Source organism: Podarcis muralis, chromosome 7 (assembly GCF_964188315.1).
Source record: "Podarcis muralis chromosome 7, rPodMur119.hap1.1, whole genome shotgun sequence".
NCBI lineage: Eukaryota > Metazoa > Chordata > Lepidosauria > Squamata > Lacertidae > Podarcis > Podarcis muralis.
Genome location: NC_135661.1, coordinates 15,116,694 through 15,184,707, shown reverse-complemented (window position 1 = coordinate 15,184,707; position 68,014 = coordinate 15,116,694). Strand labels below are relative to the sequence as shown.

Genomic DNA, 68,014 nt, shown 5'->3' with positions numbered 1-68,014 from the left:
TGGAATTGGTGTGGTGGGGCTGGGGAGAAACTAGGAACTGTGGATTGCTTTTCACACCCCAAGAGAAGGAACTGCCGGGCACACGAAGGCACCCTTCAAACGGACAAACTCAGAAGAATACCAAGATGGAGATGTTCAAGAGAATCCAGAAAATGAAAAATACTTCATGGGAAAAGCCAATAGAAAAGGAAGATAAATGAAGGACTATGAAGGGGGAGCTCAAGTTTGATTTACCTTTCAAACTAGTCTTTGGATGAAAAGAAGGAGCACATGGATACGAGGTCTACTTCAAGCAGAGGGAAAATGAGCAGGGAAAATAGAAGGCATTTCTTTCACGAGGCAACTAGAGAAGTCATTTCCTGGCAAGAAAGTTGGGGTTTTTTGTTGCTGAAGCTAGAAATGTGCATGTGGAGAAAAAAGAAAGAAGACAGGGAGAGGACAAAACCACGCCTTCTAATTTCATGTTGGCTCAGGTTGCCTTGGACGGAGAGAGAGAAAGGTAAGTTGAAAACTTGCTGGAAAGGCAAAGAAAGCATTTTGAGGATGAAGCTGCTGATGGCGACTGGAGAGGGACTGCTCAGGGACACGGCAAGTCCAGGATCCTTTGGGAAAGTGCTTTCTCTGAGGGAAGTTGCTGAGAATGGCTAGAGGGGTGGATTAGGGCCTGGGAGACTAGAGTTCAAATCCTCCCTCTGCCATGAAGCAGCTCTCTATCTCTCAGCCTAACCTGCCTCACAGGGTTGCTGTGAGGATCAAATGAGGAAGCAGACTAGAAGATCAACTCCACTAAGCCTTTCCAGCAGAACCTGGAAGATTACGAGAAGAGATGGGAAAGGGAGCTCCAAAGGTAACTATGGAACAGGCCAGGCAAAATTACCCCTCATGCGTGACGTGGCTCTCTGGCAGTAATACCCAAGGTTTGGGGATTTGATCTTCTTTTTTTGCTACATAGTTCAGGCAACACAAAGCGTTGACTCTCTGCAAAAAACCCTGGATCCTCCAGCACTGAAGGTAATAGGTTTGAAATACCCATTTTAAAACCCGATCTAGCAGTCAGCTTCCTTTGCCAGTAACTTTGCAGCCGGAAATCAGCGTTGCAGTTGAAGGAAGGTAACTATTCAATACTTTTCAGAGGTGGCGACGGCTTGTGGCAAGCCCCTTTGCGCCCTGTTACCATAAACGATTCTTCTGTATATGCTCATCTTAAAATGGAGCCTTCAACTCTGGAAGATGTGTCTCCAATGCGTCCTGCAAGTGGAGGATTCCAGTGGAGGTAGAACGAATGCTAGGAGGTTAGTGCTGTATTGAAAGGCCTGGCCTTTCTTCCAGCAGCAATGACCAGATGACAGAATAAATGGGAAACGGACGTCAAAAGGTAACCATGCAACAGGGCAGGCCATCACCAATATGTGATGTGGCTGTGGGAGTCATCACTCTAAAATAGGGCCTAGGATTTCATTGACAAATGCATTAAGGGATGGATTCTGCTGCATCCCTCAGCGCTCCATGTGCATCCCTCCCCAAGCGGCGCGCTCGGTGGAAGAGTACAACCATCCCAGATCGAAGGAGGGTACCCTTCTTCGGTCAAGGGATGCGATAGTTGCGCTCCCCTGCTAGAACCTGCAAACCTTTGGCTAAGCATCTTCCAAGAACACCATTTGAGACATAGTGCGTCATTGCCTTACTTGGATGTGTCTGGAGTCTTGGAAGCTGGACTACCCTACGTTCTCCTACAAATGGACCTTCAGGGGTTTGCAGCTTCGAGCAGGGCAGCACAGCTCTCGTATACCCTTGACTGAAGAAGGGTACACTCCTTCGATCTGGGATGGTCGGCCTCTTCCACCGAGCGCGCAGCTTCGGGAGGGACCCACATGGTAACTAGAAAGTCCTCTTGAATTTGAAGAGGCGGTGACAGGCTCCGATACCTCCCAAGTCAAGCCAAAACGCTACATCCCAATGATAGCAGCGATATAGATGGAGACATTCTGCCTGAAGGACATCTAGGTGAGTATCCCTTGCTTGGTTGGTTAAGAAAATTTGTATTGTGTTCCTTCTGCAACTTTTTGTGCTAAGACTCTTTCAGGTGGCGGTGACCGAGTCGTCAGAAGAGGCCCTATTCGCTGTCACCACAATGAAGGTCACCTGCAGGTAGGAGAACACTTCTTCTTTTCTTCCAGCTTCTCTTTTCTTCCGGATTTGCATAGCTCACTGTATCTGAAGCAGATCTGTTCAGTTGACGAGAAAGAAGATGCAATGTGAGGAAGAGCTCTTGATACATCAAGAAAAACCCTGCAGTGAGACTCACCAGCATCAGGACAGTGCTGCTTGAGGTAAATTCACGTTCCACCACCCCGTTGGTTTCTTTTTATTCAGGCAATGTTTTTTTGGATTGGTCTCCCGTTTTTCCCATTTTCCTTTCTGGTTTTCTCTTCCCAGTTCTCTCCAGAGATCCTGCAACGCTCAAATGAAATGAACGCTCTTCCAAAAAACAAGACACTCTTTTCTGGAGGATTGGTGGAAGGCGGCTGGGGACAAGCTAGTGACTCTAGATTGCAACGCAACAGAAGGAGCTGCCAGCCACATGAAGTCACACAACACTCAGATGAAACCACCTCTTCCTGCAGAGTCACAGAAGCCACGGTGGACATCTTTTACAAACAAACAAGCAAACCAAGAATCAAAAAACTCTTTCCATGGAATTGGTGTGGTGGGGCTGGGGAGAAACTAGGAACTGTGGATTGCTTTTCACACCCCAAGAGAGGAACTGCCGGGCACACGAAGGCACCCTTCAAACGGACAAACTCAGAAGAATACCAAGATGGAGATGTTCAAGAGAATCCAGAAAACGAAAAATACTTCATGGGAAAAGCCAATAGAAAAGGAAGATAAATGAAGGAATGTGAAGGGGGAGCTCAAGTTTGATTTACCTTTCAAACTAGTCTTTGGATGAAAAGAAGGAGCACATGGATACGAGGTCTACTTCAAGCAGAGGGAAAATGAGCAGGGAAAATAGAAGGCATTTCTTTCACAAGGCAACTAGAGAAGTCATTTCCTGACAAGAAAGTTGGGGTTTTTTGTTGCTGAAGCTAGAAATGTGCATGTGGAGAAAAAAGAAAGAAGACAGGGAGAGGACAAAACCACACCTTCTAATTTCTTGTTGGCTCAGGTTGCCTTGGACGGAGAGAGAGAAAGGTAAGTTGAAAACTTGCTGGAAAGGCAAAGAAAGCATTTTGAGGATGAAGCTGCTGATGGCGACTGGAGAGGGACTGCTCAGGGACACGGCAAGTCCAGGATCCTTTGGGAAAGTGCTTTCTCTGAGGAAAGTTGCTGAGAGTGGCTAGAGGGGTGGATTAGGACCTGGGAGACTAGAGTTCAAATCCTCCCTCTGCCATGAAGCAGCTCTCTATCTCTCAGCCTAACCTACCTCACAGGGTTGTTGTGAGGATCAAATGAGGAAGCAGACTAGAAGATCAACTCCACTCAGCCTTTCCAGCAGAACCTGCAAGATTATGAGAAGAGATGGGAAAGGGAGCTCCAAAGGTCACTATGGAACAGGCCAGGCAAAATTACCCCTCATGCGTGACGTGGCTCTCTGGCGGTAATACCCAAGGTTTGGGGATTTGATCTTCTTTTTTTGCTACATTGTTCAGGCAACACAAAGCTGCAAAAAACCCTGGATCCTCCAGCACTGAAGGTAATAGGTGTGAAATACCCATTTTAAAACCCGATCTAGCAGTCAGCTTCCTTTGCCAGTAACTTTGCAGCCGGAAACTAGCGTTGCAGTTGAAGGAAGGTAACTATTCAATACTTTTCAGAGGTGGCGACGGCTTGTGGCAAGCCCCTTTGCGCCCTTTTACCGTAAAGCATTCTTCTGTATATGCTCATCTTAAAATGGAGCCTTCAACTCTGGAAGATGTGTCTCCAATGCGTCCTGCAAGTGGAGGATTCCAGTGGAGGTAGAACGAATGCTAGGAGGTTAGAGCTGTTCTGAAAGGCCTGGCCTTTCTTGCAGCAGCAATGACCAGATGACAGAATAAATGGGAAACGGACGTCAAAAGGTAACTATGCAACAGGGCAGGCCAAACTATCACCAATATGTGATGTGGCTGTGGGAGTAATCACTCTAAAATCAGGGCCTAGGATTTCATTGACAAATGCATTAAGGGGTGGATTCTGCTGCATCCCTCAGCGCTCCATGTGCGTCCCTCCCCAAGCGGCGCGCTCGGTGGAAGAGGACGACCATCCCAGATCGAAGGAGGGTACCCTTCTTCGGTCAAGGGTATGCGATAGTTGCGCTCCCCTGCTAGAACCTGCAAACCTTTGGCTAAGCATCTTCCAAGAACACCATTTGAGACATAGTGCATCACTGCCTTACTTGGATGTGTCTGGAGTCTTGGAAGCTGGACTACCCTACGTTCTCCTACAAATGGACCTTCAGGGGTTTGCAGCTTCGAGCAGGGTAGCACAGCTCTCCTATACCCTTGACTGAAGAAGGGTACACTCCTTCGATCTGGGATGGTCGTCCTCTTCCACCGAGCGCGCAGCTTCGGGAGGGACACACATGGTAACTAGAAAGTCCTCTTGAATTTGAAGAGGCGGTGACAGGCTCCGATACCTCCCAAGTCAACCCAAACGCTACATCCCAATGATAGCAGCGATATAGATGGAGACATTCTGCCTGAAGGACATCTAGGTGAGTATCCCTTGCTTGGTTGGGAAGAAAATTTGTATTGTGTTCCTTCTGCAACTTTTTGTGCTAAGACTCTTTCAGGTGGCGGTGACCGAGTCGTCAGAAGAGGCCCTATTCGGTGTCACCACAATGAAGCTCACCTGCAGGTAGGAGAACGCTTCTCCTTTTCTTCCAGTTTCTCTTTTCTTCTGGATTTGCAGAGCTCACTGTATCTGAAGCAGATCTGTTCAGTTGATGTGAAAGAAGATGCAATGTGAGGAAGAGCTCTTGATACATCAAGAAAAACCCTGCAGTGAGACTCACCAGCATCAGGACAGTGCTGCTTGAGGTAAATTGACGTTCCACCACCCCGTTGGTTTCTTTTTATTCAGGCAATGCTTTTTTGGATTGGTCTCCCATTTTCCTTTCTGGTTTTCTCTTCCCAGTTCTCTCCAAAGATCCTGCAACGCTCAAATGAAATGAACGCTCTTCCAAAAAACAAGACACTCTTTTCTGGAGGATTGGTGGAAGGCGGCTGGGGACAAGCTAGTGACTCTAGATCGCAACGCAACAGAAGGAGCTGCCAGACCCATGAAGTCACACAACACTCAGATGAAGCCACCTCTTCCTGCAGAGTCACAGAAGTCACGGTGGACGTCTTTTACAAACAAACAAGCAAACCAAGAATCAAAAAACTCTTTCCATGGAATTGGTGTGGTGGGGCTGGGGAGAAACTAGGAACTGTGGATTGCTTTTCACACCCCAAGAGAAGGAACTGCTGGGCACACGAAGGCACCCTTCAAACGGACAAACTCAGAAGAATACCAAGATGGAGATGTTCAAGAGAATCCAGAAAACGAAAAATACTTCATGGGAAAAGCCAATAGAAAAGGAAGATAAATGAAGGAATATGAAGGGGGAGCTCAAGTTTGATTTACCTTTCAAACTAGTCTTTGGATGAAGAGAAGGAGCACATGGATACGAGGTCTACTTCAAGCAGAGGGAAAATGAGCAGGGAAAATAGAAGGCATTTCTTTCACGAGGCAACTAGAGAAGTCATTTCCTGGCAAGAAAGTTGGGGTTTTTTGTTGCTGAAGCTAGAAATGTGCATGTGGAGAAAAAAGAAAGAAGACAGGGAGAGGACAAAACCACGCCTTCTATTTTCTTGTTGGCTCAGGTTGCCTTGGACGGAGAGAGAGAAAGGTAAGTTGAAAACTTGCTGGAAAGGGAAAGAAAGCATTTTGAGGATGAAGCTGCTGATGGCGACTGGAGAGGGACTGCTCAGGGACACGGCAAGTCCAGGATCCTGTGGGAAAGTGCTTTCTCTGAGGGAAGTTGCTGAGAGCGGCTAGAGGGGTGGATTAGGACCTGGGAGACTAGAGTTCAAATCCTCCCTCTGCCATGAAGCAGCTCTCTATCTCTCAGCCTAACGTACGTCACAGGGTTGTTGTGAGGATCAAATGAGGAAGCAGACTAGAAGATCAACTCCACTAACCCTTTCCAGCAGAACCTGCAAGATTATGAGAAGAGATGGGAAAGGGAGCTCCAAAGGTAACTATGGAACAGGCCAGGCAAAATTACCCCTCATGCGTGACGTGGCTCTCTGGCAGTAATACCCAAGGTTTGGGGATTTGATCTTCTTTTTTTGCTACATAGTTCAGGCAACACAAAGCGTTGACTCTGTGCAAAAAACCCTGGATCCTCCAGCACTGAAGGTAATAGGTTTGAAATACCCATTTTAAAACCCGATCTAGCAGTCAGCTTCCTTTGCCAGTAACTTTGCAGCCGGAAACTAGCGTTGCAGTTGAAGGAAGGTAACTATTTAATACTTTTCAGAGGTGGCGACGGCTTGTGGCAAGCCCCTTTGCGCCCTGTTACCATAAAGGATTCTTCTGTATATGCTCATCTTAAAATGGATCCTTCAACTCTGGAAGATGTGTCTCCAGTGCGTCCTGCAAGTGGAGGATTCCAGTGGAGGTAGAACGAATGCTAGGAGGTTAGAGCTGTACTGAAAGGCCTGGCCTTTCTTCCAGCAGCAATGACCAGATGACAGAATAAATGGGAAACGGACGTCAAAAGGTAACTATGCAACAGGGCAGGCCAAACGATCACCAATATGTGATGTGGCTGTGGGAGTCATCACTCTAAAATAGGGCCTAGGATTTCATTGACAAATGCATTAAGGGATGGATTCTGCTGCATCCCTCAGCGCTCCATGTGTGTCCCTCCCCAAGCGGCTGCTCGGTGGAAGAGGACGACCATCCCAGATCGAAGGAGGGTACCCTTCTTCGGTCAAGGGTATGCGAAAGTTGCGCTCCCCTGCTAGAACCTGCAAACCTTTGGCTAAGCATCTTCCAAGAACACCATTTGAGACATAGTGCATCATTGCCTTACTTGGATGTGTCTGGAGTCTTGGAAGCTGGACTACCCTACGTTCTCCTACAAATGGACCTTCAGGGGTTTGCAGCTTCGAGCAGGGCAGCACAGCTCTCCTATACCCTTGACTGAAGAAGGGTACACTCCTTCGATCTGGGATGGTCGTCCTCATCCACCGAGCGCGCAGCTTCGGGAGGGACACACATGGTAACTAGAAAGTCCTCTTGAATTTGAAGAGGCGGTGACAGGCTCTGATACCTCCCAAGTCAAGCCTAAACGCTACATCACAATGATAGCAGCGATATAGATGGAGACATTCTGCCTGAAGGACATCTAGGTGAGTATCCCTTGCTTGGTTGGGAAGAAAATTTGTATTGTGTTCCTTCTGCAACTTTTTGTGCTAAGACACTTTCAGGTGGCGGTGACCGAGTCGTCAGAAGAGGCCCTATTCGGTTTCACCACAATGAAGCTCACCTGCAGGTAGGAGAACACTTCTTTTCTTCCAGCTTCTCTTTTCTTCCGGATTCGCAGAGCTCACTGTATCTGAAGCAGATCTGTTCAGTTGACGAGAAAGAAGATGCAATGTGAGGAAGAGCTCTTGATACATCAAGAAAAACCCTGCAGTGAGACTCACCAGCATCAGGACAGTGCTGCTTGAGGTAAATTCACGTTCCACCACCCCGTTGGTTTCTTTTTATTCAGGCAATGTTTTTTTGGATTGGTCTCCCGTTTTTCCCATTTTCCTTTCTGGTTTTCTCTTCCCAGTTCTCTCCAGAGATCCTGCAACGCTCAAATGAAATGAACGCTCTTCCAAAAAACAAGACACTCTTTTCTGGAGGATTGGTGGAAGGCGGCTGGGGACAAGCTAGTGACTCTAGATTGCAACGCAACAGAAGGAGCTGCCAGCCACATGAAGTCACACAACACTCAGATGAAACCACCTCTTCCTGCAGAGTCACAGAAGCCACGGTGGACATCTTTTACAAACAAACAAGCAAACCAAGAATCAAAAAACTCTTTCCATGGAATTGGTGTGGTGGGGCTGGGGAGAAACTAGGAACTGTGGATTGCTTTTCACACCCCAAGAGAGGAACTGCCGGGCACATGAAGGCACCCTTCAAACGGACAAACTCAGAAGAATACCAAGATGGAGATGTTCAAGAGAATCCAGAAAACGAAAAATACTTCATGGGAAAAGCCAATAGAAAAGGAAGATAAATGAAGGAATGTGAAGGGGGAGCTCAAGTTTGATTTACCTTTCAAACTAGTCTTTGGATGAAAAGAAGGAGCACATGGATACGAGGTCTACTTCAAGCAGAGGGAAAATGAGCAGGGAAAATAGAAGGCATTTCTTTCACAAGGCAACTAGAGAAGTCATTTCCTGACAAGAAAGTTGGGGTTTTTTGTTGCTGAAGCTAGAAATGTGCATGTGGAGAAAAAAGAAAGAAGACAGGGAGAGGACAAAACCACACCTTCTAATTTCTTGTTGGCTCAGGTTGCCTTGGACGGAGAGAGAGAAAGGTAAGTTGAAAACTTGCTGGAAAGGCAAAGAAAGCATTTTGAGGATGAAGCTGCTGATGGCGACTGGAGAGGGACTGCTCAGGGACACGGCAAGTCCAGGATCCTTTGGGAAAGTGCTTTCTCTGAGGAAAGTTGCTGAGAGTGGCTAGAGGGGTGGATTAGGACCTGGGAGACTAGAGTTCAAATCCTCCCTCTGCCATGAAGCAGCTCTCTATCTCTCAGCCTAACCTACCTCACAGGGTTGTTGTGAGGATCAAATGAGGAAGCAGACTAGAAGATCAACTCCACTCAGCCTTTCCAGCAGAACCTGCAAGATTACGAGAAGAGATGGGAAAGGGAGCTCCAAAGGTAACTATGGAACAGGCCAGGCAAAATTACCCCTCATGCGTGACGTGGCTCTCTGGCAGTAATACCCAAGGTTTGGGGATTTGATCTTCTTTTTTTGCTACATAGTTCAGGCAACACAAAGCGTCGACTCTCTGCAAAAAACCCTGGATCCTCCAGCACTGAAGGTAATAGGTTTGAAATACCCAATTTAAAACCCGATCTAGCAGTCAGCTTCCCTTGCCAGTAACTTTGCAGCCGGAAACTAGCGTTGCAGTTGAAGGAAGGTAACTATTCAATACTTTTCAGAGGTGGCGACGGCTTGTGGCAAGCCCCTTTGCGCCCTGTTACCATAAAGGATTCTTCTATATATATGCTCATCTTAAAATGGAGCCTTCAACTCTGGAAGATGTGTCTCCAATGCGTCCTGCAAGTGGAGGATTCCAGTGGAGGTAGAACGAATGCTAGGAGGTTAGAGCTGTACTGAAAGGCCTGGCCTTTCTTCCAGCAGCAATGACCAGATGACAGAATAAATGGGAAACGGACGTCAAAAGGTAACTATGCAACAGGGCAGGCCAAACTATCACCAATATGTGATGTGGCTGTGGGAGTCATCACTCTAAAATAGGGCCTAGGATTTCATTGACAAATGCATTAAGGGATGGATTCTGCTGCATCCCTCAGCGCTCCATGCGCGTCCCTCCCCAAGCGGCTGCTCGGTGGAAGAGGACGACCATCCCAGATCGAAGGAGGGTACCCTTCTTCGGTCAATGGTATGCGATAGTTGCGCTCCCCTGCTAGAACCTGCAAACCTTTGGCTAAGCATCTTCCAAGAACACCATTTGAGACATAGTGCATCATTGCCTTACTTGGATGTGTCTGGAGTCTTGGAAGCTGGACTACCCTACATTCTCCTACATATGGACCTTCAGGGGTTTGCAGCTTCGAGCAGGGCAGCCCAGCTCTCGTATACCCTTGACTGAAGAAGGGTACACTCCTTCGATCTGGGATGGTCGTCCTCTTCCACCGAGCGCGCAGCTTCGGGAGGGACACACATGGTAACTAGAAAGTCCTCTTGAATTTGAAGAGGCGGTGACAGGCTCCGATACCTCCCAAGTCAAGCCAAAACGCTACATCCCAATGATAGCAGCGATATAGATGGAGACATTCTGCCTGAAGGACATCTAGGTGAGTATCCCTTGCTTGGTTGGGAAGAAAATTTGTATTGTGTTCCTTCTGCAACTTTTTGTGCTAAGTCTCTTTCAGCTGGCGGTGACCGAGTCGACAGAAGAGGCCCTATTCGGTGTCACCACAATGAAGCTCACCTGCAGGTAGGAGAACGCTTCTTCTTTTCTTCCAGTTTCTCTTTTCTTCCGGATTTGCAGAGCTCACTGTATGTGAAGCAGATCTGTTCAGTTGACGAGAAAGAAGATGCAATGTGAGGAAGAGCTCTTGATACATCAAGAAAAACCCTGCAGTGAGACTCACCAGCATCAGGACAGTGCTGCTTGAGGTAAATTCACGTTCCACCACCCCGTTGGTTTCTTTTTATTCAGGCAATGTTTTTTTGCATTGGTCTCCCGTTTTTCCCATTTTCCTTTCTGGTTTTCTCTTCCCAGTTTTCTCCAGAGATCCTGCAACGCTCAAATGAAATGAACGCTCTTCCAAAAAACAAGACACTCTTTTCTGGAGGATTGGTGGAAGGCGGCTGGGGACAAGCTAGTGACTCTAGATTGCAACGCAACAGAAGGAGCTGCCAGCCACATGAAGTCACACAACCCTCAGATGAAGCCACCTCTTCCTGCAGAGTCACAGAAGTCGCGGTGGACGTCTTTTACAAACAAACAAGCAAACCAAGAATCAAAAAACTCTTTCCATGGAATTGGTGTGGTGGGGCTGGGGAGAAACTAGGAACTGTGGATTGCTTTTCACACCCCAAGAGAAGGAACTGCCGGGCACACGAAGGCACCCTTCAAACGGACAAACTCAGAAGAATACCAAGATGGAGATGTTCAAGAGAATCCAGAAAACGAAAAATACTTAATGGGAAAAGCCAATAGAAAGGGAAGATAAATGAAGGAATATGAAGGGGGAGCTCAAGTTTGATTTACCTTTCAAACTAGTCTTTGGATGAAGAGAAGGAGCACATGGATACGAGGTCTACTTCAAGCAGAGGGAAAATGAGCAGGGAAAATAGAAGGCATTTCTTTCACGAGGCAACTAGAGAAGTCATTTCCTGGCAAGAAAGTTGGGGTTTTTTGTTGCTGAAGCTAGAAATGTGCATGTGGAGAAAAAAGAAAGAAGACAGGGAGAGGACAAAACCACGCCTTCTATTTTCTTGTTGGCTCAGGTTGCCTTGGACGGAGAGAGAGAAAGGTAAGTTGAAAACTTGCTGGAAAGGGAAAGAAAGCATTTTGAGGATGAAGCTGCTGATGGCGACTGGAGAGGGACTGCTCAGGGACACGGCAAGTCCAGGATCCTGTGGGAAAGTGCTTTCTCTGAGGGAAGTTGCTGAGAGCGGCTAGAGGGGTGGATTAGGACCTGGGAGACTAGAGTTCAAATCCTCCCTCTGCCATGAAGCAGCTCTCTATCTCTCAGCCTAACGTACGTCACAGGGTTGTTGTGAGGATCAAATGAGGAAGCAGACTAGAAGATCAACTCCACTAACCCTTTCCAGCAGAACCTGCAAGATTATGAGAAGAGATGGGAAAGGGAGCTCCAAAGGTAACTATGGAACAGGCCAGGCAAAATTACCCCTCATGCGTGACGTGGCTCTCTGGCAGTAATACCCAAGGTTTGGGGATTTGATCTTCTTTTTTTGCTACATAGTTCAGGCAACACAAAGCGTTGACTCTGTGCAAAAAACCCTGGATCCTCCAGCACTGAAGGTAATAGGTTTGAAATACCCATTTTAAAACCCGATCTAGCAGTCAGCTTCCTTTGCCAGTAACTTTGCAGCCGGAAACTAGCGTTGCAGTTGAAGGAAGGTAACTATTTAATACTTTTCAGAGGTGGCGACGGCTTGTGGCAAGCCCCTTTGTGCCCTGTTACCATAAAGGATTCTTCTGTATATGCTCATCTTAAAATGGATCCTTCAACTCTGGAAGATGTGTCTCCAGTGCGTCCTGCAAGTGGAGGATTCCAGTGGAGGTAGAACGAATGCTAGGAGGTTAGAGCTGTACTGAAAGGCCTGGCCTTTCTTCCAGCAGCAATGACCAGATGACAGAATAAATGGGAAACGGACGTCAAAAGGTAACTATGCAACAGGGCAGGCCAAACGATCACCAATATGTGATGTGGCTGTGGGAGTCATCACTCTAAAATAGGGCCTAGGATTTCATTGACAAATGCATTAAGGGATGGATTCTGCTGCATCCCTCAGCGCTCCATGTGTGTCCCTCCCCAAGCGGCTGCTCGGTGGAAGAGGACGACCATCCCAGATCGAAGGAGGGTACCCTTCTTCGGTCAAGGGTATGCGAAAGTTGCGCTCCCCTGCTAGAACCTGCAAACCTTTGGCTAAGCATCTTCCAAGAACACCATTTGAGACATAGTGCATCATTGCCTTACTTGGATGTGTCTGGAGTCTTGGAAGCTGGACTACCCTACGTTCTCCTACAAATGGACCTTCAGGGGTTTGCAGCTTCGAGCAGGGCAGCACAGCTCTCCTATACCCTTGACTGAAGAAGGGTACACTCCTTCGATCTGGGATGGTCGTCCTCATCCACCGAGCGCGCAGCTTCGGGAGGGACACACATGGTAACTAGAAAGTCCTCTTGAATTTGAAGAGGCGGTGACAGGCTCTGATACCTCCCAAGTCAAGCCTAAACGCTACATCACAATGATAGCAGCGATATAGATGGAGACATTCTGCCTGAAGGACATCTAGGTGAGTATCCCTTGCTTGGTTGGGAAGAAAATTTGTATTGTGTTCCTTCTGCAACTTTTTGTGCTAAGACACTTTCAGGTGGCGGTGACCGAGTCGTCAGAAGAGGCCCTATTCGGTGTCACCACAATGAAGCTCACCTGCAGGTAGGAGAACACTTCTTTTCTTCCAGCTTCTCTTTTCTTCCGGATTCGCAGAGCTCACTGTATCTGAAGCAGATCTGTTCAGTTGACGAGAAAGAAGATGCAATGTGAGGAAGAGCTCTTGATACATCAAGAAAAACCCTGCAGTGAGACTCACCAGCATCAGGACAGTGCTGCTTGAGGTAAATTCACGTTCCACCACCCCGTTGGTTTCTTTTTATTCAGGCAATGTTTTTTTGGATTGGTCTCCCGTTTTTCCCATTTTCCTTTCTGGTTTTCTCTTCCCAGTTCTCTCCAGAGATCCTGCAACGCTCAAATGAAATGAACGCTCTTCCAAAAAACAAGACACTCTTTTCTGGAGGATTGGTGGAAGGCGGCTGGGGACAAGCTAGTGACTCTAGATTGCAACGCAACAGAAGGAGCTGCCAGCCACATGAAGTCACACAACACTCAGATGAAACCACCTCTTCCTGCAGAGTCACAGAAGCCACGGTGGACATCTTTTACAAACAAACAAGCAAACCAAGAATCAAAAAACTCTTTCCATGGAATTGGTGTGGTGGGGCTGGGGAGAAACTAGGAACTGTGGATTGCTTTTCACACCCCAAGAGAGGAACTGCCGGGCACACGAAGGCACCCTTCAAACGGACAAACTCAGAAGAATACCAAGATGGAGATGTTCAAGAGAATCCAGAAAACGAAAAATACTTCATGGGAAAAGCCAATAGAAAAGGAAGATAAATGAAGGAATGTGAAGGGGGAGCTCAAGTTTGATTTACCTTTCAAACTAGTCTTTGGATGAAAAGAAGGAGCACATGGATACGAGGTCTACTTCAAGCAGAGGGAAAATGAGCAGGGAAAATAGAAGGCATTTCTTTCACAAGGCAACTAGAGAAGTCATTTCCTGACAAGAAAGTTGGGGTTTTTTGTTGCTGAAGCTAGAAATGTGCATGTGGAGAAAAAAGAAAGAAGACAGGGAGAGGACAAAACCACACCTTCTAATTTCTTGTTGGCTCAGGTTGCCTTGGACGGAGAGAGAGAAAGGTAAGTTGAAAACTTGCTGGAAAGGCAAAGAAAGCATTTTGAGGATGAAGCTGCTGATGGCGACTGGAGAGGGACTGCTCAGGGACACGGCAAGTCCAGGATCCTTTGGGAAAGTGCTTTCTCTGAGGAAAGTTGCTGAGAGTGGCTAGAGGGGTGGATTAGGACCTGGGAGACTAGAGTTCAAATCCTCCCTCTGCCATGAAGCAGCTCTCTATCTCTCAGCCTAACCTACCTCACAGGGTTGTTGTGAGGATCAAATGAGGAAGCAGACTAGAAGATCAACTCCACTCAGCCTTTCCAGCAGAACCTGCAAGATTACGAGAAGAGATGGGAAAGGGAGCTCCAAAGGTAACTATGGAACAGGCCAGGCAAAATTACCCCTCATGCGTGACGTGGCTCTCTGGCAGTAATACCCAAGGTTTGGGGATTTGATCTTCTTTTTTTGCTACATAGTTCAGGCAACACAAAGCGTCGACTCTCTGCAAAAAACCCTGGATCCTCCAGCACTGAAGGTAATAGGTTTGAAATACCCAATTTAAAACCCGATCTAGCAGTCAGCTTCCCTTGCCAGTAACTTTGCAGCCGGAAACTAGCGTTGCAGTTGAAGGAAGGTAACTATTCAATACTTTTCAGAGGTGGCGACGGCTTGTGGCAAGCCCCTTTGCGCCCTGTTACCATAAAGGATTCTTCTATATATATGCTCATCTTAAAATGGAGCCTTCAACTCTGGAAGATGTGTCTCCAATGCGTCCTGCAAGTGGAGGATTCCAGTGGAGGTAGAACGAATGCTAGGAGGTTAGAGCTGTACTGAAAGGCCTGGCCTTTCTTCCAGCAGCAATGACCAGATGACAGAATAAATGGGAAACGGACGTCAAAAGGTAACTATGCAACAGGGCAGGCCAAACTATCACCAATATGTGATGTGGCTGTGGGAGTCATCACTCTAAAATAGGGCCTAGGATTTCATTGACAAATGCATTAAGGGATGGATTCTGCTGCATCCCTCAGCGCTCCATGCGCGTCCCTCCCCAAGCGGCTGCTCGGTGGAAGAGGACGACCATCCCAGATCGAAGGAGGGTACCCTTCTTCGGTCAATGGTATGCGATAGTTGCGCTCCCCTGCTAGAACCTGCAAACCTTTGGCTAAGCATCTTCCAAGAACACCATTTGAGACATAGTGCATCATTGCCTTACTTGGATGTGTCTGGAGTCTTGGAAGCTGGACTACCCTACATTCTCCTACATATGGACCTTCAGGGGTTTGCAGCTTCGAGCAGGGCAGCCCAGCTCTCGTATACCCTTGACTGAAGAAGGGTACACTCCTTCGATCTGGGATGGTCGTCCTCTTCCACCGAGCGCGCAGCTTCGGGAGGGACACACATGGTAACTAGAAAGTCCTCTTGAATTTGAAGAGGCGGTGACAGGCTCCGATACCTCCCAAGTCAAGCCAAAACGCTACATCCCAATGATAGCAGCGATATAGATGGAGACATTCTGCCTGAAGGACATCTAGGTGAGTATCCCTTGCTTGGTTGGGAAGAAAATTTGTATTGTGTTCCTTCTGCAACTTTTTGTGCTAAGTCTCTTTCAGCTGGCGGTGACCGAGTCGACAGAAGAGGCCCTATTCGGTGTCACCACAATGAAGCTCACCTGCAGGTAGGAGAACGCTTCTTCTTTTCTTCCAGTTTCTCTTTTCTTCCGGATTTGCAGAGCTCACTGTATGTGAAGCAGATCTGTTCAGTTGACGAGAAAGAAGATGCAATGTGAGGAAGAGCTCTTGATACATCAAGAAAAACCCTGCAGTGAGACTCACCAGCATCAGGACAGTGCTGCTTGAGGTAAATTCACGTTCCACCACCCCGTTGGTTTCTTTTTATTCAGGCAATGTTTTTTTGCATTGGTCTCCCGTTTTTCCCATTTTCCTTTCTGGTTTTCTCTTCCCAGTTTTCTCCAGAGATCCTGCAACGCTCAAATGAAATGAACGCTCTTCCAAAAAACAAGACACTCTTTTCTGGAGGATTGGTGGAAGGCGGCTGGGGACAAGCTAGTGACTCTAGATTGCAACGCAACAGAAGGAGCTGCCAGCCACATGAAGTCACACAACCCTCAGATGAAGCCACCTCTTCCTGCAGAGTCACAGAAGTCGCGGTGGATGTCTTTTACAAACAAACAAGCAAACCAAGAATCAAAAAACTCTTTCCATGGAATTGGTGTGGTGGGGCTGGGGAGAAACTAGGAACTGTGGATTGCTTTTCACACCCCAAGAGAAGGAACTGCCGGGCACACGAAGGCACCCTTCAAACGGACAAACTCAGAAGAATACCAAGATGGAGATGTTCAAGAGAATCCAGAAAACGAAAAATACTTAATGGGAAAAGCCAATAGAAAGGGAAGATAAATGAAGGAATATGAAGGGGGAGCTCAAGTTTGATTTACCTTTCAAACTAGTCTTTGGATGAAAAGAAGGAGCACATGGATACGAGGTCTACTTCCAGCAGAGGGAAAATGAGCAGGGAAAATAGAAGGCATTTCTTTCACAAGGCAACTAGAGAAGTCATTTCCTGACAAGAAAGTTGGGGGTTTTTGTTGCTGAAGCTAGAAATGTGCATGTGGAGAAAAAAGAAAGAAGACATGAGAGGAAAAAACCACGCCTTCTAATTTCTTGTTGGCTCAGGTTGCCTTGGACGGAGAGAGAGAAAGGTAAGTTGAAAACTTGCTGGAAAGGCAAAGAACGCATTTTGAGGATGAAGCTGCTGATGGCGACTGGAGAGGGACTGCTCAGGGACACGGCAAGTCCAGGATCCTTTGGGAAAGTGCTTTCTCTGAGGAAAGTTGCTGAGAGTGGCTAGAGGGGTGGATTAGGACCTGGGAGACTAGAGTTCAAATCCTCCCTCTGCCATGAAGCAGCTCTCTATCTCTCAGCCTAACCTACCTCACAGGGGTGTTGTGAGGATCAAATGAGGAAGCAGACTAGAAGATCAACTCCACTACGCCTTTCCAGCAGAACCTGCAAGATTACGAGAAGAGATGGGAAAGGGAGCTCCAAAGGTAACTATGGAACAGGCCAGGCAAAATTACCCCTCATGCGTGACGTGGCTCTCTGGCAGTAATACCCAAGGTTTGGGGATTTGATCTTCTTTTTTTGCTAAATAGTTCAGGCAACACAAAGCGTTGACTCTCTGCAAAAAAACCCTGGATCCTCCAGCACTGAAGGTAATAGGTTTGAAATACCCATTTTAAAACCCGATCTAGCAGTCAGCTTCCTTTGCCAGTAACTTTGCAGCCGGAAACTAGCGTTGCAATTGAAGGAAGGTAACTATTCAATACTTTTCAGAGGTGGCGACGGCTTGTGGCAAGCCCCTTTGCGCCCTGTTACCATAAACGATTCTTCTGTATATGCTCATCTTAAAATGGAGCCTTCAACTCTGGAAGATGTGTCTCCAATGCGTCCTGCAAGTGGAGGATTCCAGTGGAGGTAGAACGAAAGCTAGGAGGTTAGAGCTGTACTGAAAGGCCTGGCCTTTCTTCCAGCAGCAATGACCAGATGACAGAATAAATGGCAAACGGACGTCAAAAGGTAACTATGCAACAGGGCAGGCCAAACTATCACCAATATGTGATGTGGCTGTGGGAGTAATCACTCTAAAATCAGGGCCTAGGATTTCATTGACAAATGCATTAAGGGGTGGATTCTGCTGCATCCCTCAGCACTCCATGTGCGTCCCTCCCCAAGTGGCGCGCTCGGTGGAAGAGGACGACCATCCCAGATCGAATGAGGGTACCCTTTTTCGGTCAAGGGTATGCGATAGTTGCGCTCCCCTGCTAGAACCTGCAAACCTTTGCTAAGCATCTTCCAAGAACACCATTTGAGACATCGTGTGTCATTGCCTTACTTGGATGTGTCTGGAGTCTTGGAAGCTGGACTACCCTACGTTCTCCTACAAATGGACCTTCAGGGGTTTGCAGCTTCGAGCAGGGCAGCCCAGCTCTCCTATACCCTTGACTGAAGAAGGGTACACTCCTTCGATCTGGGATGGTCGTCCTCTTCCACCGAGCGCGCAGCTTCGGGAGGGACACACATGGCAACTAGAAAGTCCTCTTGAATTTGAAGAGGCGGTGACAGGCTCTGATACCTCCCAAGTCAAGCCAAAACGCTACATCACAATGATAGCAGCGATATAGATGGAGACATTCTGCCTGAAGGACATCTAGGTGAGTATCCCTTGCTTGGTTGGGAAGAAAATTTGTATTGTGTTCCTTCTGCAACTTTTTGTGCTAAGCCTCTTTCAGGTGGCGGTGACCGAGTCGTCAGAAGAGGCCCTATTCGGTGTCACCACAATGAAGCTCACCTGCCGGTAGGAGAACGCTTCCTCTTTTATTCCAACTCTTTGCCGATTCTTGCCGAAAAGTCAAATAAAGCATTTTGAGGATGAAGCTGCTGATGGCGACAACTGGAGAGTGACTGCTGTCAGACACATGAAGTCACACCTCAAATGGACAAAGAAAATGGTGAGCATTGAGCAATCTTCCCTCTTTCCACATTAAGATTAATTGCAGAGATTGAACCTCATCTCTCTGTACTGCCTTGTAGATCATTGGCTTATCCAGCTTCAATCAAAAATCGCCGTCAAAATGGTATTCCATGGTTGAACAACATTTAGGTGAGTATCCCTTGCTTGGCTAGGGAGGTAATCTGTATGGTGTTCTGTATGCAACTGTTTGTGCTATCACTCTTTCATGTTGCAGTGAATCAGTCGAAACCTTTTGCAGCAGATTTCTTCATAACTCTTAAGGGTTGTTTTTTTCCATGAGACAACATTTGCAGAGTTTTCTCTCTCTTTTTGCCTTGTTGCATCACTCAAAAACCAGAGTTGGCACTCCTGGTTTCTAGGATGGGGGTAAAGTCCCTGCGGTGTCCTTGCTAACTTCCAAGGCAACTATCATGCCCCTCTATTTTCACCTATACTTCTCACTTCCCAAATTATTAGCATGGGAGGTTTTTTTGGGTAGTGATTTTAGTGAATAAGCTTGGTTCTGGAATCCACCATGGCATCTAAGGACCAATTCAAGCCATCTTTGCTCTGTGCCTGCTGCTCTACCATCCCAAGTAGGCAGGTATTTAATTTCTATACCGCTTTATATTTTTAAGAAATATCTCAACGCGGTTTACAGATTGGTCTTTTTTGGAATACTACCAGTCAGCTCCTGTTTTCAAATGGGTCAGTGGCTGCTAAAATGTTAAAGGAAAATACCAGTTTACCATCTTATATAGATCAGCCTTTTGCTCAGGGCCGTAGCTTGAGGGTGGGAAAGTGGGCCCCCGCCAGGGGAACAGGCAAGGAGGGGGCAAAATCAGCTTTAAAAATTGCTTCCTTTCCCGCCATCTGGCTTCCTGTCTCAAACCCACCGCAAGAGCAGCCTTCGTCAATTCCTCCATATTTTTAGGGCAGGCCCCCCTTGCAAGCTCGTCCTTAATTTCTGGATTAAGTCCATTTTTAAACAAAGCTTGTACAGGATCTGCCTCTAAATCCCAACCCAGTTTCTGCACGAGCATAGCAAATTCTGACCAGTAACTGCGTACCGTGGATTTGCCTTGTTTCAACGCCAAAAGCTCCTCCTGCGTCTTGTCAATTAAACTTTGATCTGCATAGATAAAGTCCATAGCTTGCCAAAACTTGGCCTCATTTCTGAGGGCTTCATTATTCAAGGCTATTAACGGCCGGATCCAACTTCTAGCCCCTCCCGTCAGGTGTCTAATTATGTGAGCAATTTTCTGGGCATCATTCTCAATCTTGGCTGATTCAAGCTCTGAAAAATATCGCATCTCGGTTTTGAAATCCAAGTAACTTTCCGGGTCGCCATGGAACTGTTCCACCCACACAGACTTGCATCCATCTGCCGATAGCCCACCTGTGGGTCCTTTCTGAGCAGCCCTGGCTTCTTCCAAACGGGCCTGCAAGTCGGACGATCTCTGTTCCAGAGCGACATTTCGCTTTCTCAGCTCCAAGACCTCCTTCTCCATTTTGAGGCTTATTCCTTATTCCACCAGCTTTCCAGCAGCAAATTAGAGACACGGCATGCTGTAAGAGGAGTGTGCTGCCAAGCCGGCATAGATAAAAACTCCGGGCTCACTGCCAGTTACAATCTCTTTGATTTATTTACAAAGTTCAAAGAACATCTCCAGTGCTTCAAATCATGTCCGACCCGGTCGGGAAAGATGCCGCGTCTGTTTTCTTTTTACTTTACTGTTTTCTTTTTTCTTTTTACTGTTTTCTTTTTACTTTTTTTTGCCCAACATGCAAGTTTGCGGAAACCACGCCTCCGATTTCCTCTGTTTACAGAATGACTAGTTCCGGGCTCATCCTCCCCCCTCGCTGCCTCCTCTTCGCTGTCAGATGACAGACTACTAATTAACTCTTTCGGCTCTCTGTAAGTGCTGGTTTCTCCCCTCAGCTCTTTCCCTGACACATGCACCCTAATCTCCAAGCAGTGAGACACTCCAGAGGTTCCTGTGCTTACCCAGAGTCCAGTTTCCTTGGAAGGAAGGGCCACAGAAACTGTGGCATCTTTAGAATATGTGGTTTTATGTGCACATCTATACAACCTGAGCATAGGATGGAGGGGTTCACAGCATTAACACTCCAGCAGATCTTGCTTCCCCATTTGGTTTCCAAGGAAGCTCACAACATTAGGTCTAGCACAGATCAAGATGTCCTTTCCTCTCCAGGTTCCAGCATCTGCCCAATCTCTCCCTCGCCCCTCCCTCCCTCCCTCTCTATCTCTCTCTCTCCCCCCCCCCCACACCCTTGGCCTATTATTCATCCCAGGATGAAGTGGTATCCAGCCAGGTGAGGTGGGAAAAAGCCCACCCACTTATCTCTATGGGAGCAGGGCAACCTCTTTGGATATAGATTTTTTAAAGTGTTTTGGTTGCTTTGTAGGTGAAGCTACTAACAGTACGGAGATGAAGAACATTATCCAAAAGGAAACCTTGGCCAATGAGACTGAAATATGGATTGCAGGAAGCCACATCAATAGCACTTTCCTCCCTTACTACCAATATTCTCCTGCTGTCGCTGCCATTTTCATCATGGCGTACCTAATTGTCTTTCTCTCATGCATGGCTGGGAACGCCTTGGTTTGCATGGTGGTGGTGAATAATGAGCGTATGCGCACTGTCACCAACTTCTTCATCCTCAACTTGGCCATCAGTGATCTGCTGGTGGGCATCTTCTGTGTTCCACCCACTCTGATGGACAACCTGATCACAGGTGAGGGCCATTCTATGAGAGAAGTGGGGAAACTGGGCTTTCAGAAGTGGCATGCTGTTGCCTGCCAGGGAACCAGTTTAGGAAAGCTGGTCTAAGACTTCTCTCCTCTGCCACTTCAGTAAGCCCTCTCCCTATGATGGTCTAGAATCAAGTGACAGAATACAGTGGTGCCTCGCAAGACGAAAAGAATCCGTTCCGCGATTCTCTTCGTCTAGCGGTTTTTTCATCTTGCGAAGCAAGCCCATTGACAGCTTAGCGGATTAGCGCTACAGCGGTCTAGCGGCTTTTTGCGATCAGCTGTTAAGCGGGTTATCAGCGGAACAGCTGATAGGCGGCTTAGTGGCTTAGGAAAAGGAGGGGGAGTGGAAAAAACCCGCGGGGACGCGCAAGATTTTTTCGTCTTGCGAAGCAACCCCATAGGGAAATTCTTTTTGCGAAGCGCCTCCAAAACGGAAAACCCTTTCGTCTAGCGGGTTTTCCGTCTTGCGAGGCATTCGTCTTGCGGGGCACCACTGTACAAACTTTGCACGGAGGGGCTCCATTGCACACATTTCCATGTGAAAGGCTCTCTTCTGACTGGGACCTTGGAGAGCTGTTGCCAGTCACGTGCAATCAATGTTGGACTGGGTGGACTTGGAAGGGGGCAGTTTCATAAGTTCACAGTGAAAAATGGGGTTTCTGGTGGAGCCTTAGGAGCCATTTTTTACACTAGCCTTTGGGATAGTTTGATGCACTTCTAGATCAGATGTATTGGGAGTGTTTTTGGTTGCCTTAAGGTGATTATTGCAAAGTATTGAGCAAGGTTTAAAATGGTTTGGTTGAATGTATTTTTTTAATTATGTTTTTGTACACTGATCTGCGATTCTCACTGACAAGGGTGATTAACAAATTGAACAAAGACAAAATAGAATAAAACACGTCTCTAAAGTGTTGAAATACCACTGCAGAGAAGCAGTACTGCCTTGCCTGTTTCTTATGCTCAGGAAGGCAGAATGCTCAGCTCTGTGATTTCTTCCCATTGTTCTTTGGTGTGGTAAATCTGCCCTAGAAATACCGTACTTACTCGAGTCTAATATTGGGCTCCTAGGAGTTGGCACTCGAGTCTTAATCGACTCTAATGCACACCTCAATTTTCTGAACCTTGAAACCCCAAAAAAGTATTTGCTGGTGAATGTGAATGTACCATCAAATCGAATTTGCACCTTAATTTCCACAACATAATTTGGCCAAAAATGGTGAGCATTAGATTCAAGTAAATACAGTAAATGTTCAGAGGTACTAGAGCTGATCCTTGCCTTCTAGACATGCCTATTTCCTCTTGGTTTTAATGTATCTATGTGGAGTTTATTGTCTGGTTGTAATTTGCTTTGGGTTGCCCTGGGCAAGGTAAAATGAGTAACAAATTCAATGACAGATGATAGACAGATGGATAGGTAGGTAGGTAGGTAGGTAGTTATTCAGGTTTATCAATAATGCAGCACTGGGTTCCTGTGATAATGGAAACCTCTTTGTAAATTAAAAATGCCCTATCAATCACAGGAAGTTGACTTATTCTGTGTATCTCCTACATGACAGGCTGGCCTTTCAACCAGGTTATCTGTACCATGAGTGGCCTGGTCCAAGGAATGTCCATCTCTGCTTCTGTCTTCACCCTCGTGGCTATAGCCATGGACAGGTAAGGCTTTTGGTTTCATTGTGGGTATTACAACAAGCGAGAATGAATTTGCTTTTGCTTTGCACACGCTGGATATCCATGGGTCACTAGTGGACGTGTTCCTCAGCTGAAGGTTGACTTGCCTCTTGACCTTGCAGCATGTTAGCCAATCAACTGTTGGCTCAGCCCCCAATTTTGCCCTGCCTGCCATGCTTTGGAAGGGCTGTCTAAACTTTTAATGGTTGTTGAAGATGCTTTGCAGTGACATTATAAATAAAAAGATCAATTTTTAAGAAGTGCAAACCTTCCCCTTTTCAGGAGAGAGTTTTCATGCTGACCTTGTGAGTAGTCAGGCAGCTGATGCAGCCAGCTTCTGGTTCAAGCTTGCTTGTGCTCAGAGATGAATAGGCGAGCAATGAGAGCACTCTTGGAACAGCTCCCTGGCTCTAAAGTTTTGACATGTGGTATCCTTTAAATCAGGCCACAAATTCAAAGTTGGAATCCCTAAGCTATAGATGGAAAACCAGCTCTTTGTTGCTGCCACCATCAAAACTCAAGGGAGTCTCCATGCTAGGAAGGATGATGGTTGCAATGGCAGGCCTACCCACCCTCATCGAATGTTGATTATTCAGAAGTGCATTCCCTGGAGTGAAATCAACATCTCAGAACTACTCTTGAATTTACACTAGACTCTAGCAAGGTTGAAACTGACATTTCAAAGTGCTGGTTATGACCTGTAAAGCCCTACACAGCTTAGGTTCAGGCTACCTGAAAGACCATCTCCCCTTGTACAAACCTGCCCAGGCTCTGTGATCATTACACGGCAGGAGGAGGAGGAGCTGCCACACTGAAGTTGTGCCCTGCTTGGCTCCACAATCGGCCTCCTCTTCCTCCTGCTGTGGCTGTGGCTGCTTCCCCCCTCTTTCCCCTCCAAGGCAGGAGGAGGAGGAGGAGCCACACCATGCTAAGCTCCATGCTCGGCCTCCTCCATGCCCTGATTTTTTTTAAAACATGGGGGCACCTTTCCAAAAATATTGGGCTCCTAGGAGTTGGCACCTGTACAGCATCTCTCTGGGGTCTCCCCAACTGTGCAACCTGATATGCTCTTTAACCAGACATGGCAGCGATTGAATGGAGGACTACCTGCATGCAACACATGCACTCTCCCACTGAACTGTGGTCTCTTCTGTGCATAGACTCAGGTCATGTAGTTAGCAGGCTGCTGCCATCCTCCAGCTAGGGGCAATGAAGGTGTGCACTCCTTCCTGGTACACATGATATTAATGTGTGAAATGGGCCTATTTGAACGGAAGTCCTGCTTTAAAACACATTTATTTATTTATTTAACACATTGGTGCCTTTCTCCACCAGACCCAAGAGTTATTTACACAGCTCTTCCTTCCCCAGTTCATGGGAGGATGACGTGTCTGTGGTTTGCTCTTGCTAATGCTTCCTGCTTCTTACTCTTCCAGATTCCACTGCATTGTCCTGCCTTTCCGGGAGAGGCTCAGCCTTATGAAGGCTGTGGTGATTATTGTTGTGGTGTGGCTCCTGGCCATCGCCATCATGTGCCCTTCTGCCATTATGCTCACTGTTGGTCGCGTGGAGGACCACTACATGGTGCTGATTGATGGCAAGAATACCACCTACCCACTCTATGTGTGCTACGAAGCCTGGTCTCACAGTAGCATGAGAAAAGTCTATACCACCATCCTATTTGTCCACATCTACCTGGTGCCCTTGATGCTCATCTTGTTCATGTATGGAAGCATCTGCCTGAAACTCTGCCGTTCCACAGCGCCCATCACCCAAAACCTGACTTGCCCTGTCAAAGCCAATGGCACACCTAAGAAGAGAATCAAGGTCATCAAGATGCTGGTCTTGGTGGCCCTCCTCTTCATGATCTCCTGGCTGCCCCTGTGGACTCTGATGCTGCTGGTGGATTATAACCATTTGGACGATCACCACCTAGGCTTACTGACTGGCTATTTCTTCCCTTTTGCCCACTGGCTGGCCTTCTCTAACAGCAGCATCAACCCAATCATCTATGGCTACTACAATGAGAATTTCAGGCGGGGCTTCCAGGCAGCTTTTAAGTTCCACCTTTGCTCCCAAGAGATGGTGCACCAGGAAACTTACTCTGAGCAGTCACAGGGGCCCACCAGTTTTAGGATGTGTAACAAAGTCTTTGCAGAGGCAACTTCTTGTAACTCGGTGTCCTCACGGCATTCTCAGAACACTGGCCCTCTCGTCTCCAGGAGCATTCAGCCCAAGTGCCCCGGCCTCAGCTTAGAAGACATTGATAAGATAATGACTTATCATGGAATTAATCAGGCTTGGGAGAAGACAGAAAACTGCTAAAACATTGAGGGGTGTGTTTGTGTGTGTGGAAATAAGGCAAAACAAGAGAACAAAACTTATCATGGACTATTATGTGATTAATTTGAGGGGACAGAGAGTAACTCACAACTTGCAGGCATTTAACTTGTGCACATTCAGTTTTATGCACTTGGCAATTTAAAAAAAAAATAAAAGGGGGGTGGAAAGCGGGTGGGCATGCAGGGGAAAAACCCTAAAAGAGATATCAACTTGCAGGTTTAGAAAAGGTCCCAAAGAGCTGCTGCTAGTTAGATCCCTGGTGCTGTGGGATCTGATCTAGTGCAATCTCACCTGCCAGGCTCAAGTTCAGGGATCCCTTGATCACAGGGCCAGTCCCAGACATTTTGGCACCTGAAGCGAATCAGAACTTGGTGCTCCCCATTGTAGTTGTTAAGGGTGTTTTTTATATTCAGTCAAGGTTCCTCATGCCCCTCCATCCCAACACAAATCTTTGTTCTCCCCTTCATCCTGAGCTTCACTCCCCCCTCTCCCTTTATTTCTGATTCTGATCTTCACTTGAAGGAATATTAGAAATAGCAGGGAGTGGAAATCAGCACCAGAAACAAGTGGGGAGTGAATATCAGCATCAGAAACAAGGGAGGGAGTGGAGATCTTCCCGCCCCTCTTTCCCCCCATGCTGATCTTCACTCCCCACTTGTTTCTGGTGCTGATCAGACTAGCAGCTGTTGGGAACATAATGCAGGTTAGGCGGACCTTTGGCCCCATCCAGCAGCACACTAATGTTCATTCATTACTGTTCGGGATTTGCCTCCTTTGGGGTGGGGAGAAGAATTTGTTTTATTTTGTTAATTGCTTCCCATAAAACATTCCAAAATGATAAAAAGACAAAATATATCTCCCTATATACATAAGATTATAAGGCTGCCATCCTGAAGCCTCCACTGGAGGATCTGTAGGGCCGCATCACAACCCTGGCTTTTCCTGAAGTGCATTAGTGGAGCAAAAGAGAAGGCAAGTTGCACAGCTACAGTGGCCATGGCATGGGAGTGAGAAGGGAGGGACACTGGCAGGGTGAAAGAGGTGATTTAAAACAGTGACAGAAGTCTGAACAAAGCAGGGGTGAAGGAAACTGAGAGGGAAATAATTGAGAGAGTTGAGTAATGTACATTAGTACAGTGGGAGATTTGCGTATGGGAAGCTCAAGGGGATTTATGTGGGGGGAATAGCAGTGGGTTGGCAAGCAGAGTGAGCAGGGATGCATAATATACAGTAAATAGGTACAATTTAAAACCCAATACAAATAGAGATTGGGATTACAAGCTTCACTTAATAGGCTTGAAAGGAAAGGAGGGTGTTCATTAGGTGATGAAAAGACCGTAAAGATAGCACCTGTGTTCCAAAGACCACACTGAAGTTCTGACGCCTGTATTGTGCAGAAAGCACTTCCTGATGAGATGACATCTGCAGGAGGCAGAGTGCTGGTTGTGCAATGGTTGGCTTGGTATACAAGGCATGAGATCATCTTTTGGGCCTCCAGTTTTAATTTGCTAAACAAAAGTTGTTTCAGCTGCTAGAGGTTTCTAACAGCAAACAATTCGTTTCCATAAAATAGAAATAATCCCCAAGAAACTAACAAACTTTGTTACTCACTGAACAAACTTACTAAATGGGTAACAAAACATAGTCATGAATCATCTGGATCGACAAAGCTTGTACCAAGTCCTGTATTAAATAAACAACCCAAAAGGAGCCGTGAAAACAAAACATAAATCTAAGATTCTATAAGGTGCTGAGTGACATGTCAATTTGCAGATGGTGACACTGTGGTCACTAATCCCCTTGCCAGAGAAAAGCATGTTATTCCCCTTCTAATCTCTTGTCACGCTGCCTAGATGAGAAAGGACAAATCTTAAACCACCTGAAGGTGACACAATGTCCAGATGGTAGTGCCCACATTGGTGTCTGCCTTTGTGACTCCATCTCCTGGAGAGAAGCAATGGGTTGATGGAGGATTAGAAGCACACAGGGATCGTTCCCATAGTTAAGGCGAGCAGAAAAAGCAAGACCCCATCATTACAAGTCTCAACATCCGATAGCTTATAAAGATGGCCTCTTTGAGGCAAATAACTTGAAATTTGCATTAAGTACTTGCATTATGTACTTGAACACTCTATGCATATGCTAAACTTCAGACTGATCCAATAAAAGCTGAGAGAGATATAGCAAGTTATAAAGTGGTGATATTCAACACTTTGGCCCCTTATTTTTTAGTTATTAAGCCAGCTAATTTAAGTGAAAACTACTGGTGTACACTACTCAGGCTTGTTACAGAACAGATCTTTTAACTGGTTTGGTAGTGAAGTTCTGATCAATGTTTGGGAAGTCTATGGAAAACAAGTAATTGCAAAATAGTATTACACATGACTGAAATCCAAAGTGAAGCCAAACTTTTACAATGAATACAGTTTTTAAAGTTTAAATCCATGTGAGGGGGTGAGCTCCCGTTCCTCTGTGCCAGTGTCTGCCAACCTAGAAATTTGAAAGCATGCCAGTGCAAGTAGATAAATAGGGACCGCTGTGGCAGGAAGGTAAACGGCGTTTCTGTGCACTCTGGTTTCTGTCACGGTGTCCTATTGTGCCAGAAGCGGTTTAGTCCTGCTGGCCACATGACCAGGAAAGCTGTCAGCAGACAAATGCCGGCTCCCTTGGTCTGAAAGCAAGATGAGCGCCGCAACCCCATAGTCGTGTTTCACTTCACTTAACCATCCAGGTGTCCTTTACATTTACCTTTTAATAAACACACACCACACACACACACCCCAATGTAGAAATCCCTCTCACAAGCACCTCACCCCACACTGAAGCACACAAAAGTACACAAGAAGTACCCAACACATAGGTGAGGCCATGGACCCATCTAGCCCTGCGTCCTGTTCTGGGATGACCAACCAGGTGCCCCCGGGAAGCCCACAGACCCACCGACCGCTCCACAATGGCAATGCACCCCCATCTGATATTCATGCTGTGTGTTTTTAATCAGTTCAGTGATCAAAACACCACAGGCAATCCTACCCCACAACCACGCATTTCCCTTGTACAGCAAACCCCTAATCCCACCTCATGCTGCAAGCCCCTAAACACTCTGCCCCACACTGAATCCCCCACTGATCCTCTGCACACCGAAACCCCCCCACACTGCTGCACACTGAAACCCCTTCTACACACACCACCCCAAACAACCCCCACATACCCCACATTTCTCTGATGAAAATAGGGACGTCTCATTCCAGAATGATAATTTTACTATTTATATGCCACACATCTTACTGGGTTGCCCCAGCCACTCTGGGCAGCTTCCAACATACATAAAAGCATAAGAAAACATTAAACATAAAAAACTTCCGTATGCAGGGCTGCCTTCAGGTGTCTTCTAATGGCTGTATTGTAACTTAACTCCTTGGTTCAGGGGTTGCATAACTCCATACCCTCCAACATTTATCCAGTGAAAATAGGGACATCCTAAGGTGGTCCAAACCACCGAGCCTCTTGGGCTTGCCGATCAGAAGGTCGGCGTTTCGAATCCCCATGATGGGGTGAGCTCCTGTTGTTCGGTCCCAGCTCCTGCCCACCTAGCAGTTTGAAAGCATGTCAAAAGTGCAAGTAGATAAATAGGTACCGCTCCGGCGGGAAGGTAAACGGCGTTTCCATGCGCTGCTCTGGTTCACCAGAAGCGGTTTAGTCATGTTGGCCACATGACCCAAAAAAACTGTCTGTGGACAAATGCTGGCTCCTTCGGCCTGTAGAGCGAGATGAGCGCCGCAACCCCAGAATCGTCTGCAACTGGACCTAACAGTCGCGGGTACCTTTACCTTTAAGGAAAAGCACAATATCAAATCAGGATCAAATCAGAAACCAGGATGGCTAAATCAGGGGCATCCCTGGAACACTTGGAAGGTCTGTTCCACCCCACACTGAAACCCTAGACACAGACCAGGCCCCTGATGGAACCCCCACCCCCACCCCACTGCTCCACAGTGAAAAATATAAACAGCTTGTCCCATACTGAAATCTGCCCCATAATGAAGCCCTGAAACACCCCAGCCATTTTTCCTTGAACCCTGCTCCCTTCCCAGCCCTTTTTAATTTTTATTTTGCCATGCACTGAATGTGCAAAGTTTAAATGTGCTTAAGTTGCTGACTTGCTGTACTACAAAGAAGCAAGAGGGGCAAAGGAAGGACTTACGGGTCAGAGACTGGGATGCACTTAACTCCTCTGGAAGTGAAGCCCATGGGACTTTCCAAAAGAGTTGGCTAGCCTGTCCTCCTGCGCATCTTCCCTCTCCCATAAAACCTGATCATTGGCCATATTGCTTGGGGTTTCAGGAGGTGCAGGATAAGGACAAAAGCAGTTTCAGAAAGAGGGTTGGGAAGAGGGAAAGGGAGTTTAGTGTTGCATGGGGGAGGAAGGGGGGTGTTGGTGAGTGGAGTCAGCAGGAGGGCAGAGCCCCCTGGTAAAAACATAAATACATGAAGACCCAGAGGGGGGGAATCCATATGGAGCGAGGCGGCTGGGCAGGCGGGCAACCTGAACACTAATGAGAAACTGCGTGGAGGACACATAAAGGTAAAGGTACCCCTGCCCGTACGGGCCAGTCTTGCCAGACTCTGGGGTTGTGCGCCCATCTCACTCAAGAGGCCGGGGGCCAGCGCTGTCCGGAGACACTTCCGGGTCACGTGGCCAGCGTGACAAAGCTGCTCTTGCGAGCCAGAGCCGCACACGGAAACGCCGTTTACCTTCCCGCTGGTAAGCGGTCCCTATTTATCTACTTGCACCCGGGGGTGCTTTCGAACTGCTAGGTTGGCAGGCGCTGGGACCGAGCAGCGGGAGCGCACCCCGCTGCGGGGATTCGAACCGCTGACCTTTCGATCAGCAAGCCCTAGGCGCTGAGGCTTTTACCCACAGCGCCACCTGTGTCCCGGAGGACACATAGGAGGGGGGAAATAAATGTAGCCTGGAGAAGAGGAGGTTAAGGGGTGATATGATAGCCATGTTCAAATATATAAAAGGATGTCATATAGAGGAGGGAGAAAGGTTGTTTTCTGCTGCTCCAGAGAAGTGGACACGGAGCAATGGATCCAAACTACAAGAAAGAAGATTCCACCTAAACATTAGGAAGAACTTCCTGACAGTAAGAGCTGTTCGACAGTGGAATTTGCTGCCAAGGAGTGTGGTGGAGTCTCCTTCTTTGGAGGTCTTTAAGCAGAGGCTTGACAACCATATGTCAGGAGTGCTCTGATGGTGTTTCCTGCTTGGCAGGGGGTTGGACTCGATGGCCCTTGTGGTCTATTCCAACTCTATGATTCTATGATACTATGATTCTATGATCCAGTGGCACCGTGAGAGGCATCAGGGTCCCACCCCAAACACAGCTGGGCCAGCTTACTGCATTTGAAGAGAGTGCAATACATCACCATCTAAAGAGCCTCCCCCCCACTCCCCCAGTAAGACCATTACGTTCAGAGCCTAAAATAACTGCACTCCCAGCCCCATAGAGGCCGTCTATAGAGAATGCAAATCTGAAAGTCTTTTATCTAAGTGTGTGCATTTCAGTATCCACCCACCCCATACTAGAGACACTTCTCCACTGATCCAGGCAAATAGGCAGGCAGATCGACATTTCCCCTGAGGTTAATAGCATGGAAGAGAGATTAATGTGCTCCCACAGGGCGCAGCGGGGCGCATCGAAGCATTAGTTTGGTGTGAAAGCCCGCTGTTGATGCTTCACTGCAGTGACAGCTTTTGCTCTTCTTTTGCAGCTGTTTGGCAAGCTCAGGGGAAAGTGATACAGGAAGCTCTGTCAAGCCTGTGAGAAGGAGTCCTTACAGAGGCAGCCAGGGAAGGTGGACTGTGACGCTTGTATTCCTTGGGAAACATGTGCCCCATTGGGGGAAAGATTCCTGTATTGAAAGGGATTGGACTAGATGACCATTGTGGCCCCTTCCAACTGTACAATTCTATGATTTGATTACTTTTATTTATTTATTTGTTTGAGATATATATATATAAAAAGCCCACCCTTCACCTAAGGATTCCAGGGCAGAAATATACACCATCTAAACAAAATTTAAATAATAGAATTAAATAATTACAATAATGAGTTCCAGGACCATGGAAAATACCCTCTGTCTTGCCAGCCTCTGTCAGTTCCTCAGGGGTGGGGAGTCTGTGGCTGGTGGGCCACCCTTTGTCCAGCAGGGGGCAGTCCAATCTGGTCCGTGAGACCATTTCCCCCAAACGACATCCACCTGTCAATCAGCCAACATCAAGTGCTATGTCAGGGAGAAAGAAGGCTGCTTATCGGAAACCCTGTCAATCATGTGTCATAATGCTGTTTTGTGATTGCCAGCTGGGTTGTCTTGCCAACCTCACAAAGTTGGCCTAGGGGGTGGAAAGAAAATAAATGAAAAAGGTTCCCAGTTCCTGCTATAACTCCTCTCCCTGCGCACTGCATGGGATCATCATTCTTGGCTCATTCCTAGAGGTGGTTGTTGACTCCCCTGGGTCAGAGAAGGAACCACCTGTTCCCTGTCAGAAAACACTCTTCAGGGGAGTGAATCCAGGAGATGCAAAATCTGGACACCTCACTTGGTGAGGGTTCTGCATTTTGGAATGCTGTGGAATTGCAGGAGAAATTGCCAATCTCTCTCTGTGTGTCCCGTTTTGAAGGGCTGACCCATCCAAGTTGTGTTTAAATATAAAAACGACAAGAAGAGAGATGGGGTAGGAAGTTATCCCACAACAGTTTGCTGCTCACTCAGTCAGTCTTCCCCACCATGGTGAGACACACTGCGTTCCAAGTTAAATTGTAGCTGCCACAAGCTCTAAATCTGCACGTATGCATACATGTAAGCATACGCATATTTTGCTGCTCTGGGCTCCTTTGAGAGGAAGGGTGGGATATATATTTAATGGGTCAAATATATTGTTTTTTAAATGCAAATCTCCACCCACTTTTGTCCTCTTCTGGGGACAAATGTATCCCTTCGCTTCAGGCAATGTGAAAGTGGCCAACTGAGGACAATCAAATCGCACAAACCATGAATGGTCTTGTGTTCAGGCTGTTTTCCAGTTTCTTTTTACCATCCTGAATTACAGGACAGCGCATAAGGACTTGCTGTGCCAAATCACTCCAAAGCCTCATCTGGTCCCATGTTCTGTTCTCAAAAGTAGCCATGAAGTTCCTCCAAGAATACTCACAGGCAGCGTGTGATGGGGATGACCCAGCCCAGCTGTTGATTGTCCTCAGCATTCTTAGCATCTGGTACGCAGAGATAGAGTGCCTCTGTGCATGGAAGTTTGATTTACATTTTCATGCCCAATATCCATTGGTTGACCTCTTCCATGAATGTGTCCATTCCCCTAAGCCAGTGGCTATCGTGATATCATGTGGCCTCATATTGTCACAGGTATTAACCAATAGGCACCTTCGCACAGGAACTTAACTCTTTCCATAGAAAGCTGCCTTACACTGAGTGAGACAATTGATCTTGTGGAAGTGAATTCTGTAGTTTAATAATGTACTGTTTAAAGAAGCACCTCCTTTTGCCCATCCAGAATCTTTCAATATTCAGCTTCACTAGATGCCCCCTAGTATTATGAGGGAGAAAAACCTCTCTTGCCACAGCATGCAAAATCTCATACACCTCCATCATATGCCCCTTTGCCTGTTTTCTAAACTTAGAAACCCCAAATGTTGTACTTGTCCCTCATAAGATCATTTGTCCAGCCCCTGTACACTGTCCAAAGTATTTCAAGTGTGGTTGCACCACATCTCCTTTTGAGAATCAGGGATGCAAGTCCAGTCTTGGCATCCTCACACCCAGAAGGCCGGCAGACCTGGAGATACACCTGCAAATTGCAAATTTTGGATAAGATGGATTGTTTCAAGAAGTGGCAGAAAGATATTTCTAGATTTGTTTGGCAGGGCAAGAAGCCTCGAATAAAATTTAAGATATTAACTGACGCCAAAGAAAGAGGTGGATTTGCCCTGCCAGACCTTAAACTTTATTATGAATCAGCTGCTTTTTGCTGGCTGAGAGAATGGGTGCTTCTTGAAAACACTGAAGTGTTGGATCTAGAAGGTTTCAATAATGCATTTGGTTGGCACGCATATCTGTGGTACGATAAGATAAAAGCACATAAAGCGTTTAAAAATCACATTGTTAGAAAAGCATTGTTTAATGTTTGGATAAGATATAAGGATTTGTTAGAAAAGAAAACCCCAAGATGGTTGTCACCAATGGAAGTGAAGGCACAGAAAAAACTCAATATGGAGGCCAAATGGCCGAAATATTGGGAAATTCTGGAACAAGATGGAGACAGAATAAAATTGCATAGCTTTGAAAAATTGAAAAACAAAGTGCGAGATTGGCTCCATTATTACCAAATAATGGAGGCATACTAATTGGACAAAAATGTTGGTTTCCAGGTGGAAAAATCAAAATTGGAAACAGAATTGTTAGATCCAAAAATCAAGAATTTGTCAAGAATGTATAACTTGCTGTTGAAATGGAACACTCAGGATGAAATGGTGAAATCAGCTATGATTAAATGGGAACAGTTATGGACCACAGGTATGAAATTTACAGCATGTAATGCCCTAAGAGAAAATTTAATGAAAATGATTTATAGGTGGTACATGACACCAGTTAAGCTCAAAAAAATTTACCCTGCACAAATCTGGAGTGGAGTCCCTAAGAGGGTTGGATGGCGCTTTGTACACCTCCTTCCAGCACCTCCTGCAGCCAAGCTGGTGCCAAACATCTTGCTCTGTTTTCCTTTGGACCACATCAGAGAGGCTGAGAGAGGGGTTTTCTTGTCTGGGCAGCCCAGGCCCTCCAGACACACAGCCCAGGCTGCTAATACAGCAGTCTGACTTCACCCCCAGAGGCACACTCCATTGTCTCTTGAGACAGATGGATTCCAACTACACTCACACTGTGGCTCTGTCAATTCCAATTGTGAGTCGAGGACCCGCCACTGGCATAGGATTATAATAAGACACAAAGACACATTATTTTTGGTTAATGGGCAAAATTAGGCCACAACTTTTATTGGTTACAGCATGTGAGTAGTATTGGCTTAGGCATTGGATAAAACAGCAATACATGACTCCACCCCGCTCAGCAGGGAGTCATTTCAGGGTTAACGACCAGTGGGAGGAGCTTGTTGATGCAAATACAACTGGAAGCTTCCCCATGACGTCACCAGGGGTCGTGCCATGGCCCTTGCCACCAGCAGGGCATCAGACAGGATCCACGACTGCCGGATTCCTTTAACGGAATACCCAAAAGAGGAGGGGTAGATAATGGCCCATACCCAATCCTCCAACACAGCATACATATTCCAATGCCTTACTGCCAATACCAGAAAGTTGTGACGAATTGCTACGAGGTAGGCGAAAAAACCAAGAGGCTGGTGCCAATTTGCCAAATGGATAAAAAAGTCCTACCAGGTCCCTTGGGTAACCAAGGCAACCAACCGAAGTCCATAGCAAGGTCAATCCGCAAAAGAAGCTGACCTAAGAGGGAGGGAAGGCGGTAGATCCAAAGAAAGCAGGGACAGACTGGGGACAGAGCGCTGCCGCGGATGCTTAAATGCAGCTAACCCCGCCCACCAGCCAGCCCTATTGGCTGGCTGAAGGGCTTGGTCGTGGCAGCGGGGCAAATCAGAAGCAGGGAGCCGAATACGCCTCCCTGCTGCTGCTGCGGGAAGCTGCTCCCACTCACAAGCCCTCCCCTCCGGGAAGAGGAGAGGCCTTGTTCCACTGCTGAGACAGAACGGAGGGGCAGAGTGTTGCTGCAACAGTAGAAGCCCCCTGCTGATCTCGTTACATTATGTTCCTGGAGGAGTTACCGTACTTTTAATTGCCTTAGTTGCTGCTAGTCTATGCATCAAAATGACTCAGTTTCAACTGAAACAAAAGCCTGCTTGTTTTGAAACCAGATCTCAAGATGTTCCAGGAAATTGCCCTGATTTTCATCTCCAGGGATTTCATGGATTAGCTTTAAAAAGAGAGAGAGAGAAGAAAATAATATTTAGCTCCCATTCATTCATGGATGTGACTGCGTGACCTTCCCCAAGGGGTGAGCAACAGAACAGAGCAGAGGTGATTTGCAAGTGTGTTTGGCAGAGAGGTGAGCTTTTTGAAATCCTCAGAACATCTTTCCTGAGTACATACATCCACGGAAGCTGAATTCCTTCTAGGACCATTTTTTCAAGTCATATTTTTCATTGTCTATCCCCATATGAATATACATATGTCTTAAAACTGAACAACGGTAGTTAAAACACCACCAGCAATTAATAAAAAGCAAGCTGGTTTCCCCCAAAAAAACAACAACACATTTAGATTGTTTCTCAAATGCTTCCACTGATGAGACCACAAGAACAACTGAGACCGCCTTATCCTGAGCCAGACTAAAGGTAAAGGTAAAGGTACCCCTGCCCGTACGGGCCAGTCTTGACAGACTCTAGGGTTGTGCGCCCATCTCACTCAAGAGGCCGGGGGCCAGCGCTGTCCGGAGACACTTCCAGGTCACGTGGCCAGTGTGACAACGCTACTCTGGCGAGCCAGAGCCGCACACGGAAACGCCGTTTACCTTCCCGCTAGTAAGCAGTCCCTATTTATCTACTTGCACCCGAGAGTGCTTTCGAACTGCTAGGTTGGCAGGCGCTGGGACCGAACAACGGGAGCGCACCCCGCCGCGGGGATTCGAACCGCCGACCTTTCGATCGGCAAGCCCTAGGTGCTGAGGCTTTTACCCACAGCGCCACCAATGTACAACAACTTGAGGCCCACTATGCACACTTTGAGTTATCAGGCAAGATGAGGAATTTATTGAGAGGGCAGAGCAGGCTGTCCTGGAACAGTGAAACAAGGAGGTGGGGTACCCCGGGGGGGGGGGGGAGATTGCCCAATGCAGGAAGCATGCCACAGAGAATCAGGACTATCTGGAACCATGCTGTGTCCCTGGAGTTGCAAAATCAATTCCATGACCTCACCTCAGACACTGCATTTGGGAGAGAATCTGCAGACCTCCGAACACACTGAGGTGGCTGTGGAAGGTACAGGGCCCTGAATGAATCCTGCCACTCCTCAGAGGAGGAGGAGACGAGTGGTGGTGATAGGTCACAGATGGTAAAACAGTCAAAACCAGTAAGTCATTCCTGGCCACTGATGTGACTTGTGTCTCCGCTGAGAGGGCCAATGCAGGAGCAGACTATGCAACTGGCTCTTCCGAAAGAGTCTACCCCATCAACACTTTAACCATAGCTCAACCCAGAAATGATCATATTTCACTGATGGGTGAAATAGCATTTCACGAAATTGCAGAGTTATGAAAAACTAAAAAAACAAAGTGTGAGATTGGCTTCATTATTATCAAATAATGGAGGCATACAATTTGGACAAAAAAATTGGATTCCAGGTGGAAAAATCAAAATTGGAAACAGAATTGTTAGATTCCAAAACTAAGACTTTGTCAAGGATGTATAACTTGCTGTTGAAATGAAATAATCAGGATGAAACAGTGAAATCTGTTATGATTAAGTGGGCTCAAGATGTTGGACATAACATTATGATGGCTGACTGGGAACAGTTATGGACCACAGGTATGAAGTTTACGGCATGTAATGCCTTAAGAGAGAATATTATGAAAATGATATACAGGTGGTACATGACACCAGTCAAGCTTGCAAAAATCTATCATTTGTCCGATAATAAATGTTGGAAATGTAAAGAAACTGAAGGTACATTCTTTCACCTTTGGTGGACGTGCCCAAGGATTAAGGCTTTCTGGGAGATGATATATAATGAAATGAAAAAGGTATTTAAATATACCTTCCTGAAGAAACCAGAGGCCTTTCTCCTGGGCATGGTCGGCCAATTGGTGCCAAAGAAGGATAGAACTTTCTTTATGTATGCCACAACAGCAGCAAGAATACTTATTGCAAAGTATTGGAAGACACAAGATCTACCCACCCTGGAAGAATGGCAGATGAAGGTGATGGACTATATGGAACTGGCGGAAATGACTGGCAGAATCCAAGACCAGGGAGAAGAGTCAGTGGAAGAAGATTGGAAAAAGTTTAAAGTCTACTTACAGAAATACTGCAAAATTAATGAATGTTAGAATGATGTTGGATAAGAAGTTAAGTGGTTTTTAGCTATAATGCTATAAGGAATATGAAAAAATGGATTACTAACAGGTAAAAATTTAATGTTACAATATTTTAAGATTAAAGACTAGGATAAACAAAGAGGGAAAGGATTTGCTGAACTAACAAATTGAATTGGAATACAAAAAAGGGAGGTGTGAGGAGGTCTGGGAAACAAGCAAATGAAAGATAAGTAATGGAAAGATGGAATTGTTTTTAACTATTTTTATTTCGTATTTTTCTTTTTTCTTTTTTCATTTTGTAATACTTTGAAAATCTTAATAAATATCTTTAAAAAAAGAAAAAAAGAAATAGCATTTCATGTCACCGATGATGAATCTGGGATTCCAGATGGAGCAGCAGAAATGCCAACTCATCAGTCATCGAACTGTCAGTGTTCCTGGTACTGCGGCCCACAGCTGACACATCTGTTTTGGACTCAGCCCTATCCTGCTAGTTTATGAGAATATCCTGCTTGGACTTTGGCCTATCCTTATCAGCAAATGAAGGTAGTATGACTCTGCCAGGGACCACAAGTATCTTTGCACAAAATAAACACCAGATTAGTCAGAAACAAGTATATAATTTGCATGAACAGGTTTTGTTTGCATTATCCACAACAGTAGAACCAAATGGTTGTTCAGTTTATCTCACCAGCTTCTGAGCTGGGTGGCCAAGACCTGCTGCAGAAGTGTCCCTGTGCACTCCAGCACAGTCCTGTGTGTTGAAAGTACTTTAAAAATAAGTAAGCAAAGTAGGCACCTACAACAAAATGTTGCAGTGTATCCCCAGCCTCTGAGAGCATGACTTCCATTTGGGGGGACAGCCAGCTTGCAACAGCTGGTTGTATCGCTGATTGGGCAACAGGAGGTCTTCAGGAGGAGACCCCTGCACCCTGCCACCCTTTCCTACTCATTTACAATTTCCCCTGCTGTGGTACATAGTGCTAAAATGCTGTTTGGGTCTGGCTGTCAGTCTAGAGCCTGCTTTTTTGTGACAAAGTGAGGAAGAGGGGAAGGAAAAAGATATTGCCATGGGCACTCCCACCTTTGAGTGGTGGCAGGTTTCGAGGATCCCAACGCATACCCAAGGTTAGGGTCCTTAGGGTGAAGGTCACTGGAGACTGATGACATTTGTGCTGGCAAGGGTTTTTGGGGGCAGTTTGAGAGGGAGGTCAGGTGTGCCATCTCATGGTGTGCATAGGTCCAAGAGACATGAATGGCGAGGGAGTTGCTGCCGTGACTTGCAACACCTGTGCCATGTTTGCCTTCCTTTCTGGGAATGTGCAAAACTACATCTGTAGCAAATGGAAAAGGTAAAGGACCCCTGGATGGTTAAGTCCAGTCAAAGGTGACTATGGGTTGCAGCGAACATCTTGCTTTTCAGGCTGAGGAGCCGGTGTTTGACAGCTTTCTGACACACAGAGGACCATGACAAGTGCCAGCGCACATGGAAATGCCATTTACCTTCCTGCCAGAACAGTACCTGTTTATCTACTCGCATTGGTACGCTTTTGAACTGCTAGGCCGACAGAAGCTGGGACACAGCAATGGGAGTTCACCCCATTGTGCAGATTCAAACTGCTGACCTTCCAATCGGCAAGCCCAAGAGCCTCAGTGCGGGTGGCACTGTGGTCTAAACCACTCAGCCTCTTGGGCTTGCTGATTGGAACGTTGGCGGTTCAAATTTGCACGACAGTGAGCACCTATTGCTCTGTCTCAGCTCCTGCCAACCTAGCAGTTTGAAAGCATACCAGTGCAAGTAGATAAATAGGTACTGCTGCGGTTGGAAGGAAAACAGCATTTCTATGCATTCAAGCACTTGTCACAGTCTTCTGTGCGCCAGTAGCAGTTTAGTCATGCTGGCCACATGACCCAGAAAGCTGTCTGTGGACAAATGCCAGCTCCCTTGGCCTGAAAAGCGAGATGAGCACCACACCCCATAGTCGCCTTTGACTGGACTTAACCATCCAGTGGTCCTTTACCTTTTTACCTGCAGCAAATGCAAACTGGTTGTCTTGCTGGAAGCGAATGTGCAACAACTTGAGGCCCACTATGCACACTTTGAGTTATCAGGCAAGATGAGGAATTTATTGAGAGGGCAGAGCAGGCTGTCCTGGAACAGGGAAACAAGGAGGTGGGGTACCCGGGCGGGGGGGGGGGGGAGAGGAAGATTGCCCAATGCAGGAAACATGCCACAGAGAATCAGGACTATCTGGAACCATGCTGTGTCTCTGGAGTTGCAAAATCGATTCCATGACCTCACCTCAGAAACTGCATCTGGGAGAGAATCTGCAGACCTCCGAACACACTGAGGTGGCTGTGGAAGGTACAGGGCCCTGAATGAATCCTGCCACTCCTCAGATGAGGAGGAGACGAGTGGTGGTGATAGGTGACTCCCTACTGAGGGGAACAGAGGCAGCTGTGTGTGGAGGTAACAGGTTGTCCCAGGAGCTGTGCTGTCTTCCAGGTGCTAAGATTCAAGATGTGACAGAGAAGTTGCCAAGTCTTAACAAGCCCTCTGACCAAAACCCCTTCCTTCTGATTCCTGTGGGTACAAACGATCCAGTCAGACACTGCTTTCAACAGACAGCAAGCGACCATGAAACTCTGGGTAGGAAGCTGCAGGGCCTTGGGGCAGAGGGGTGGGGAGCCATGAGGTTCAGGCAAGAGAGGGAATGAGGAAAGAGAAAGAGGGGGAGCGAGAAGCCATACAATTGCATTCAGTACAATGGATCCTCTTGAATCAAATCAATCTGATTTGAAAAGATTTGACTTGATCCTCCTGAAACTGCGTGTTTTGTTCATTCCTCTCCACCACCCCCACCATCCCCAGTCAAATCAAACATCACCATCTGTTTCCAATGGCTGAACCGTAAAAATCAAGGATTGGGTAAGTTTCCAGTGTTGCAATGGTAGAAAAACATAGACAAAAGTCATGGATTTCTATGGATCCACATTTTTTTTACAAGTGATCTGTTGGCTATGATTGGCTTAAAGAAGAACCCCCTGGATCCCTAGATCCAGACGCGCGGCAAACATTCTCTGATAAGAGAGCCCCAGCAGTGGTTTAAATCACAAAACATGCAACTTAGCAAAGCATGGAAATAGACGCTGTTAGACCTTTAGAATATCCCATTTCTAATTCACTTTCAAAGCTTCCCCTTTAGCATAGAAAAGACCACAAAGTTGATTTTTATTTCTATTTATTTAGATCTCAGGGCAGTTCACAGCATAGAAATACAAAATAAAAAGACATAATAAAAAGAAGAAGAAGAACAAAACGAGCCCATAACTGCCCTCCCACAATTTAATGATAAGTATACAGTACATTTAATCTCAGACTTGTTAAAAGTCAGATTTATGTGCTTTTCCATACAGCAGCAAGAAAAACATTCGTAGAAAAACATAATTACACAACTTGGAAAAGAGTTTCTAAGCACGTGGTCTGGGCTTGGAGCAATTAGCCCAATGTCTTCTCTGGTTGGATTCACATGGTGGAAGAAAGTGGACAGCAAGAATTTGTTGACCCTTCGCCACTCAGTGAGAGGGGGTATGACCTAGCTCTGGCAAAACAGCTTACTCTATGCTTTTAACCCTTTCATGCATTAACTAGAGCTAAGCAGGTGGGTTATATGAGGCTAAATTTCCTACAGGATCTCCTCAAAACCACCCTCAAATCATAGGTCACATGTCCACAGATGTTTTGTTAGCACCTTTATTGTTAATCAATCTAAAACTCTGTGAGCAAAGGTGGATTTAGGGCAGTGCGAGTGGTGGGGTTGCACCAGGCGCACAGGCGAGGAGCGTGCCTTCTCAAAGCCCAGTAAGATGGCTTGCCCAGCTTCAGCGTGAGGCCTCTGACAGGGTCCTAGAGTCCTCCCACCTCCTTCTCAAAGCTGCAAGGGCTGGTGGGGGGAGGGTGACAAATGGTCCTGCACAAGCTGGCAAAATACCAAGGTTCGCCCCTGCTGTGATCACATGACTCAAAGTCATATTTTTGGTTTGTCACTTTTCAATAAAGTCAATGAGCAATATTCCAATCTGGACACAACCACTTGGCAGTTGCATTCAGCTGAGCGGCACCCTGTCAAGAGGGATAATATGCTTCCTGTTCCTCCCATTGCCATTACAATGTGACACATTTGGACACATTCACCACAACTCAATCCAGAAATCCACAGACGGGAGAAATTATATTCTGAGTCACTCATCAGTGAGGCCAGTCCAATCTCTAAGCCTGCCTCCCTTGTCCCATCTGGCTTTATCTTGCCTGACCAGCTCACCACCACCACATTCCCTGGATTATTTACAATCCACGCCTTGCCTGGGTATGTTTTTCTCAAGTATTTGTGAAGGAACTCAAAGCATCCCATTTATGCAGATATTTCTCCAGAAAACAAACTTCAAGTGAGTCAGGTGCCAACATTTTCTTCCAGTCAGTGCTCTTAAAAAAAAGGTGTGTTTGCTTTGGCACATTAGCTTACCCAAACAGCCATGCAAGGGGGGCGTTTCCATGTTTCCCTTCTCCCATGTCTGCATAAATTTGGGGATGTGAGTCCACTCCAGGCATTGGAAGGGAACACAGCTGTAGGTGTCATTTCCCACCAAGAAGAGTTTCCCACCAGCTGAGGACAGAGAAGCCAGGATGGTAAGTCACACTCTATTTTTTTTGTCCCACTGTTGCTCTGATGTGGATTGGATGAAAAGGTGTGAAAGGATTTACTAGAGAGGCAGATTTATGCAAAGAGCAGTCAAAATTACAAGGATGAGGTTTTTGAAAAGTTCCTTGCCTTCTCTGACACCTGATCCATCTAGAATGCACCTCTTTCTCCTTCTTGACCCATTAGCAGTCACTGCAGCTTCCTCTGGAAACCACAATAAGGGACAGAGCAAAGTAAACTACCATATTTTTCGCCCTATAGGACGCACCGGCCCATAGGACGCACCTAGTTTTTTTTTGGGGGGGGGGGGGAAATAAAGAAAAAAAAATTATCCCCCCCCCAGCCGCGGCTTCAGCGCACCCTGCGTTCTGGGCAGCAGGCTGCTATCCGCAGCCTAGGGAACCCTGTGGGAACTCCCGCGGGCTCCCCAGGCTTGCTGATAGCTTCCTGAAGCCTGGAGAGTGAGAGGGGTCGGTGCGCACCCACCCCTCTCGCTCTCCAAGCTTCAGCGAAAGCCTGCATTCGCCCCATAGGACGCACACAGATTTCCCCTTCATTTTTGGAGGGGGAAAAGTGCGTCCTATAGGGCGAAAAATATGGTATATTCAAAACAAATTAAAACAATTCTTTAAAAAGATAGTTAAAAAGACTCTTCTTAAAAACCTAAAAACGCCCTTAAAAGAATCAAGTCTTCAAAAAAGTTATATGATCTAAGAAAGTCTTTAAAAGAATCCTTCCAAAAGAATTAAAAAATTAAAATGTAGCACCTTAGAGACCAACTGAGTAGTTTTAGGTATATGCTTTTGTCTGCATGCGCACTTCTTCAGGTATCTTAAAGGTAAAGGACACATTAATTTCAGTAGCTCTGCTCTGACTCAGATTTAGTCAGATACAATCCATTTTAAACAGAAAAGGAAGCTCTAAATATAAATATTTGATAACACCCTCTTGAACGATTTGTGTGTCTGTTTTGCAGAAAATCCTCTTGAGCCTGACTGCCTTGTCTTTGACACTTGCCTTGTGTCAGGGATACTGCATGCTTAGCCAGCACAAAGTAGAGATTAGAGATGGTAAGTAAACAGCAACGTAATGTTGATAAGTGGGACGCGGGTGGCGCTGTGGGTAAAACCTCAGTGCCTAGGACTTGCTGATCGTAAGGTCGGCGGTTCGAATCCCCGCGGCGGGGTGAGCTCCTGTCGTTCGGTCCCAGCTCCTGCCCACCTAGCAGTTCGAAAGCACTCTTAAGTGCAAGTAGATAAATAGGTACCGCTTTATAGCGGGAAGGTAAATGGCGTTTCCGTGTGCTGCACTGGTGCTGGCTCGCAAGAGCAGCTTCATCACACTGGCCACGTGACCCGGAAGTGTCTTCGGATGGCGCCGGCTCCCTGCCTCTTGAGCGAGAGGAGCGCGCAACCCTAGAGTCGGTCACGACTGGCCCGTACAGGCAGGGGTACCTTTACCTTTACCTTTAATGTTGATAAGCAATCTATTTATGGCCAAATCATTATTTAATGTTTCAGAAATGTGTTCCTGACTAGAGATTTTTTAGCATACACCTACCAAATCTGCTCTTGCAGAACCAGAACACAGACCAAAGTGCAGCTACCTTTAAAATCTACACTTCTCCGGATGTTGTGATGCTGCTCAGAGTCTAAAATGACCTAACGCTGCTCCCGTCTCATCTTCTCATTGATGAGTCCCTGCTTAAGCGCTTACTTTTATTATGTATTTTGTGTTTTTTAGATTGTGTTTTTAGGTTGAGAACTGCCCTGAGAATGGTATATAAATAGTAATAATAATAATAATAACTGATAGAAATTGAAACGGCCAGATTCCCCATCCACAGGGCACCCCATTCACTCCCACCCTGTTTTAAGCTTGGAACCACCGTCTGCAGACGCAAGCAGGAGACTGCATGGCCGCAGTATAAGCAAGACAGACGTCCAGGGTCTCTACCTTTCTTGTCTGCAACCAGGACATGCAAGAATAAAGGTGGCAAAGCTTCCCACTCCACTCCATGTCAGGAAACACTTTACCTACTACATTTTCATGTATCAGGCTGCTGTCAGAAGCACAGGAGGAGCTGGACAAGTGGACAAGTTGCAGCCACTGTGCTTCTCTTGCACAGTCTCTGCATTGTGCTGAGCAGCAGCTTCTGATTGCCTTGATGTTAAATGTATGGGATTTCTCTCCCTAGGTAAGCCGGTGCTGCCCACTGAGTGTACCGATCCATATGATGGCAGCAAGCATCCATTCGGCTCTAAGTGGAATACAGCACAGTGCATGGAATGCACATGTAGTGAAAGGGGAGTGGGATGCTGTTCCAGGTAGGCCAAATAACCAGAATAGCACTGGGTCTATTAATCTCTTTCAAATTATTTTGCCCCGTTCTCTCTGGAAGATCTTCTGCTCAATAAACATTCATGGAAGGAATTAGTTGAAGACGGGTGTCCCAATTAATCTATACCTTTGAAGATAGGTTGCATAAAATTGTTGCCTGGATTTCCTTGAACCAAACAGTGAATTGATTGATTAATTCAGATATTTATAGACTTTATAGGAAGCAGAGTCATGAAATTTGATCTGGAACAAGCACTGAGCATGTCCAGAGTGCCTTTCCAATTATCCGATGACCAGGCATTCACTGTGTGGAAGCTTGGACTTTGGGATCTCCCTGAGTCCCAGATCCTCTCATCCGGAGACCCCCTAGGAGCTGGTGCTGGGGAGAGGGAACCCAATGCACCCAATGGAACAGGGCCCCTCCTCTTTCCTGCACCTTCCTGTCTCCTTCTGTCTCCCTCCTGGCTGGCCTCTTGGTTTCGCACCAACATTTTGCTTCACCCTTTTTTGTGCAAGGGTGCTGCCCTCAATCACCGCAAACATAGTGGGGGGGGGGTGGAGGGTCATCGTACAGCAACATGCAATGGCATATTGTGCAAGACATGTCCTTTGTGTATTCAGCTTGGATTCCCCAGGTGAATTTGGCCTCAGGGCAAATGTTTTCCAAGGGCTTGGTTTTCCCTGGATGGAGCAAACATCTTGCAAAACTGCTTTTCTGCCAGGCAGTTCCAATCATTCTTGGCATGTCCTAAGCGAGCAGGAGAAAGGAGCGCTCCTCTACAAGATCTCCATAAGCTCAGGGAAACCTTAGTTTACACATTCTTCTTCTTCTTTTTAGGTACGGTGGTACTGCTGAAGTTCTGGGATGTAAAACAGTGTTAAATCCAAACACATGTGAATATGAGTTCTATAAACTGGATGATCCCTCCAAACCCTGTTTCTGAGCTTTACAAATCCCACCCAAATTCCTTTCATGTAAGAGAATCTGAATAAATCAGTCATATGTGCATTTCGGTGTGTATCTGTTGTCTTTGCTTGATATCACTCCTTGCAGAATTTGGTACATATCATAATGATAGTGATGGACATGCCTATCTCAGCTATCAGCAGCTTTTTAGATTCTAATGGGTGTCGCTGTGGTCTAAAAAACAGAGCCTAGGGCTTGCCGATCAGAAGGTCAGCGGTTTGAATCCCCACGATCAGGTGAGCTCCTGTTGCTCGGTCCCTGCTCCTGCCCACCTAGCAGTTTGAAAGCACGTCAAGTGCAAGTAGATAAATAGGTACCACTCCGGTGGGAAGGTAAACAGCGTTTCTGTGTGCTGCTCTGGTTTCACCAGAAATGGCTTAGTCATGCTGGCCACATGACCCGGAAGCTGTCTGTGGACAAACGCTGGCTCCCTTGGCCTATAGAGCGAGATGAGCACCGCAACCCCAGAGTCGTCCACAACTGGACATAACGGTCAGGGGTACCTTTACCTTTACTTTTTAACTCCTAGGTAAGTGCAGGTGTGGATTTATAGTTATTTGTGGCCCTCTTCCTTCACTTAAACAAATATGATTATGTTGACATGGGGGGGGGTGAGTCGACAACAATAATATTTCTGGGTTTGCACTGTGATTCCCCTCCCCAAACAACTTGGGAACAATTGCGTGGACAGGCGGAGTCCCCAGATCCCGAGTGGTCCCCCCCCCCGTCATATGGAATAACGACTCTAGACAACGTGCTATGGGATTAAATTGGCCACAACTTTATTAAATTTCAAATGTGGGTAGACCTTGGCTCAGGCATTGGGCGTTCTCCCTCCCCAGTCCCCAGCTGGGGACCTAGGGAGCTTCAGGGTTATCCAGTGTGTGTGGGGGGGATGGGCTGGCTCTGGAGAACATATGTTCAAGCAGAGACAGCCGCCCCCGTAACGCCGCCGCCGCAGGGGAGAGCAATGACGACCTTTCGGCGTACGGTCAAAGCCTCCCTTCAGAAACCCCCTTTAACGGGGAACCCTGGTATCGCCGCCGCAAAGAGGAAGATGGACTAAAGGATTCCGCCCAAGGCCTGATACCGCCAAAGTTGTGACGTTTTGCTACGGGAAAGGCGAAACCTGCCAATGCAGGGAAATTCCTTTCCGGCCCTTTAACAGCGACCTTATCGTAGCAGCGCCCACATACCTGTGGAGAAAGGTTAACCTGCAAAACCTATGAAGAAAAGTTAACCTGCAAAAGAAGACATTAACTGAGGGTGGGTAGGGTGGGAGAAGCTCTGGAGCCAAGTGAGGATTACCAGGTAAGATCCTCCCTCTATTGTGTGGGCAGGTAATCCCTCCCCCTACCTGGCCTGGTTTCCCTGGCAACGCTTCCCTCAGGTGGGATTGGACAACTCACTGAGGTAGGCGGGGACCTCCAGGTATCCCACCTGAGGGAAGGCAAAGCCTATGCTGATGGGGCCACTCCAGATCCAGGGCTGCACGCGTCCACGCAAAGGGCGCCCCCCGTTTTAAGCGGGGAGCGGTCATTCCCGCTGGAGGAAAAGGTGGTGCTATGCTTCTGAAATACATGCCCTCCCCTCCCCCCCCCAAATTGGGGGGAAATATGATGACAAAGCTGCTGCTGCTGATCTTGATGATACTTTTGTACTGCCTCCTAAGACAACTTGTGAATCATCTGGAAAAAGTTTATATTTTTTTAAAAAATAATATTTATTAATTGTTCAACAATTTAAACACAACACTACAGAAAACCAAAAAACAACAACAACCAGACAACAATACAATACAATACAAAAAACACTACAAAACACTGACACAAACAATTAACAAAACAGAACAAACATCATTCAAAACACAATCCAATTTCAATATCTTATCTTTCATTCACTTGTTTCCACGACTTCCTCACACCTCCCTTTTTGTCTTCCACTTCTATTAAGTGTTTCAGCAATTCCTCTCCATCTTCCTCTGTTTTCTATCCGATAATTATCTTAACACATTCTAACCTTTCCCCCCCTTTAATACTCTATTAATCTATCTATACTTAACTCCTTATAACATTTCTACTAAAGCCATATACATCTGGAAAAAGTTTATAACAATGCTGATGCCTCCACAGTGGGAACCCCCTTCCCCACAAAAGGGGGGGGGGACTTGGAAGATTTAGGGAAAAGATCAATATGATTTAAATTCTGATAATGATTATAATAATGCATCTGCACTGCCCCCAACAACAATAGCTTGAGAAAAATTAGGTAAAATTAGATCCTGGGGCCAGGGCCGGATTTAGAGAGGCCCTATGCTATTCCACTTGTGATGCCCCTCCCCTCCCTCCCCCCTCATGACTAGAATAAAATGGAAGAGTGTTGTAAACAAAACTGAGTGAAGCCATGGATGATGCTAGGTATTTAAAATTCTGCAATTCACAATTTCTCCTCTAAAGGACATAAGATGTTATTGTTAAATACCATGGTGATTTTAAAAATGCATAATATTAACCCTGAAAAACTTTTGCAGTAAGTGAACTTTGTAAACCTTTTGTGGAATAGCCATTATTTTTTTAGGAAAATGAAGTTGCAATGTTATTCCTCAAAAAAACACCTTGAGTTTACAAATTATATTGCCGTGGAAGCGTAAATAATATTATATGATTACCTGACAGTGTGGCACTTTTAGAATCCACTTTATGTTGTCATTAGAAAGTCATTTTTAAAATAGATATTAAGAAGTAAACTACAACCATTAAATACAGTAAGGCTAAAATGTTTTTTCCCTAACTTCCTCATAGCAAAATCGTCCAAAACTTCATCAAAATTTGTTTGTCTAATTTTGTCACTTTCAAAGTATGGTCTTCCTGTTATATACCTGCTGGGATTGATAAGGCATCTGACCCTCATCTGAATCTCATAGCTCTCCTGACAGGTGATTTGGTCTGCAGTCACAGTGTGGAAATAAAGGAGGAGATTGCCCACAAGATACCAGGTACTCTACTATTCAAATTAGGCCCCAGTGTTTTTCTTACAATCAATGAATTAATCAATTTTAATCTAGCATGTAAAATCTCAAAACTTTCTTATTGTGAATTCGAGCAAGTAAACTACTGCTCTCACTTCATTACAAACGGTATTTCTACCTGCAACACACTTGAGCAAACATGCTCCTCTTCCTTTCACAAATATTTTGTTTCCATTTGCAACTGTAACTGCCTCTGATGAGTTATCATTTAACTCTCGGGGGGGGGGGATTAGCATCAGACGTCATGTGCATGGAAGTTGCCAAATCAATTAACCAACTAGAAGGGTTACTGTTAATAGCACCAGTTTTACTATAACTTGTTATTGCTGGACAGTTCGGATGAACTGCAAAAGCGTTTTTAGTTTGCTTTCTGTTGCCACCCTGGAACTTTTCTTTATTAGTGCCACTTTGTTTTGTACGTTTCCTTGCAAATGAAGGAAAACAACTTTTCTGCTTGTATATGTTGATAATATAATTTTGGTTACTGAGAACAAACAAGGTTGTACAAAAACAAGATTGTGAGCAGGCCTGGCCAGGACATAGGTGTCCTGACTGTGACAAAGGTGACCTGTGTGCTTGCTTGCTTGATTAACAGCTGTTGGAAACTTCAAGGTTCTTGCTCTCCCTTCTTATGGTCTTTATACTGGACCTGGAGACTCCAATAGAGAGCATTCCATGTCAAGAAGTAGGGCAAGTGGGCACCCTATCAAATGGCAGGGCAGGAGCTACACGGAGCCGGGCCTTTTCACTGGTGGTGCCCATTGTATGGCTTGCTCTTCCCAGACCTGCTCTCTTTTGGCCAGTATTTTGGAGCTTTATAATTTAGGAAGACTTTGGAGGAACTGGTTGGCAAGTCTTATCAGTCGCTGACGTATGAGTGGATTTTATTTGCTGCTATTCTGGGCTTCTGGTGCACCAGGGTTTACCCCAGTGTAATAGAGTTGGCCAGGATGGCAGAAGGGATACAATTTGCGAGCTTTCTCCATTATCTGCACAGCAGGGGGTGTTGAGTCAACAGTGCAAAGGCTGAGCTGAAGTGTTTCCTGCTGGTTACCTGCTTTCAGCAATAGGGGTCGCTGTTTGGTAGTACCTGATTGGTAGCTGTCAGATTCTAGAGCTCCCTATTGGTGGCTCTTAGGTAATTCCAAAAATACAGAGTCCATTAATAAAACACAGTGTTCATTCATAAAGCAGTAACATAAATCTCCATTGCTACATATTGGGTGTGTATTTCAGCGGTTGAACATACACACTTATGGCCATGCTGTAGTGTAGTGCTTATGTGACTGTGAATAAAAGGTGGCTGGGCTCTGTCAGGAGTTCAGCCTACACTCGAGTAGGACCCTGGCAGAGACACATGCCCGACTGGCATGTTTTCTCCCTCCTGGTCGATCGTTCAGGAGCTTCATAAGCTTTCTTCAGCCCAAACATCACAGCGACCGATGCCAACCGACACTGGCACACTTAGGGATCCGCAGAGTTTGCACAGCATTGCGTGACAGACCTCAGCAACTCAGCATGTTGGCTAATCTACTTTATTTACATATAAACACACACAGAGCACTACAACATGGCTCCCTCTCTCTCTAGCATCAGACAGCAAAGAGAAAAAGAACAAAGGACAATAGTCCCACTTCACGGAACACAGTAACACAAACATCCTGTCTCCATCAGTTCCCACTCTGTGGAGTCAGAACATATACCGTCATGTGGGAGACAACAATCCTATGACTGCAATCATAGATCAGGAATTCTAACAGGCTTATCATCCCGGGGTTTTTTTTTGGGGGGGGGTGACAAAACTGATTTCAAGTAAGTGCCCCCCTTTATTTCCATAACAAGTCCTTGAGTCTGTACTCTGAATAGTGACACCAGGGACCTAGAAGGTGCAGGGCTTGTCAATCCAACCCATGCACAGTCTCATCAGGGCTGACCTTAAGGCAGTTGGAGCAATTTGGCTAAATTGGGCCCCATGGGCTGCTCCTAAGGGTGCTCCTGCACCAGGGCAATCTAGATGGATTTTATTTATATGTATAAGATTTTGCAGACTTTGGCTGTGACCTGGGGCCCTACCAAAACAAAGAAACCTCAAGTTGGGCCCACCCCACTGCTTCTAACTGGGCCCCACTGGCTAGCCCTGAGTCTCATAGTTGCTGGGCCGGAGTTGCCCTGCTCTCGCATGAAGTCTTGGGTTTGCAATTTTGGGAGAGGGAAGACTGCGGCACTAGGGAGATGGCAGGCTGGCGAGGCCCTCTAGATTATGAGGCCCAAGTTGCCCTGCCCTCACATGAAGTCTTGGGTCTGCATTTTGGGAGAGGGGAGGTTGCATGCTGGGGAGCGGGCAGGCTGGCGAGGCGTCCTAGATTTAGAGGCCATAGGCTTCAGTCTACTTAGCCTATACATAAATCCCGCACTGCATGGGGCTGATGAGGCCTCTGAACTAGGTGGCCTCCTGCAACAGCTTTGCAACAACCTCTGCTGTGCAGCATGCAGCAGAAACAAAAAAGCATTGCCATCTCCTCCCCTTGCTCTCATATTCCACTGAGGCGCCTCTCAAGTAGCTGCCTGCTTCATATGTCAGCAGGCAAGAAGAAAAACATGGCAGCCATGGGTTGATCCCCCTATTTCTGCCTCCAACCCACCCCGGCATTTTCAAAAAGTCCCTCAAGGAGCAACACAAGCAACAGACAATTCCTGCACTGCTCCGCATCCCAACACACACTTTTTAAATAAAAAAAGGAGCTGCCTGCCTGCAGCTCCATGTGGCTGGCAGGCAGCAAAGCAAAACTGGCAAGTGGGTGGATTTTGCCCTTCTTCCTCCAGCAATACATAGGGTGAGGTGGGGCAGATTGATGCAGAAAAATTCAATATCATATTTTATGTAACAAAAATGAGTCAAATAATTTTTTTGCTTTATGCATGGCATAACTAATCAATATTATAATAGAACTATTATAAAAGAACTATTATAGTTAGAAGAACGAGAATATAATGACTTTAGTAAAAAAAATATGAATTTTGTATCATTCTGCTCCACCTACAGGGCACTTTGATACATTGGATGGGGCACTTTGATACAAAGTGTAAATTTTATGGGAATGGTAACTATTTACAAAAAATTAATGAAAAAACCAATTTTTATTGTGAGAGATCATAATCAGCCATACAATTTATTACTTAAAATCTAAATAACATATCAAAACTAACAGTGTTTCACACATATCATAGACTTTATGGCAGGTTTTCTTAACAAAACATCAAAACTTATATTAATCTTTCATCAAACACCTATCCATTAAAAAAAACTTTGAAAAAACTTTAAAAAGTATAAGAACTCACATTAGATGGTTAAAAAATAGCGATTTAAACAAAATACTTATAAGAAATAAGATAATTACTTAATGTTTAGTTTCTATTGCACATTATATCCACTGAAGTCAATAGAAAAAGTATAAAGAGATGATCGAGATGTGCCCTTTGAGAAATTTGGTTTTGGCAACTGCAAAACAACATCCTTGAAATCAATACTTGCCTTATCTTCTAGAATGGGGAAGACAAACATACAAGACCCTGTTTTCCCCCTGAGATATGACACTTGAAATCCGGTCATATTATATTATTAAAGGTAAAGGTACCCCTGCCCGTACGGGCTAGTCTTGACAGACTCTAGGGTTGTGCGCCCATCTCACTTAAGAGGCCGGGGGCCAGCGCTGTCCGGAGAAACTTCCGGGTCACGTGGCCAGCGTGACATCGCTGTTCTGGCGAGCCAGAGCAGCACACGGAAACGCCGTTTACCTTCCCGCTAGTAAGCGATCCCTATTTATCTACTTGCACCCGGGGGTGCTTTCGAACTGCTAGGTTGGCAGGCGCTGGGACCGAGCAGCGGGAGCGCACCCCGCCGCGGGGATTCGAACCGCCGACCTTTCGATCGGCAAGCCCTAGGCGCTGAGGCTTTAACCCACAGCGCCACCCGGGTTCCGATTATATTATTATATACGATGTAAAACAGCATTGGAACACTTTTACATTTCATGTAATTTTTTAGTTTGCCGCGCTAAAAACACACCTACTCTCATCGAATGATAACAGCTAACAGGTGGGCGGCGCGGTCTCAGCTGTTGTACTCACACATGTATACAAACATTTTAGTGATGTCACGACACGAATAATGTTTCTCAAAATTGAAATATTGTTGGTGTATCAATGTGTCCCTTGCATCAATGTGCCCTGCCTCACCCTATACACACACTTAAAAAAAAACAACAACACTCCTCCGTGGCTGGAGCAGCTGCCTGGCAAAGCAAGGAGGAGGGAATCAGACCCTGACATGTCTGCTCCCCCCTTTTCAGAAGGACCCCCCCCCCACAGACAATAAAATGTCTCCCTCCACATTTTCCATAAGCCCTTCCATGGGTGGGAAAGTAAAGGCAAGGCTGGCGGGTGTGACACTTTTGAGCCCTCATGCTTTTTCAAAGGCCCTTTCATGGGCAGCCAAATCAGAGGTGGTGAAACAGCACTTCCCGTACCCCTAACAGCACCCCCAAAGTCCCTCTCTGTTTTATTCCCACCACATCTGCCAAGGCAAGGGCTTCCCTCCAGAAAAGAGTGGAGGAAGGAACAGCAGAGCCAGTTGTAGCTGGAAGTGGGTGCTCTGTGCTGCAGAACCAGAAGAACCATTAGACTCAGCCCTCGCTTTGCGTTGGGTTATCAGCCCTCATCTTAGATGGTTGCCTGCACATTATTTGTCCAAACTTTGTTTCTAGAAGAGCTAGAGACTTCCTTTTGTTAAAAAGAAAGCTCATCATACAGGCCCATGCTAGCATAGGATCAGGTGCAATTACTCTAACTGCACCATTAGAAATTGGGCCCTGCTAGGATGTTGGGGACTCCTATTCCTTGGTGTCCAAACAACTCACCAATCACAATTCTGACTTGGCTGAAACCTCTGACAGACAGGAGTGGCCAGGCTGGCTCATTTAACAGAAGTTGCTTAGAAAATGCACATTGTGCTTCATAACTTTCTTCCTAGAAGTGTCAGAGACTCACCTTTTAAAAGGCACCTCTCTCTGGGGCGGGGGGGGGGGCAGTTCAGAGACCTGGAGTGGCAGCAGTGACTCCCAAGGAGAGGGGAGAAGAGGAGGCTGAGGAACCCTCCACAAGGGACGGGGAGGGGCTACCGGCTCTGCAGGCAAGAGGTGACACAACTGGGCTCCTGAGCACCACAGGACTCTGAAGAAAGAATGTAGTTGGTCAAGGGAGCCATGGACTCAAAAAGGCTGAAAACCTCTGCTCTAGCCAATTATCCCAAACTGTCTTTGACGCTGGAAAAACACACACAACCACAGTATAGATCAACTCTTGTTTCTTGGGTAGCTCACTGACAGTGCCAGAATGAGGGTGGTGTAGGCAGTTCCCCCATCCAGGTATTAATAATAAAACCTATATTTCTACAGGTACCTACTCAAAGTTAAACCCTGGGTTATTGAGTTGCTGCAGCTATGACATATTGCACTTGAGAGTATGCGCTGAATGGCAGGTGGGAGGCAGAAGGGTGCCAAATGAATCTTTGGGGCACCAAATTTTGTCCTTGCTCAGGGCGCCATATTCCTAAAGTCTGCCCCTGCCATTGAGTGAGATGCCTTTTTGTGCATCTCAGCTGAGCTGAAGTTCCTCCTCCAGATGTCACTGGACTGCAACTCCCATCAGTTTCCTTGATTACAAAAGCAGATAAAGAAGCCGGTTTTGTTTCCGACACAGTTCATTAAAATGGCAATCAGCTTAATCTTATGGCTTAATTTAAAAACACAGCTAAATGAGCAAGCAAATGATCTCAAGATCTTGATAGACCCAGAATTGTTATAGTCATCTGCTGATTTTCCTTCTCTTTTGCCTCTTTCAGAAAGTCATCCTACCACTGATTGTTTTGCCCCATGGGTTTTGCTTCCTTGGCCCCTTCAAAGCAGAGATAAAAAATGGCAGCATTCTCAAGCAGCCTATTAATATGAGCAAAGGATGATTTGATGCTTTGAACACACACACACACACACACACACACACACACACACACACGTAAAGGACCCCTGGACATTTAAGTCCAGTCAAAGGCGACTATCTCACTATATAAATTTGTTTTCCTACATTTTGTTATTTTCCAATTCAACAAAACTAGTGACTTCCCGCTCACCCAACATTGACGCTTATCACCCAATTATCCAATTTCACCCTCTTTGGTCTTCACTATGGTCTTCTCGTATGGGAAATAACTTCTTAAATAGACTACAGTCTGAGCTATAAGGCCGTCTTTAGCATATGCTCCAATGGGGTGCAAAGATCTGCCCAGCGCCCCCAAATTTAGTTTAGCCCCCAAATTAATTTTTATTATGCTTGTGTCACTATTATCATTTGATAAATAGTGCTCACGCCTGCGCAGCTCCAAAAGTAAGGCTTTTTGTGTTTTTTGTTTTAAACCAGCTTTTTTAAAGAAGACAAAGAACACTTGTAAAGTGTAAAAACTCCACGCATGAGCTTACGGTCGTAGGGAGGTGTCTGAAAGATGAGACGGGCAGGCATTGTGCGCATGCGTGGGAGAGCCGTCTAGGGCAGCCTTTCATTGTGGGAGCAACCTTCTTTCTAGAAGAGCTGGGAGGGCCATTGTGAGCACACATATACGAGTTCTTCTTGGGAAGGTTCTGGAGCCTGCGCACACTCCCGTCGCTAGATAGGCGCGTTCTCTTTCTGTCTCTCCCTCTTTCCTGTCACTCCTCCCGCCTTTGGTGAGCGGCAGGCATGCGGCGCAAGATCAGTCGTGTGGAAGGTCATCCCTAGCTAACAGGACCAGTCATCAGGGATGGTGGGAACTCTAGTCCCAAAACATCTGGAGGGCCAAGTGTGGCCATGCCTGCTTTAAGCAGTCCTCCTTAAAAGATTCTCAATTTGTGTCTCTAATCATTGCCTCAGTTTTGCCCTCTCTGCATATTCCAGGATTTCCATCAGCCATTCTTCCTTTGAGGGCGTCCTTCGGTTTCTAAACGTAGAGAATCCTTGCCGCTGTAGTTACATTCATAAATACAGCTGAAGCTTTCTTTGGAATTTTGCTTTCTAACATCCCCAGCAGGAAGAATTCTGGACTCTGAATTGCACTTATCAATTCTGGTTCTGGTTCTGAATTGCACTTATCAATGAATATCTCCGGAAGACGTAGAACTCTCCAGGCTGTTCTTGTAAACATTTATGTCATCAGAAGCAAATGTTTCCTTCCTGGCAAGCATTTCCTTCCCCGTTAGGACCTCCATCCCTCTCATTTTGCCCTTCCTCCTTCCCATTTGTATAAAAGGGGGCATGGGATACTCCACAGACTTACAGGAGGGACACCAGAGCTCTTTCCTGCACGCCCCAATAAGAATTTGCCAGCAACTCATTGAAAAACCAAGATGGTAAGTGGAATGCTTTGGGGACGGTTGGCACACAAGCTTTTCTTTCATCTAGATTAGGTTTAAATGGTGGAAAGGGAGATTTGAGGTGTGGAGAAGGGGTGTGCAAAGGCATTCAGAATCATGAGGATTGAGTATCTCAGTTGCTGAGGCTTTCTCAGACTCCAGGCTTATCTGAAGGCTTATCCACCCTTACTTTTCCACTGCTCTTTCCAGGCACAGTCTGTGCTTTGCAGCAGGGGTAGGCAACCTAAGACTGGATGCGGCCCAATCGCCTTCTCAATCCGGCCCCCAGACAGTCCAGGAGTTTTTACATGAGTAGAATGTGTCCTTTTATTTAAAATGCAACTCTGGGTTATTTGAGGGGGATAGTAATTCGTTCATATTTCCCCCCCCCCCCCCAAATATAGTCCAGCCCACCACATGCTCTGAGGGACGGTGGGCTGACCCACGGCTGAAAAAGGTGGCTGACCCTGCTTTATAGCTTTAGAGCTCACATTTGGGGATCAAATCCAAAGCCAGGATGGCTTTTGTAATTCTGGAACTGTCCCTGGAAAATCAGAGCATTTGGAGGTTATGCCTTCTCTCTATCCAGACCCCCATTTAGACCAGTGCTCACAACATTATTTAGTTATCTTTAGCTGGGGTAGTGAAACTTTTTTTATATAAATTCCAGTGCAACCCCGCTGCTCAGGTTAATTACTTAGGACTCATTACAATGACCTACAGTTGGAACTCTCACAGCAACAACTCCAGGGTACAAACCACATAGCCTGAGCTTCCCTCTGACTGTTTTCTTTCCTGCATTTGTCAGGAAATTGGCCGGGGGAATTGGCCAAAGGCATTTTCTTGGCCAACCTGAGCATCACCCTGTGCTTTAATGTAAATAGTCATTGATCTCTGAACGCTCCTCTCTTTGCTGTGGCTCAGAATCCAAAACTGATGGACTTTGAGAACAGATATATAAACAAAATTGATGTTCCTGAGGAATTGAATGCTATGGGATTTGTGGGGGAGGGCAGTTTACTTTATAAAAAATCCCACTAAGTATAAAATGACCCAACTCAGCTACTGAAGTGTATAAGCTTAATGTAGAGGGAATTTTTCAAAGGCCTTGGGTTGAATCCAGTGCGAATCATACCCAGAGTAGATCCATTGAAATTGATGGACAAGACTAACTAAAAGGATAAAGGGACCCCTGACCATTAGGTCCAGTTGTGACCGACTCTTGTGATTTGCCCTGCCAGACCTTAAACTTTATTATGAATCAGCAGCATTCTGCTGGTTGAAAGATTGGCTGCTTCTTGAGAACACAGACATTCTGGATTTAGAAGGTTTTGATAATGTTTTTGGGTGGCATGCATATTTGTGGTACGACAAGGTTAAAGTACATAAAGCATTAAAAACCATATTGTCAGGAAAACATAGTTTAATGTTTGGATAAGATATAAAGACCTATTGGAAAATAAAACCCCAAGGTGGTTGTCCCCAATGGAAGCGAAAGCTCAGAAAAAGCTCAGTATGGAGGCCAAATGGCCGAAATAAATTTTTTTAAAAAATCATATTTATTGAAATTTCCAAAAAAATCCCAAAAAAAAGAAAAAAGAAAAAAAGAAAACATTTACATTTAAGACCTTGCTTTCAGTAACATCTTTCCAGGACTTCCCCACCCCTCCCCTTCTTGTATTCCATTTCCATTTGTTTAGTTCAACAAGTTCTTATCCCAAGTCTTGACCTTATTGTATTTGACCCATTATTCAATTTAGTTCATTTTATATAACCTCTTTCCCTTTATATTCCACAGTCTTTAAACATTAACATCTTTTTTCTAAGGTCGACCCCAGTTCCCTTCCACGAATTCCCCTTTTTTATACTCACATCAAAACAAAATAAAAAAGAAGAAAAATTCAAAATATAATTGTACACCCTTTGGATTCCCAATCTCCCTCCCCCCTTTCCCGGTTTCAGTCCCCAAAATCCATCAGTCTATCTGGTATCAGCCTGGAGACCTCACATCCGAGGCTCTAATTCTCTCTCAGCTCCTCTTTGCCGGTTTTTTTTGATAGTCTTTTATATCAGACACCAAATCTCGTAGAAGCTCTGTCTCAAAAATGTCCATTTTTCTTACATCCAGGCCTCTATATTTAAAAGTAGAGCTCCAATCTTGTTTCTTAATCCTTTTAAGTCTGAATGTCCCAAATGCTCCAACTTCCATCTTGCTCAAATTTGTACTCCGTAGGTCGTCAGATCTCCACATCAGGAGATCTCTCCAATCTTCCTTGTCCAATTCAAGCCAAATTTTCATGATCTAATTCCTGTTTTCCTTTATGTCCTTCCTAACAGGCCCTTGGCCTTCCTTGGTCTTCTGCGGTGTTGTAACTCCTCCTTCATTCCCTTCCAGATCATCATAGATCTCCTGTTCCCTTCCATCACTTTTCTCAAGTTTCTTTTCCTGTTCAGCTGTAAGTACTTCCAATTTCGCTACAGGGGCTTTTTGTTCAGGAACCAAAACTTGCGTCAAGTCCCTTCCATTTTCAATAGATATGTCTATTGTCTCCTTCAGTGTAGATACTCCTGTAGACAAAACAGTACTCTGTTCTTGAAGCTTTCCCAGGAGATAAAAAGTCCTGTTCAACTCCATCAGTATTTTTCCACTTACAGCCATTCTTGTAATGTCCCAAAACCCCCTCTAGAGGGATTATGGTTACTTAGTTTCCTTCCAGATCCAAACCAAAAGTCAAACTAACTTGTTATTCCTTGTTTTCAACAATTTATATCCGAATTGTAACAAATCTAACCAGCAAAGTCACAAAAACAAAGTTCTCTTTTTATTCTCCAACTTTGACAGCTACTTTGACAGCTGTCAAAATCTCTGTATCTCTTCACCAGGCTCTCTCACGGATTACTCCCGGTTCCGGGGGGGGGGGGTTGCACTTTAACTCTCAGTCCACTCTTATCCTCCAGCACAATTACTTGTAATTTCCACTCGTGGAATTAATAACTTTTACCCAATAAAGAAAAGGCTCTTCTCTCGACCTTAGTTGTCAAATCCTTGCTTTAAATTGTTTACAATGGGGGGAGACGGACTTCCTCTTTGCACCTCCCCCGCTCGTACCAAATTCAAGAAAAATTTCCCTTTTAAGTCCAATTACCGTATTACTCACGGGTTGTTATTTTTAATCCAAATGTTCAGAAGAAGAAGTCAGTGCTCTCCGTCGAATGGCTTGCGGCTTCGCTCAGCAGGGGAAGCAGAGGACTCTCAGCACCGCGCCGCTCCCCGTCCCCCGTTCCGTAGCCTTTAAAAAGGCTCCTTCGCGGGTCGGGAAGGGCGCTAATGGTGCCCGCCGAGTCACCAGGTCCATGGGCTTTCGCGCCTGTGGTTTTTGAGGGTCCCCGCGTCGCCGGCGCGGCAGGACCCGACCCCTGCTGAGCAGATTCCCTCCGGAGCTCGGAGGGAATCCGCCATTCGGCGATGGCGCTAACCCGGAAGTCCTCAAATGGCCGAAGTCCTTTTACCCGGAAGTCCTTTTACAAATGGCCGAAATATTGGGAAATTCTGGAACAAGAAGGAGATAAATTGAAATTGCAGAGTTTTGAGAAATTGAAAGATAAAGTGCGAGACTGGCTTCATTATTATCAAATAAGAGAAGCCTACAATTTGGACAAAAAAATTGGCTTCCAGGTGGAAAAATCAAAATTGGAAACAGAGTTGTTAGATCCTAAAACTAAGATACTTTCAAGAATGTATAACTTGCTGTTAAAATGGAATACGCAGGATGAAACGGTTAAATCTGCTATGATTAAATGGGCACAAGATGTTGGACATAACATTATGTTTGCTGACTGGGAACAATTGTGGACCACTGGTATGAAATTCACGGCATGTAATGCCTTAAGAGAGAATATTATGAAAATGATATACAGGTGGTACATGACACCATTCAAGCTTGCAAAGATTTATCATTTGCCCGATAATAAGTGTTGGAAATGTAAAGAAACTGAAGGTACATTCTTTCACCTTTGGTGGACGTGCCCAAGGATTAAGGCTTTTTGGGAGATGATATATAATGAAATGAAAAAGGTATTTAAATATACCTTTCTGAAGAAACCAGAGGCCTTTCTTCTGGGCATGGTCGGCCAATTGGTGTTAAAGAAGGACAGAACTTTTTTTATGTATGCTACAACAGCAGCAAGAATACTTATTGCAAAGTACTGGAAGACACAAGATCTACCTACCCGGGAAGAATGGCAGACGAAGCTGATAGACTATATGGAGTTGGCGGAAATGACCGGCAGAATTCGAGACCAGGGAGAAGAGTCGGTGGAAGAAGATTGGAAAAAATTCAAAGTATATTTACAGAAATATTGTAAAATTAATGAATGCTAGGAGGTTGTTGGAAAGAACGTATTGGGCTTTAGTAGAAATGTTACTAAGAATTAAGTAAGAAATAGATCGAGTATGGTTAAAGTGTAAAATTTAAGGCTAAATTGCGTTAAGAAAAAGTTTGCATTTAAATTGGAGAAAAAGGGAAAGGACTTGCTGAAATAATTAACTGAACTGGAATGCAAAGAGGGAGGTTTGAGGAAGTCAAGGAAATAAGCAAATGTAAAATAAGGATATGGAAACATGGGTTTTATCTTTTTTCTTTTTAAACGTTTGTGCTTTTAAAATGTTTTTGTCTTTTTGCTGTTTTTGCTTCTCTTTTTCTATATTTTTTTTCTTTCTTTTTTATTGTAACTTTTTATTGTTTGTTCTCCGTTTCTTTGTATTTGTTAAACTTTAATAAATATTTATTTTTTAAAAAAAGTTGTGACCGACTCTGGGGTTGCGGTGCTCATCTCGCTTTATTGGCCGAGGGAGCTGGCGTACAGCTTCCGGGTCATGTGGCCAGCATGACTAAGCCGCTTCTGGCGAACCAGAGCAGCGCACAGAAATGCCGTTTACCTTCCCGCCAGAGCGGTACCTATTTATCTACTTGCACTTTGACGTGCTTTCGAACTGCTAGGTTGGCAGGAGCAGGGACCAAGCAACGGGAGCTCACCCTGTTGCGGGGATTCGAACCGCCAACCTTTTGATCGGCAAGCCCTAGGCTCTGTGCTTTAGACTAACTTAGGCACATTAATTTCATTGGCTCTGCTCTGACTAAAATTTAGTCACATACAATGCATTTTTTAACAGCAAGAGAGGCTATAAATATGATAACACCATCTTGAATGATTTGTGCATGTGTGTGTCTCTTTTACAGAAAATCCTCTTGAGCCTGACTGCCTTGTCTTTGACCCTTGCCTTGTGTCAGGGACCCTGCATATTTCTTGAGCCCAAAGAAGAGATTAAAGATGGTAAGTTAATAGCAGCAGCAGCAACAGCAGCAGCAGCAGCAACAACAAATGATGTTGTCAAGCAGCCTATTCATTTAGCCAAATCAGTATTTAATGTTTGGGAAATGTGTTCCTGACTAGAGATTTTTCAGCATACACCTACCAAATCTGCTCTTGCAGAACCAGAACCCAGACCAAAATGCAGCTACCTTTAAATTCTACACTTCCCTGGATGTTGTGATGCTGCTCAGAGTCTAAAATGACCTGACGCTGCTCCCGTCTCATCTGGCTGCTGTCAGAAGCACAGGAGGAGCTGGACAAGTGGACAAGTTGCAGCCACTGTGCTTCTCTTGCGCAGTCTCTGCATTGTGCTGAGCAGCAGCTTCTGATTTCACGAGCTGTTTGGGGGCTGATGTTAAATGTATGGGATTTCTCTCCCTAGGTAAGCCGGTGCTGCCCACTGAGTGTACTGATCCCATTAATGGGAGCAAGCATCCATTCCTCTCCAAGTGGAATACAACGGATTGCATGAAATGTGTATGTAGTGAAGAGGGAACGCTGTGTTGTTCCAGGTAGGCCAAATACCCAGAATGGCACTGGGTCTATAAATCTCTTTCAAATTATTTTGCCCCGTTCTCTCTGGAAGACCTTCTGCTCAATTAGAACTCATGGACGGAATGAGCTGAAGATGGGTGTCCCAATTAATCTTTACATCTGATAGGTTGCATGTCCAGAGTGCCTTTCCAATTATCCGATGACCAGGCATGCGCTGCGTGGAAGCTTGGACTTTGGGATCTCCCTGAGTCCCAGATCCTCTCATCCGGAGACCACCTAGGAGTTGGTGCTGGGGAGAGGGACCCCAGTGCACCCAATGGAACAGGACCCCTCCTCTTTCCTGCACCTTCCTGTCTCCTTCTGTCTCCCTCCTGGCTGGCCTCCTGGTTTCGCACCAACATTTTGCTACACCCATTTTTGTGCATGGGTGCTGCCCTCAAGCACTGCAAACATAGTGGGGGGGGGGGAGCAGGTCATCGTACAGCAACATGCAATGGCATATTGTGCAAAACATGTCCTTTGTGTATTCAGCTTGGATTCCCCAGGTGAATTTGGCCTCAGGGCAAATGTTTTCCAAGGGCTTGGTTTTCCCTGGATGGAGCAAACATCTTGCAAAACTGCTTTTCTGCCAGGCAGTTCCAATCATTCTTGGCATGTCCTAAGTGAGCAGGAGAAAGGAGCGCTCCTCTACAAGATCTCCATAAGCTCAGGGAAACCTTAGTTTACACATTCTTCTTCTTTTTAGGCACTCTGGTCTTGTCGAACGTCAGGGATGTAAAGCACTGTTCAATCCAAACAAATGTGAATATGAGTTCTATAAACTGGATGATCCCTCCAAACCCTGTCCCTGAGCTTTACCAATCCCACCCAAATTCCTTTCATGTAAGAGAATCTGAATAAATCAGTCATATATGCATTTCAGTGTGTATCTGTTGTCTTTGCTTGATATCACTACTTGCAAAATTTGGTACATATCATAATGAAAGTGATGGACATGCCTATCTCAGCTATCAGCAGCTTTTTAGATTCTAATGGATTATTAAATATTGCTCAATTTGATATACACTGTTTATTTTAAAATTATTGTGACTTTTTTTTTTGTATTGGATCCGATACAAGTCACTTACCAATCACAATTCTGACTTGGCTGAATCCCCAGACAGACAGGAGGGGCCAGGCTGGCTCATTTGACAGAAGTTGCTTAGAACATGCACATTGTGCATCATAACCTAGAAGGGTTAGAGACTCACCTTTTAACATTTATTTTTATTATATTTGTATACTGCCCTCCACCCAAAGATCTCAGGGTGGTTGGCAGCATAAAAATACGAAATTAAAAACACAAAATACATACTAAAAACAGGAAGAGAAAAAGAAAAGAAAAATGAAAACTACCTCTCAAGAAAGGAGGAGGAGTGGCGTTATATGTCAGGGATGTGTATACCTGTGAAGAGATCCAAGATTTAGAACCTCAAAGCCAAAGTGAGAGCATTTGGGTCAAAATTAAGGGAGAGAAGAATAACAGAGACCTCATTGTGGGAGTTTACTATAGATCCCCAAGCCAAACGGAGGACATAGATGATGCCTTCCTGGAACAGATGGCCAAGCATGCAAAAGGAAGGGAGATAGTAGTAATGGGGGACTTCAATTAACCAGATATTTGTTGGATGTCAAACTCAGCCAAGAGCATAAGGTCAAACAGATTCCTCACTGGCCTTGCAGACAACTTCATTGTCCAGAAAGTGGGAGAAGCAACAAGAGGAACAGCCATTTTAGATCTGATCCTAACCAATGTTGATGACCTGGTTAGTGGGGTAGAAGTGGAAGGATCATTAGGCGCGAGTGATCATGCTCTTCTGAAGTTTACTATACAGCGGAAAGGAGCAGCCAAGCATAGTAGGACTCAATTTCTTGACTTTAAGAAAGCCAACTTCATAAAACTTAGGGAAGTGCTGGGTGAGATCCCATGGACAGTAATACTAAAAGGAAAGGGAGTTCATGATGGCTGGGAGTTTGTTAAGAGGGAGATAGTAAAAGCACAACTTCAGGCAATACCAATGAGACAGAAACATGGAAGGTGCCTAAAGAAGCCAGGGTGGCTATCTAAAGAACTTTTAACTGAGTTAAGATTAAAAAAGGATGTGTACAAAAAATGGAAAAGTGGGGGAAACCACCAAAGAGGAATTCAAACGAATAGCCGGCACATGTAGACACAAAGTCAGAAAGGCTAAAGCACAGAATGAACTCAGGCTTGCTAGAGAGGTTAAAAGCAACAAAAAAGGCTTTTATGGGTATGTCCGTAGCAAAAGGAAGAACAAAGAAACAGTGGGGTCACTCAGAGGAGAAGATGGTGAAATGCAAACAGGGGACACAGAAGGGGCTGAACTCCTCAATGCCTTCTTTGCCTCAGTCTTCTCCGATAAAGAAAACAATGCCCGACCTGAAGAATTTGGAGCAAAGGATTCAGCAGAGGAAACACAACCTAAAAAACTAAGGAGATAGTACAAGAATACTTGGCTAGATTAGATGTATTCAAGTCTCCAGGGCCAGATGAACTGCATCCAAGAGTATTAAAAGAACTGGCAGATGTGATCTCAGAACCAGTGGCAGTCATCTTTGAGAATTCCTGGAGAACAGGCGAAGTCCCGGCAGACTGGAGGAGGGCAAATGTTGTCCCTATTTTCAAAAAGGGGGAAAGAGACGAACCAAATAATTATCGCCCAGTCAGTCTGACATCAATACCAGGGAAGATTCTGGAGCAGATCATTAAGCAAACAGTCTGTGAGCACCTAGAAAGGAATGCTGTGATCACCAATAGTCAGCATGGATTTCTGAAAAATAAGTCATGTCAGACTGTTTGCGGAAAAACTGTTTGCGGACAAACGTCAGCTCCGTCGGCCAGCAAAGCCAGAGTCGTTCGCGACTGGACTTAACTGTCAGGGGTCCTTTACCTTTTTACAAGTAGTGTCAATTCCTCTCAGTGAGAGTAGTTTAACAATCAATCCCTCTTCCCAGGCAAGTTTATTAAAACTTCAGCTGTAGGGAGACCTTGGCTTAGGCATTGGGTGTTTATCCCTCCCAGTCCCTGGCCAGGGATCTGGGGAACATCAGGGTTATCCAGAATATGTGGGGATTGGGCTGGCTCTGGAGAACGTCTGTTTAAGCAGACAGTCCACCCCCCATTTCACCACCGTCGCAGGAGGAGAGCAATGACAACCTAACAGCGTATGACCAATGCCTCCCCTCAAAACAACCCCTTTAATGGGGAACCCTGGAATCGGCGCAGTGGGGGGGGTCACCGCTCCCCCCCCCCCATTTAGGAAAGACAGACTAAAGGATTCTGCCCAAGGCCTGAAACCGCCAAAGTTGTGACGTTTTGCTATGGGGAAGGCAAAATCTGCCAATGCAGGAAAATTCCTTTCCGGCCCTTCAACAGCGACCATAACGTAGCGGCACCTGCGTACCTGTGGAGAAGAGGTTAACCTGCAAAAGAAGGCTTAACTGAGGAAGGGCAGGGTGGGAGAAGCTCTGGAGCCGACTGAGAACTCCCAGGCAAGTTCTGCCCACTGTTGTGTGGGCTGGTCAGTCCCTCCACTTACCTGTCCAACTATCTCCTGGCAGCGCAGGAGATGTCCACAAGTTCTACTCTTATGAGAGATAAAAACTTTACTTTCTCCACTTTGCTCCACCCCCTTGTTCATTTTGCTGGCCTTTTTTGACAGTATCCTTCTTGAGGTAAGGCTGTAAAGACAAATATCTAGAGCCATATTTCTTGCAGAACTCAACACTATCCTGGTCTAATAACATTGAACATGATTTTCCTGTTCCCGGTTCTGGTTCTGAACTGCACTTATCAATGAATATCTCTGGAAGACGTAGAACTCTCCAGGCTGTTCTTGTAAACATTTATGTCATCAGAAGCAAATGTTTCCTTCCTGGCAAGCATTTCCTTCCCCGTTAGGACCTCCATCCCTCTCATTTTGCCTCCTCCTTCCCATTTGTATAAAAGGGGGCATGGGATACTCCACAGACTTACAGGAGGGACACCAGAGCTCTTTCCTGCACGCCCCAATAAGAGTTTGCCAGCAACTCATTGAAAAACCAAGATGGTAAGTGGAATGCTTTGGGGATAGTTGGCGCACAAGCTTTTCTTTAATCTAGATTAGGTTTAAATGGTGGAAAGGGAGATTTGAGGTGTGGAGAGGGGGTGTGCAAAGACATTCAGAATCATGAGGATTGAGTATCTCAGTTGCTGAGGCTTTCTCAGACTCCAGGCTTATCTGAAGGCTTATCCACATTTACTTTTCCTCTGCTTTTTCCAGGCACAGTCTGTGCTTTTTTAGCAGGGGTAGGCAACCAATTGCCTTCTCAATCCGACCTGCGGACGATCTGGGAATAAGTGTGTATTTACATGAGTAGAATGTTTCCTTTTATTTAAAATGCAACTCTGGGTTATTTGTAGGGCATAGTAATTCATTCATATTTCCCCCCCAAAATATAGTCCAGCCCACCACTTGCTCTGAGGGACGGTGGGCTGACCCACGGCTGAAAAAGGTGGCTGACCCTGCTTTATAGCTTTAGAGCTCACATTTGGGGATCAAATCCAAAGCCAGGATGGCTTTTGTAATTCTGGAACTGTCCCTGGAAAATCAGAGCATTTGGAGGTTATGCCTTCTCTCTATCCAGACCCCCATTCAGACCAGTGCTCACAACATTATTTAGTTATCTTTAGCTGGGGTAGTGAAACTTTTTTTATATAAATTCCAGTGCAACCCCGCTGCTCAGGTTAATTACTTAGGACTCATTACAATGACCTACAGTTGGAACTCTCACAGCAACAACTTCAGGGTACAAACCACATAGCCTGAGCTTCCCTCTGACTGTTTTCTTTCCTGCATTTGTCAGGAAATTGGCCGGGGGAATTGGCCAAAGGCATTTTCTTGGCCAACCTGAGTATCACCCTGTGCTTTAATGTAAATAGTCATTGATCTCTGAACGCTCCTCTCTTTGCTGTGGCTCAGAATCCAAAACTGATGGACTTTGAGAACAGATATATAAACAAAATTGATGTTTCTGAGGAATTGAATGCTATGGGATTTGTGGGGGAGGGCAGTTTACTTTATAAAAAATCCCACTAAGTATAAAATGACCCAACTCAGCTACTGAAGTGTATAAGCTTAATGTAGAGGGAATTTTTCAAAGGCCTTGGGTTGAATCCAGTGCGAATCATACCCAGAGTAGATCCATTGAAATTGATGGACAAGACTAACTAAAAGGGTAAAGGGACCCCTGACCATTAGGTTCAGTTGTGACCGACTCTGGGGTTGCGGTGCTCATCTCGCTTTATTGGCCAAGGGAGCTGGTGTACAGCTTCCGGGTCATGTGGCCAGCATCACTAAGCCGCTTCTGGCGAACCAGAGCAGTGCATAGAAATGCCGTTTACCTTCCCGCCAGAGCGGTACCTATTTATCTACTTGCACTTTGACGTGCTTTCGAACTGCTAGGTTGGCAGGAGCAGGGACCAAGCAACGGGAGCTCACCCCGTTGCGGGGATTCGAACCGCCAACCTTTTGATCAGCAAGCCCTAGGCTCTGTGCCTTAGACTAACTTAGGCACATTAATTTCATTGGCTCTGCTCTGACTAAAATTTAGTCACATACAATGCATTTTTTAACAGCAAGAGAGGCTATAAATATGATAACACCATCTTGAATGATTTGTGCATGTGTGTGTCTCTTTTACAGAAAATCCTCTTGAGCCTGACTGCCTTGTCTTTGACACTTGCCTTGTATCAGGGAACCTGCATATTTCGCGAGCCCAAAGAAGAGATTAAAGATGGTAAGTTAATAACAGCAGCAGCAACAACAGCAGCAGCAGCAGCAACAACAACAAATTATGTTGTCAAGCAGCCTATTCATTTAGCCAAATCAGTATTTAATGTTTGGGAAATGTGTTCCTGACTAGAGATTTTTTAGCATACACCTACCAAATCTGCTCTTGCAGAACCAGAACACAGACCAAAATGCAGCTACCTTTAAATTCTACACTTCCCTGGATGTTGTGATGCTGCTCAGAGTCTAAAATGACCTGACGCTGCTCCCGTCTCATCTGGCTGCTGTCAGAAGCACAGGAGGAGCTGGACAAGTGGACAAGTTGCAGCCACTGTGCTTCTCTTGCGCAGTCTCTGCATTGTGCTGAGCAGCAGCTTCTGATTTCACGAGCTGTTTGGGGGCTGATGTTAAATGTATGGGATCTCTCTCCCTAGGTA

The 68,014-nt window shown here is 45.8% G+C and overlaps 2 protein-coding genes and 1 long non-coding RNA gene across 4 annotated transcripts in view; all 3 read left to right on the top strand.

The window, feature by feature from the left end:
• Positions 1-20,047: 20,047 nt before the first annotated feature.
• Positions 20,048-25,304, top strand: LOC114603264 (neuropeptide FF receptor 1-like). 2 transcript variants are annotated; one of them, XM_077931262.1, is made up of 4 exons: positions 20,048-20,388; positions 20,901-21,230; positions 22,806-22,905; positions 24,357-25,304. In XM_077931262.1, exons 2-4 carry the CDS (start codon positions 20,924-20,926, stop codon positions 25,243-25,245), a joined length of 1,296 nt encoding a protein of 431 aa, XP_077787388.1. In that variant the 5' UTR covers positions 20,048-20,388; positions 20,901-20,923; the 3' UTR covers positions 25,246-25,304. The 2 variants fall into 2 exon arrangements, with proteins under 2 accessions (XP_077787388.1, XP_028597968.2); XM_028742135.2 differs by lacking the exon at positions 20,048-20,388 and having other exon boundaries at positions 20,832-21,230.
• Positions 25,305-38,395: 13,091 nt separating this feature from the next.
• LOC114602613 (small serum protein 2-like) lies at positions 38,396-45,456 on the top strand. Its single transcript, XM_077931260.1, is given in 5 exon segments — positions 38,396-38,432; positions 38,435-38,535; positions 43,084-43,177; positions 44,305-44,434; positions 45,286-45,456. Coding segments are annotated over 5 exon segments (468 nt in total). The 3' UTR covers positions 45,392-45,456.
• Positions 45,457-65,673: 20,217 nt separating this feature from the next.
• LOC114602618 (uncharacterized) overlaps positions 65,674-68,014 on the top strand; it is a 3,368-nt gene continuing 1,027 nt past the window's right edge. Inside the window, exons 1-3 of the long non-coding RNA XR_013393568.1 lie at positions 65,674-65,855; positions 67,491-67,584; positions 68,012-68,014. The exon at positions 68,012-68,014 is cut by the window's right edge and continues 127 nt beyond it. This is a non-coding gene — a long non-coding RNA (uncharacterized LOC114602618). The remainder of the gene's footprint in view (positions 65,856-67,490; positions 67,585-68,011) is intronic.

Excerpts from the sequence above, each read along its gene's own strand:
- LOC114603264 (XM_077931262.1), top strand. The coding sequence starts at position 20,924 with ATGAAGAACATTATCCAAAAGGAAACCTTGGCCAATGAGACTGAAATA. Across the intron at positions 21,231-22,805 it reads GATGGACAACCTGATCACAG|GCTGGCCTTTCAACCAGGTT; the intron begins GTGAGGGCCATT and ends CCTACATGACAG. Across the intron at positions 22,906-24,356 it reads GTGGCTATAGCCATGGACAG|ATTCCACTGCATTGTCCTGC; the intron begins GTAAGGCTTTTG and ends TTACTCTTCCAG.